This window comes from Miscanthus floridulus, chromosome 19, assembly GCF_019320115.1.
Source record: "Miscanthus floridulus cultivar M001 chromosome 19, ASM1932011v1, whole genome shotgun sequence".
Classification (NCBI taxonomy): Eukaryota; Viridiplantae; Streptophyta; class Magnoliopsida; order Poales; family Poaceae; genus Miscanthus; species Miscanthus floridulus.
The window spans coordinates 47,678,535-47,750,623 of record NC_089598.1 but is presented as its reverse complement, the minus strand read 5'-3'; the positions used below and the strand labels follow the sequence as shown (position 1 = coordinate 47,750,623).

General features: G+C 44.6%; 1 protein-coding gene across 2 annotated transcripts; it reads right to left on the bottom strand.

Moving 5' to 3' along the window:
- Window positions 1-13,739: 13,739 nt before the first annotated feature.
- On the bottom strand, window positions 13,740-51,903 carry LOC136527000 (proteasome activator subunit 4-like). Of its 2 annotated transcripts, none has more exons than XM_066519591.1 (35): window positions 51,444-51,903; window positions 43,885-43,987; window positions 43,677-43,789; window positions 43,477-43,599; window positions 41,204-41,305; window positions 40,946-41,111; window positions 38,480-38,596; window positions 35,394-35,461; window positions 35,210-35,311; window positions 34,903-35,119; window positions 34,513-34,740; window positions 34,301-34,428; window positions 34,086-34,200; window positions 33,771-33,986; window positions 33,539-33,688; window positions 33,350-33,426; window positions 33,019-33,236; window positions 32,599-32,815; window positions 32,444-32,523; window positions 32,257-32,374; window positions 32,008-32,178; window positions 22,780-22,948; window positions 22,655-22,698; window positions 22,422-22,464; window positions 22,171-22,316; window positions 19,510-19,604; window positions 18,474-19,372; window positions 16,028-16,309; window positions 15,839-15,934; window positions 15,466-15,644; window positions 14,874-14,955; window positions 14,576-14,697; window positions 14,382-14,468; window positions 14,057-14,210; window positions 13,740-13,967 (listed from the first exon to the last, which is right to left on the bottom strand). In XM_066519591.1, the coding sequence occupies exons 1-35, from the start codon at window positions 51,602-51,604 to the stop codon at window positions 13,926-13,928; spliced, it is 5,430 nt and encodes a 1,809-aa protein (XP_066375688.1). In that variant the 5' UTR covers window positions 51,605-51,903; the 3' UTR covers window positions 13,740-13,925. The 2 variants fall into 2 exon arrangements, with proteins under 2 accessions (XP_066375688.1, XP_066375689.1); XM_066519592.1 differs by having other exon boundaries at window positions 32,599-32,812.
- Window positions 51,904-72,089: the final 20,186 nt, after the last annotated feature.

Sequence of the window (72,089 nt, the reverse complement as noted above, 5' to 3'; positions counted from 1 at the left end):
ATATGATCTCTCTAGCTTTTTATTTGGAAATATGGCTAGCATATATTTTTTCAATGAGCCTTCATGTGCCCATCATTTTTCTATACTTTGGTGCCTTCATGTGTCCCTATTTTTTTGGAGACCTTCATGTGTCTCATCGTTTTTTTCAATGCTTTGCATAGCCCTTTCTATCTCTTTTACTAAGCTAGGGGGATCACATCTCTAGAACATGGAGTATTTATGTGATGGTGATGAAAACATGTTTTAGCGTATTCCCAATTTAGAAATAGCTGTTATACGTGGCGTGTACATGAGTTTTGATCTTGGGAGCATGAAACATCTCTCAACAGGGGTCACAAAATTTGACCGAACTCAACACAAAGTAAGAGGCGCATGTGGAAGGTTTCTATTATGTATGAACATGTATGGCCTCGGTAGGTATTTGTATGTCATTAAAGGAACATGCTATTTTGAATTTTGATTTGTAAAATAAATCCCGAGCACTTTGTAGGAATGAGTGTCATATCATCCTACTATATCTCATTCGTTAATTACTTAGATAAAATGGATTCCCTATGATGAGTGTTAACAAGTTTTTAGGAATATTAGCAGGGAATAAAAACTATACAAACCCTTAATCATAGGAAGATATAGAGATGGAGCATCACTTTATTATGTTTAAGTTTAGTTCTTAGGATTCTTATTATTGAAATAGAGTGGGAGAGAATTTCACGGACCGTGATTTTTGCGTGTGTTGTTTTATCTGTGCAAAATGGAGGTGCCTCTCCCACACTTGTACCTGTCTTTATTTTTCATTTGACAACAAGAAATCCAAGAGACAAGTGTAGACAAATAATTCTAAAAATAAATCTTTATTCAATCATAAGAATAAGAGTCTCATTACATGATTGGAAAGAAAATGCTCTAAATGAAGTAACTAATGAAATATGCATCTAACAAAGGAAATAGAGCATGCGCCTAAGGAAACAAAATAGAGCATGCGTCTAATCAAGAGCCTGCTCTACCCTATAGCTCTAGCCACCTTGCCTAGTCTACGCCCAAAGCTAAAGATGCAGACGTCTAACTGGTGCTCAAGGCCTTTAACTTTGATCTTGCTATCGTCTAACTGGCCCCTAAGAAATCTAACGTCCTCGCGCAGGTTTTTAATCTTGTTTTTTAGCGAGGTGATTTGGGGGTCTTTAGGAGGTGCAGGTGCTTCATCTTCCTCAAATATACTGCATGATTTTATGGTAGGCGGCTTATTGGTCCTCTTAAATCTAAGGGGCTTGGATGAGGAACCAGCTGTCTCCTTTGAGATGGATTTTTGGACAGGGATTGCCAGCCCCTTTCCTTTCCCTGGTTTGCGCATCAGCCCCTTTCCACACCCACCATTGGGCTTTTGAACCCCCACTAAAGTGTAGCTACAGCTATAAACAGTGTTGCCCGAAGGTGTTACATGGACGCTTTCCATAGCATTTTCTGGAGTCTTGCGCTTGTTGGCTCCTGAAGCCGACTTTGACAGGGGCACCCATCTAGGCTGGGCATCAGCCTATGGCACCTTTGTCCTAGCCATGGACCACACGCTCGTGCCTTCGCTTGCTCCGCTAAGGAGAGGAAGCATGAGGGCAAGTGGAGCCATCATGACAGCGCACGCTTCCTCTCGAACAAAGGTGTTTTCGGGTGTTTGGTTGATGGGCTGTGGGATCTCTTCTAAGTTGAAGGTGGTGTTGGAGCCAGTGTACAAAGCAAGTGCTTGGTTAGCCATGGCTCACTAGGGATGCTAGGCATCAATGCTATGTGTAGATGAGGAGGAGAAGGATGCTTTGGTATGGAAGAAGGCTTTAGGGTGCTTTATATAGGCTAGCAACTGTGCAAGGGAAGATATCTCAGTGCAAAACTCTAGATGATCATGATGTAATAAGTCATACGAAGTGATCCCAGCAGACAGGGCACGAGAGGAGCAAGGAGGGGGTGGCCGATCCCATGGGTCGCTTGCCCCCTAAGGGTTGCTACCCTGACCGTGCTTTCTTCTAGACGTTCCTCCATGCACTAATATATGATCCCCATGGTTCTCTATTTTTATCTTCAATTTTTTAAACATATTTCACAATTTTATGTGTTACTTAAATAAGACATAAGTAAAGTATAAGTTGCACATAGCCCTATGATGATAAATATATGTGAGTACATGTTTAAATGCAAGAACATGTTAGAGATATTTGAATTTTCATAGATTTGCAATGAATTCATCAAAAGAGATTAGGTTTATTTCATTAATTTCTTGATTTATATCATGAGAAGGTTCTAAGAAAATTTTCAATCATTGACCAGTAACTTTAAATGTGTTATCATCATTGTCCTGGATGGTGATCGTGCCATGAGTTGATGAGTTGACGACGGTGAATGGTCCTTCCCATTTGCTATGTAGCTTACCTTTACCGAAGAGCTTGACTCGGGAGTTGGATAGTAGGACTTTGTCTCCCTTCTTGAATTCTTTTTGTTGGATTCAGTGGTCATGCCATTTCTTGGTCCTTTCATTGTAAAGTCTAGCACTATGGTAAGCTTTCTCATGCCATTCTTCTAGCTTAGAGATTTGCCTCTATTGGTTTTTGTCGGCTAGCCTTACATCCATGCTCTAGTTCTTGATAGCCTAGTAAGCTCGATGCTCAAGCTCAACTGGTAAGTGGCAGCTTTTTCCATAGACAAGCTAGAACTACGACATACCAATGGGGGTTTTGTAAGCTGTCATGTATGCCCAAAGTGCATCAAGAAGCTTGTTCTTCGAACCCTTCCCCATTTCGTTGACTGTCTTTTGCATGATATTTTTTATTTGCTTGTTTGATGTTTCTGTTTGGCCGTTGGTTTGTGGATGATATGGGGTGGTGACATTGTGCTTGGCCCCAAGCTCCCTTAGGAAGGCTCTAAAGGTTTTGTCAATGAAGTGAGATCCCCCATCGCTTATCACCATTCTCGGTGTTCCAAAATGAGGGAAGATCACTTCATGGAACATCCTTTGGGCATGCTTGGTGTCGGCAGCTTTGCATGGTAATGCTCCCACCCACTTTGACATGTAGTCGACGGCGATGAGGATATACTCATAATCTTGGGACTTTTGGAATGGCCCCATGAAGTCAATGCCCCATACATCAAATATTTCTATTTGAAGGTTGTAATAGAGGAGCATTGCATTGGGAGAAGTGATGCCACCTTGTAGCTGGCATTTTCGACACCTTCGAATGAATTCTTTGGTGCCTTCGTACATCGTCGGCTAGAAGAATCCGCACTATCAGATTTTGGCTTGAGTGCGGAATGCTCCATAATGGCGTCCGTATGGGGCTGCATGGCATTTTTTGATGATTTGTATACCTCTATCGTGGGCACACACATCTCAGCAAGCCATCAGAATAGATCTTGTAGAGGTACAGGTCATCCCAGAGGTGATGTCTGCTTTCAGCTTGTAGCTTCTTCTTGTTCTCGCCCAGTGGTACATACCCTAAAACCATGAAATTCACAATATTTGTGTACCATGGGTTTGAATCTGTCACCCATAGTAGCTTGTCGTCATGTAAAAAGTCATTAATTGGAAGTCCCTGCATGTTAGTGGCTGGCATACATGACAGATGATCTACAACAGTATTTTCTACTTCCTTTTTATCTTTTATTTCTAGGTCAAATTTTTGGAGTAGAAGAATCCATCTTATGAGGCATGGTTTTGCGTCTTTCTTAGTGAGCAGGTATTTAAGTGCAGCATGATCGGTGTAAACAATTATTTTTGCTCCTACTAAGTAAGATCTAAATTTATCAATAGCAAAAACAACTGCAAGAAGCTCTTTTTCAGTGGTGGCATAATTAAGTTGTGCTCCTATCAATGTTTTGCTAGCATAGGCAATTGCATGATGCTTTTTATCTTTAGTTTGGCCAAGGATTGCACCAACGGCATAATCACTAGCATCATACATTATTTCAAATGGCAGCGACCAATCGGGTGATTAGATGATTGGTGCTGAGATGAGTGCCTTCTTGAGTGTATGGAAAGCATTTAAGCACTCATCAGTGAACTCAAAAGGTACATCCTTAGCTAGCAAGTTTGTCAATGGTCTAGAGATTTGCGAAAAGTCCTTAATGAAACATCTGTAAAAACCTGCATGTCCTAAAAAGCTGTGGATTCCTTTTATGTTCATAGGGGTGGTAATTGTTCTATAACTTCAATTTTAGCCTTGTCAACTTCAATCCCCCTCTCAGACATTAAGTGTCCAAGAACGATGCCCTCTCTAACCATGAAATGGCATTTTTTCCAATTTAGTACTAAATCTTTTTCCTGACATCGTTGCAAGACTTTGTCTAAATTCTCTAGACAATGGTCAAAAGTTTTGCCATAGACTGAAAAATCATCCATACAAACCTCCATAATTTCTTCTATCCTGTCTGAGAAAATTGATATCATGCACCTTTGAAAAGAGGTGGGTGCATTACATAGCCCAAAACACATTCGTCTATATGCATATGTTCCGTATGGGCATGTGAAGGTAGTCTTGCTTTGGTCATCAGGGTGGATAGGAATTTTATGATACCCTAAATACCCATCGAGAAAACAAAAGAAACAGTGCTTTGCCAACCACTCTAACATCTCATCGATGAAGGGTAGTGGGAAGTGATCTTTTTTTGTGGCTGCGTTGAGTTTTCGGTAATCTATACACATCCTCCACCCCGTGACGGTTCGTTGTGGGATTAATTTGTTCTTATTGTTTTCTACGACCATCATGCCCCCTTTCTTGGGCACCACTTGGACGGGGCTGACCCAGCCGCTATGTGGCATGGGATAGAAAATCCCGGTGTAAAGAAGTTTTAGGACTTCCTTCTTCATGACTTCCCGCATCGTGTTATTGAGCCTGCGTTGGGGTTTGTGTGATGGTGTGCTTGTAGGGTCAATAGGGATACGATGGGTACAAAGCATTGGACTTATCCCCTTAAGATCTTGGAGTGAATTGTGGCAGAACTGACCAATTTATAAGAGCACAAGTACAATGGCAACCACTGAGGCGATCGCACTGTCATACTTGAGCCCATATAAACCCAGTAGTTCGTCGAGTATCACGAAGGAACTCAAATAATCCAACATACAACCAAGATCATACATGATTCAACATACAAGCCACATGTTACATAGGTTCACAAGTAGTTCAACATACCTTGAAGTACGAAAAGAGTTATTACAACCCAAGTTCAAATATAGTAGCAGAAGCAATATGGTTCTAAAACCATCATCACACACACTTGTTTAAATACATGCCAGTTTGTGATCAAGTCCAACAAAAGCATCAGAGGTAAGACAACATAGAAGAGCCTTGCCTGCGGCTTTACTCCTCGTCCACGGTGGGAGAGAAGCAATTCTTACAATACCCATGGTATACCGTGCCATCTGCAACAAGTGGGAAATAAAACCTAAGTATAAGAAGGTACTCAGCTAGACTTACCTATCATAAACCAAAAATAAAGTGACACCAAGGATCATGCAAGGCTTTATAAGTGGAGCTAGCTTGACAACATTTTGCATAAAAGCCATTAGTTGAGCTATACATTTTATAATTTGGTCCGAAGTTAATTGTAGCTATTCATCTCTATATTAGCATCTATCCTGTGCTAGACATGTGATATATAATTATGTAGCATAACAATAATAACCATAGCTGGTATAATATTTTCATGTTCATCATAACCATTAAATTCTATAGTCCAGTTACTACGATGTTGGAGCTAGTCGAGTTTCTCACTATCCAGGAGAGACGGCGATTCGAATCGGTTGCAACCAGCGAGGCAGTATTCCTAACACAAACCTAGGCCCACCAGCCACGGTAGCCTTAGGTCACCTTTGGTACAACTCTGGTACACATGTCATGGGTTCAATCAGCGCCACACAATCAGGGACAACCAGCTGCCAGGACATTCAGGCCTAGCCTATCCATGGGCTCACGTGTGGCTCCCCACACATCCTTACTACCATCTAGAGTGTGCACGTTTATAGAACGGGGCCCAGCCTGAGTTGAGCTACTTTGCTTCGCGGTCGTAATGAGTTATCCGATCAGCTAAGTGAGAGGCATGCGTTCAATCTTGATAGAAGTGCCAACAATGGTACGGTCCTTAATCGACATAGACGGGATCAACATAGCCAACCCAACACCATTTGCATATAAAATCCCACCTGATCTCCACTTAGATAACACCCCATGGTTATTTTTCACAGTAGCAAATATAGCCAACCGTGCTCCGGTATCCACCTATATCTTGCAGGTGATAGGAAATCACCTGACTTCTACCGAGCTAAGCATTGCTAAGCATATGTTTAATCCTGGACTACATAGGGTTCAAGGTATATTTCTAGACAAGGTAGTTCTATGCATCAAGTATTTCTAATCAATTCTTATAACCTAATGCATCAAACATAAATGACTCAAGTGATTTTTATAAAAACATAGGAGGCTTAGAATGCTCTAGAGCTTGCCTTTTAGAAAGGATGTAGGCCTATGATATGGGCACTCTAGTAATTCCTCTAGGGCCTGCTCTTCGCTTTCTAGAGCTACTTGCTATGGTGCCTCCTGGTCCTCTTCTTCCACTGCCTCGAATTCCAACAGCGTTATTCCCTCCGATGATCCTATATGCATGATCATGCAATAAGATACAAGAATGCAGAGGTGATGATATGGATGGTCGGATATGATGAAATGCATAAACATATACGTACTTAACAACAAGGTACCATGGTGATGACAAAATTAACTTTATTTTTAGTGAGTAGGTGTATATCTCTTCTCTAGTACAAGAAACATACACTCACCATGTTTTACCAACCTAAGATAGAGATGTTCATCATCATTAAGATGTCTATTACCTACAGCTAGCAATTTATCTTAATTAGCCTGATCATCTAATTCAGCAAGCATCATGCTCTCAAAGCAAACAATTCAAGAACTAGATGCAATTGAATTATAGAGCAACAAATATATATAATTGCATACACCCAATCAAAATTGCTTACAACCAACTATGCCAATAGGTCTCATTCATCACTAACATGTTAAAAGTATAATGGTTAAGCCCTAATAATTTCTTACAACATTTATTGATTTGCTAAGCATAGCTAGGTTAAAAATGGAACTGCTACTTCTAGAGCATAGAAAATTCTAGAAAACTTATAGTAGCTCATACATGCTCTCAACAGATTGCTGTTAAAATTTCATGCCATTTGGATAAGTACAACAACCTCTACAAAAATGACAAGTTACACGCTTTCTAGCCACTCAAATATACTTAGCATAGTAAAAAGTGTCAAGCAATAGATTTACTATTTTTCTTACATTCCTTATAATACCAGAACAATGTAGAAATTATCTCATGCCCATAAGTTACATAAATCTACCATAATTAATTTCACAAGAACTAGCATTTAATTAAGACAAAATAAGAATTCATTTTCCAATCATGTTAGTTGTAAGTTTAACATTTTTCCTAGCTTTAGCATGACAAAACAAGACGAGCAAAATTGGGATCACATTTTTAGCATCTCCCAAACTTAAGTTATGCATTTTTTAATATTAATAGGAATAAACAAAATAATTTAAACAGGGTATAAAACTATAGCACATACCAAGTTTCATATTATTAACAGGCAGTACTCATCAAGATGAATCCAACAAAATTGGGTTCACTCAATTTGGACACTCCTAGTTCTAGATATGAATTTTTGAAGTTTGTATTCAATTTCTGAAAACAAATAAAAAAATTTCAAAATCTGAAATCGCTACGCGCACACAGCTTAGTGTACTCGCTACCACTGATGCCTGGGCCCCATGGTCAACTAGACCCACCAGTCAGAGGCACAGCGCAGCGCCATGGCTTTGATCGGCGAGAGCTCACCGACGGCGAGATCTTCGGCGATGAGGTAAGCACCGAAGTGCTCCCCATCACCACGCGCATCGACTAGAGGGGTCGATTGTCTAAGGGGCTCGCTGGAGCTAGCTCGACAGCGGCCATGGTGGCTCGGCGGAGCTGCGCAGCGGCGTCACTATCGTCTTCGACCATGGCATTGGCAACTATGGCCTAGGTTAGCTTCCTAGGTGGTCGACGAAGATCTAGGGTTAGGGTTGGGGGTCATGGTGGCACCGGCGAGGCATGGCCGTGTGCATGGCGGCACGGTGGCATGAGCGTGACGGTGGCGCTGTGATGTTCCGACAAGCCAGGTGATGGCATTGAGCATCCGTCCTCCCGTTAAGCTTCGCCATCATGTGGCTAAGACCTAACACCTAGAAGTGAGCGGGGAAGAAGACCAGGCATGGATGGCCATAGTGGCGCACATGGCAGCGGCGCTCTCGGCTCACGACAGTGGACGTGCGTTCCGGCGCTGACGAGGCGGTAGCAGTTCAACGGGCCACGACACTAGCTTATAGGACCTACGACGAAGACAAGCCAAGGGAATTTTTTATTGAACGCATGTGTACTTTTAAGGAGTGAAAATATTGTAGCAACTCCTCATCCATTGCTAAGTTTAGCATTACTCAGGGACGAGTAAAGGTTAAGCATGGCGGAGTTCATTGACGGTAGTTAACACTCATCATAAACCATCAATATAACTTGTATAAATGCATGAATATACTCACCAAGATAGGTTTAGGGGTTTAAATTGATAAATTCCATGAGTTTTGGTGAATCTATGTTTTCAGCAGGATTTATTCAGAAAATGAGCAAGGTGGACCCAATCGTCAGATTAAATCACGTTTATCCATGACGAAACTGACTTAGGAAGACTCTAGAACACTACAGAAAGCAAACCACCACGACCCAGCCCGAGACCTGACAGGGTGGGGTCGGCCGGCCCCACCTGTCTGCCTCCGCTTCAATATCAGTTCTCCACTGCCTCTAAGGATCAATCTTACACCATTCCTCAAGGTTGGTTCGATTCGAGGGCGCAGATTTGACGATGACATGGATCCATGGTCCCATAGGACCCCTGATTCCCCTATATAAGGCCACCCATACCCCCTTGAGGCATCAATCCTCCTACATCATCAAGAGATATCATCATCAAGAAGAAGAACCTCAGAAGCTCCACAAATATTCATAGGCATAGTTAGCTAAGTTAGATCTAAAGAGAGGCAAGCCATCTGCTTGGATTTCTGATCTTGTCAAGAGCTTGGCTTAGTAAAGCCTTTGTATCTTCTCTTGTATCTTTTATTATTCATATGTTTGCTACATTTGCTATGACATTGTTCTTAATATTATTCATGTTCTTATTTATCATGTTTATCGTTTACTTTGATTATATGATTAGTATAACTAGATTATCATTATGTTTATGCATAAGTTCGCAAAGCGCTCACTCTAAAGTACACAAGGTGAGTGGTTGTCATTGTATAAGAGTTGTGCTTATACATTGTTTATCTGTGTATGCACCATATATTTTGGGCCATGTGGTAGATTGCGAGTGTAATATTCTCGTCGAGTCCTTTGTAGTCCACTCCCCGAATATAGGCCAAGTAAGACCTAGTTGTGAAGGAAGTCAGGCTCTATTCTTGATCTTTTTTAGTAATGTCCCTTATATGTAGATATGAAGTTAATTCTTAGCTATGATTATTAAGTATAATTACACTAATCAATGTATGCTTTGACTCGTAATTAAGATCAACTTAGGAATTAGTTTCTCTATTGTATCTACTTAGTCTTGCTATTGCTATCATAAGGAGTACTCTAAGTGTTCATTTATCATTCATCATTCATTATATCTTATCTCTTAATTTACCCCTGCTCAGAGTGGATGGTTGGTTTCTCTATCATAAGTATAAGTTATCAATAAATTTCCTTTGTCAGTCCTTCCTTGAGGTAAAAATATAAATAACAATACATAAAATACTCACATGTGAAGTGCTACAGTGGTATATTATCTGTGCGCTTGCAGAATTCTTATTATACATATTCTTTCTAAGTCACAATTAAATACCAAAGTACTTATTGAGTGTCATGGTGGTTAGCGACAAGCGGTGCCAACTTGCGCAAAAAGGCGCCACCATCTTCACAAAAAAATTAGGTGGTAAAATTAGTGTGTTTTTATCCTAAATTATCATGTGTGCACATATGTGATAGAAAAATAATAAAACTTATAGAAAACTATAGATGATTATGATGTAAGCTATTTTTCTTTTGTTCCGCACTGGGAACGTGAGAAGAGATTGTGGGAAGAAGAGGAGGCTAAAAAATGGACGTTAGTTCTTTCTAAATGTCAGAAACGCAATGCCAAGTCTCAGTCTGCTAATGCTTCTGCTAAGAAAGTTTGTTTTGCGCCTAAGCTTGTTCTTGCTTCTCCGGTCAAAAAATTTGCTCCTCCTACTCCCGGAGTTCAGTTGGTTTGTTTTGGGGAGTTCAAAACCTCGGTTGATATCTATGATTCTTCCTTTGAGCCCTTCACTGTTCTTCCCCCTGAGAATGGTAGGGCTCTGCACAACTCTGCTCAGTTCAACTCAGTTCAGTTGGAGTTCGTTTCAGAGGACAGGCCAGTTCAGAAGACTGCCAGGCCGCCGCCCTTATATAGCTCGTTCATTAAGTCTGCCTTGAAAAAGGATATTCTTTCGGCTAATTTGATTTCTGGCTTGGTACCCGCTGCTGATAATTATGAGCAGTCTAATAAAGCTGAAGACTGGGGATATCTCGTTTTAATTCTGTGCAGTGCTCTAAGTGTTTACGGCGGGGTCATCTGTCCTGAGACTGTCGCTTCATTGTTCGCTGCTTAAAATGCTATAACTACGGCCATCGGGCCAAACATTGCTTATTTAAACCGAGAAGGCGTCTTTGCTGGAGGCCCAAATCTCCTATGCTGGGCTATACTGAATCCTCTCCTAAGTTATGCTGGAAACCCAAATATCCATTGGTCCGGGGGCCCATTAGTGATCAAGAGTCGTTGTTGACTGGGGATACGTCCACATCCCCTCGGGAACTGCAAGCGCCGGACTAAAGATGGCAACGGGGACCCGATCCCCGATTCCCCGCGGGGAATTCTCCTATTAGGGGACGGGGATGAAGTCAAATATGCCCCCACGGGGATCTAAACGGGGAGAAAACGTCCCCCGTCGGGTTTGGCGGGGACGGGTCTGGGGGAGCATTCCCCGTCCCCGATACCCGCATCCCCGCCCCGTTTATATATAGGCTTTGCTCTCTTTCCTGATGGCCCAACCAGCCCACGAAGGCCCAATGTCTTCTGAGTATATATAACAGCAATAACCCTAGTTCTACACCTTTGTGATGATTAATATCCTGCTTCTTGCTATTTAGTTATTTTTGGATTGTGATTCGTGTACTCTAATATTGTGTCGATGAACTCATGTGAATGATGATGAATTAACCTGAATGGTGATGAACAAATGCGGGGACGGGGATCCCCGACGGGGATTTTTCCCCACGCGGGGGCGGGGATGGGGGAGAAATCGTCCCCGTGAGCTTTGGCGGGGACGGGGACGGGGATTTTTTCTCCCCGCGGGGACGGGGATGGGGAGGCAACCTCCGACGGGGAATTCCCCGTTGCCATCTTTACGCCGGACGCCTCCGAAGTCTGAACAGGCGCTTGGTGACCTGGGGATTAATGTGCACCAGATGCAGGACATCAACTTGGAGATCAATCCCGTTGGTCATAGTAACCCGGTCTTGGCGTCTGACTATCGCCCAATCTCTCTAATGAATTGCTGTGTTAAAATAATCACTAAACTATTGGCAGAAAGGTTACAGAAGGTAATCTTGAAGATTATACACAAGTATCAGTACGGTTTCATTAAACATCGAACAATCCAGGACTGTTTAGCCTGGAGTTTTGAGTATATCCACCAGTGTCAGCAGTCTAAAAAAGAAATAGTTATTGTGAAACTGGATTTTTCAAAAGCTTTTGACACGGTAGAACATTCAGCTATCATTGAGATGCTTTCTCACCTGGGATTTCCATCTCGATGGATTAATTGGGTAAACATTCTCTCCACTGGTTCCTCATCTGTCTTGCTTAATGGTGTGCCCGGCAAAGTTTTTAACTGTAAGAGAGGTGTGCGGCAGGGTGACCCTTTGTCACCACTGCTATTTGTTCTTGCTGCTGAAATTCTTCAGTACATCATCAATGGGCTAAAAGACAAAGGTGTTCTGAAACTTCCTATCCTGGCCAGGCACCTTATTAATCATGCAAGCTGATGCTAGGCAGTTGTTCAGTCTTAAAGCAATTTTGAATTCCTTCGCTGCTTCCACAAGGTTGGTGGTAAATTTTGAAAAATCTCTTCTAGTGCCGATAAATGTCTCTAATGAAAAAATGATGATTCTTGCTGGAACTTTAGGTTGTCAGATCGGATCTCTCCCCATCACTTATTTAGGCTTGCCTCTTGGGACTACTAAGCCAAAGATAGAAGAATTTGCTCCACTCTTGGACAGAGTTGAAAGGAAACTATCAGCTTGCTCTTCTCTTCTTTCTTACTCTGGCAGAGTGGAATATATTAACACTGTTATCACTCCCACAGTTTCGTATGTTATGTGCACCTTCAAGCTCCATAAAGGTGTGATCCATTGCATTGATAGAATTAGGAAACAGTGTCTCTGGAGAGGGAATTCTGAAAGAAAGAAGGGTGGTAACTTGGTTGCTTGGCCACTTGCTCAAAGACGAAAGCAAAAAGGTGGTCATGGAATAAAAAATCTAGCTTTGCAAAATGATGCCTTGTTTGTTGATGAAACAGCTGCATAAATTCTATTCTAAGGCAGATGTCCTATGGGTGTGGCAAGTATGGTTCAAGTACTACAACAATAGAGTTCCTCATTCTCAAAAAGAAGTTGGTTCTTTTTGGTGGAAAGATGTCTTTAGGCTTAAAGATCTCTATGGTTTTATTACTACTTGCCAGCTTGGGGATAGCACCTCGGTCCTCTTCTGAAAAAATAATTGGGCAGGTGAAATTCTCATTGACCTGTGTCCCTAATATTGCCATGTTTGTTAAGCATCCAGACATCTCAGTCAAAGAGGTTTGTGAAGCTGAAAGTCTTGATAATTTATTTCATATCCCTATATCACAAGCAGCAGCAGTTGAGCTGGAGGACCTGAGAACTTTAGCACTCCTTTGAGCTGTCCGAGGACACTGACATGAGAATCTTTTGTTGGGGCAGCAGTATGTATTCGGCTGCCAAGCTCTATAAGTTAGCATTCCTAACTATGCAGACACCGGCTGCTTTTCGTTTGGTTTGGAAGTCCAAAGTAAACCCCAGGGTTAAATTCTTCGCCTAAAAACATCTTTCCACCAAAAAGAACCAACTTCTTATTGCTGCTTGGGAACTTTGGAAAATCAGGAACAGGTTGGTATTTGACAGTATACGCTACGTTCAGCAGATGGCTACGAAATTTCAAGGAGGAAGTTGGTCTTCAGTTTCAAGGAGGAAGCTGGTCTTCAGTCCTACCGCTTAAAAGATGAGTCCTAGTCTGATAATGGCTTGACGCGTTGTAATGTTTCTTCCTTTTCTTTGCCCACTTGGGGCAGCAGCCTTACGTAACAAGCGAATATAATTGGTAGGTCCCTTCCACCTGTGCGTTGGACCCCGCGTTCCTACCGATGCCCTGAAGATACAATGCGCAGGCCCGGTTAAACTAGGCGGGACCCCACGTTCCTACCGATTCGGATTTTAACTCTTTTTTTTTTTTTTTTTTTTTTGCCCACGCAAGGAACCCATATGCCATAACGCTTCGGCTATATCTAGATGGTACACAGTAGACACATCACACATGTATATATGTGCATAGCTTCCTCTCACTTGTACCAAGGCATCTGTTGAGTAAATAAAACTACTATGACACAAGGTTATCTATATGAGCAACACTGGCACTTCAACAGTAACAAATTTCGTATACACATCACCGGTACCAGAGAATATCCTATGACCTTTGAAATTTTAATCTAAGCAAAGTACGACGAGGAGGAAGATGTATCACGGAGAACCTGCATGTTCAAAGAGCGGAACTATTACAAAGAGCGTAAGCTGTAGAGCAGTAGGAAAGGGAGAGTGAAGGAGAAGATTTCAAGCTTGCCTCCAGTTCGTCTTCAGTAAATGCGCCCTTCTGGATGCTCCATGTGTCAGCATGGGTGCGCTTAAATTCTGCAACAGCTTTCGTGACGGTTGATCTTATGGGGGAAGGCTCCCGGATGAAGCGAGCAAGTAGCGTGACATGAGAAGGAAGCCAGCTGCAACAGACCATAAAGCCACATGCCCAGTCAAGAGAATTGAAGTTGAACTCAAAATTAGGTGGTGCCTATAGTGCAAAAGTCTACAATATCAACCACGCATACAAGATGCTTTCCTTGTACAAAGAGAAGCATCAACATCCACCATGCATAGAAAAACACAAAGGGTACCTAGGCATGTCGTATGGAACAGAAAGGACTGAAGCTGTCAAAGCAAGGACTGCACCATGGATGGTAGCAACAGAGGACTTCAAATTTCTATAACCAATAACAGAGGTATTAGCTGACTGTCTGATAAACAAATCAACGAGAAGAGAAAATGTGACATTAGTCCATGACAACATCAGAGTCAGGAGAAAGTTTACCTTCTTCGTGCAACAAAAATACGCTGAGCTTGTGCATATGACCGTTCACGGAAATCCTTTGATAGATCTTCATCTATACCCTTCATTAAGCTTGCAAGAACACCAGCAGCATGCTCCCTAACCTGAATGTATAAGAACAAAGTTCAAACCATTCACAAAAGAAACCTACACTGCACAGCACTAACATGTACACTGATAGAAAACATTTTCATGATAGTGCAGTGATATTACACATTTTGAGTAAGACAGAATAGGAAAACAAATGTCACTGTATAGGGTCAAATGAACATATACTTGCCTCAACTTGGTTGTCCACAAGTAAATTTTCTATTGTTTGCCAGATTTGTGATTTCTCTGAGCCAGAAAGTATGAATGTGTGCCTGTGAAAAAGGTAATGTAGTGGATCATTTTCCATTAGCTCTGACCACTGAAAAAAAAATCAGAGACACATAATACTAAAGTGACATTATTGCTTAAGAAGGTTATAGAAATCTGTAAAGCACAGGCTGTGTTTCTATTGGTCTTGCATCTCTGAAGTTCATCACTCTCTTTGTGCAGCTATATTGCTATTGTCTTATGGTTTGTAAACTCCAGCACTATTTTTCGTTATGGAGGTAATGGAAAAAGGTTACCCTTGTCAAAAAAATCTGTTGGTCTTGATGGGATTACAAGTAGCAGTAACAACTCACAAGTCATGGCACTTGCTATATAATATAGGAATGAAAAATAGTGTGTGCTTTGTAGCAAGGACTAAAATCTTGGCATTCACAATGTACTATTAAGCTACAACCCTTTCATACTAAGCATCAAGGAAAGAAACATTAATTGTCGACCAAAACCATTGTCACAAATATGGTTACATTGGAAAGGAAGTGACTGACTTATCAAACCTGTAGGTAAAGGTCCTGAGATACGATAACAGTGCAGATCTGGTCCGCCAGTTAGGATCACTAACTGAAGAAAGAATAGACGTAATAGCAGTTTCAAGAAAAGGCCGATGTAGAATCCTCCATTTCAGCAACTCGAAAGCTGACTTAGCGAGCAATGATAAATCTTTATTTGATGTTTCCTGCGAAGACGAGGAATTTCCTTACTATCATCCCTAAGGGACAACTCTTCTCAAATCTCTAAGGCTAGTAACAACAAAAAAACAATAAATTGAAGATGACATGAAAAGGTGAGAGAAAGCAAAAAAAAAAACAAAAAAAAAAGCCCTTTCATCACAAAATTACCCTTTCACTGCAAAATACCAAATTGGTTTACCTGTAGTGAGAGAATTGGGTACACGAGCCCAATAATAATGTCCAGTAGAACAGAAGATCTCCCAGACTTCAAAGATGCGATTATAAAATGAAAAATCTGCAAAGGAAAAGAAAAGGGGAATATGTAAGCCAGAAATGAAGCATGTGGAAATGGCACCTTAAAACTTGGAGAAATGCATAAAATAAGCACCGTTTCCATCCTTTTAGCAGCAGCCTGCCCTCTATCATCCATGCTATCTTCAGACGAATCTGATGTTGACTCCAGTTGCTTAGATTGAGTACTGTTTTGTATACTTACAGCTAATTCATTAGCTCCATCTGTCAAACGTTCAGACCAATATTCATTTCCTGTTTGTTCAATCATGCTTACATCCCCACAAAGGTCTTGCGGTGAACATGCAGTGCCAAATGACCCAGAAAGTCTCATATTTGAGGTTGTAACACACATGGCAATACCAATTGCTTCTCTTACCTGAACTCAAAATGGAAAAAGGCAAAAAGAATCAGAAACAATATTGTTGCAGAGACAGTAACTATTTACTTGCAGCTAATAGGTTCCATTTAACATTGCTACCTTTCAAAAGCTTCCTAAATGTATGAATGGTACTTGAACTATAAACAAGTTCTAAGCTTAGATGTATTGATGGCAAACAGGCCTCTAGATGGGTTGGTTAGATGGCTCTAGTAGCACTCCTTAGGTCCTGGGTTCGACTCCCAGTGGGAGCGAAATTTAGGCTAGGGTTAAAAATCCCCTCATCTGTCCCACACCACTAACCAAAGCAGAGGTCTAAAGTCCGGCCCAGGTCATGGTGGTCGTTCTCACATGGGCTATGGTTTCGCTGTGTATGGGGTGGGACAACGGTTTAGGGGTTTTCTCGACCTGCATAGAAGTTCTTCTTAGCAAAATGCCTAGGGGCTATCTTACCCCCACGGGTCAAGTTTTTTTAGATGTATTGATGCTTTGACCAAATTTGATTTTATTCAAGAAATGACCAGACAACTGAAAATGTTATTAGATCATTAATTGACACTATGTTCGGGGAACATGTACCTTTTGTTTTTCAGGAACTTGTAAAACAACTATGCACAATAATGATAGATAAGTAATCCATGTGTTCATCATCATCACTAGTATTAGTAGTAGTTGCTGTCAACATATAGGTCAGTTCCTTGCTCTTTTGATTGATAGGCAAGATGGACGGCAACAGTAGACAGCATAAGAGTAGTTGAGCAGTGGGTTGATGACTAGGCACAGTAGATAGGAAAGGCTGGCAGGTATACAACTGCCCTCTGTATGTGTATATATGTGTATGCATGTGTGCAATACAAGAGCAGCTTAGCAGCTCAGAATCAGTGTGTGTGTGTGTGTGTGTCTCCCCTACCTCCTCCATTGCCAACAACTGGTACCAGAGCCCAGTTGAAGAAGAGACGTGGTGTCTACTCTTCCTGGTGAGGTGAGACACTACCGCTCGTTCCCCTTCAATCCACCAGTGCAGACGATGACCAGTGCATGGTGAAGGAAGTCAGCAGCAACACCTACCCACAGCTGACGCGCACCAACCATGAGGGCTGGAGCCTCTTCATGAAGGTGAAGCTCGAGGCTTGCAGTCTATCGGAGGCAGTGGAGTTCAGCGATGTTCATGCTCAGGCAGGCAAACGATGGTCAAGCAAAAGGCAAGATTGGTGGCTCACGGCTTCGTCCAGCAGCCCATCATCAACTGTGAAGAAGTCATCGCGTTTGTCACCCATATGGAATTGGTGCGGCTGCTGCTAGCATTGGATGCCCAGGAGGGGTCGCAAAATTCTTTTCTTCAATAGAGATCTACATGAGGAGGTGTCCATGCAGCAGCGCCCAGGTTCATCGTCGCCGGAGAAGAATGGAAGCTGCTGCGGCTGCACAAAGCACTCTACAGGCTGCCTCAAGCACTGAAGTTCTTCTGTCTCATTATTCAATAGAAAGGAGATGGGGAAACATTGGGGAAATTTTCTGTAACCAGCTAAAAGGTTTCGATTTTTTTTCCAGATTTGAGTGTCATAGTTATTCATCCTCTTTAATCCATGGGAAGAATAGTTGTTGTACTTATCAAATATAGTCGAAACTGATTTATCAATTTGAAATGTAAAGGAGTGTTGCCATGTACAGATGTACTCTGCGGTAACCTGCATCAGAGTACCGACACAAGTAACAAGTATTAACAGTCACCCACCAGAAATAGCATATGCTAACATGTAGTATAAGCCAGATTCAGTTTATAGGTAATAAGCAAGGATGGCATGAGCTTGATCCAGTTTATAGGAACTAGGAATCCAACAGATCATCTACACGGTCAAGCATCAGAACCTAGAGGTGGGAACTAAACTGTGATGACAATACTTTATGATAGTCAGTGAAAAAAAAATGAGAGCAGCTTTTCTAGATAATTCTAGGAAATGCTTTAGGGAGACTGCATTATAGAACTAAAAGGGGGGTGTATGTGTGTGAACTTTGGGGTTTCTACCCCTTTCTCTCTTCTTTAGTTCTTTAATACATACAAAGATACACAGCTCTTGTTCGAGAGAAAATATTCTTGAAATAAGAAGACTGAAATAAAAGGAATGGCAATTCATGCACACGATAGTGGAGTCATTTAGTTTACCTGAGCAGATGAATGGTTCATGCTGTCAAGTAGTTCATCAAGAATTTTAACATGGTATTGCTTCTCTGCTGGGGACATTTTTGGTGGAGAAATTTCTATTAGAGCAACAGACAGAAAAGAATATCTCTTCGCAAGTACACTAGTTGCCATGGAATGAGGAAGAGGACTACATAAGCATTCTAATACTTTTTGCCTGAGAACAGGAGCACGAGTTCCAGCTCTTTCTTTTCCTGTAACAGTATATCGAATGCAAGCTGCCCATTCAGGAGCTGACTCCACAGATGGTGCTAACATAATCTTATGCAGCTGGACCATCAACCAGTTGTTCTCACCCTCCAGATTCCCAATGATATCAGAGTGCAGCATCCCAGCCATCGCTTCAGCAGCTACACATTGCCTTGATCTCTCTTTTGAAATTAAAAACTCTTCTAGTGTAGTCTGAAGAGAAGAGATTACTGGCATTCCACATTGCTGTATAAGCCTTTTGAATATCCTAGCAAAATTGGAATAGAATGTGTGACCACTCACTAAAGAAATCCAACTAGGAGTACGTGGCCATGAGGCAGAGAAATCAAAATAGAAGTAAATTATTTCTTTGTCAAATCCGCTCTGAAAAGATGATGCCCCATAACTCGCTTTTGACGAACCATCATTATCGGAAATAATATGGACATGAGATAAACTGTTCAGGGTCTCATTCATGAATCCTTCCTCTCGGATTATCTCATTCAAAATCTCTTCTGTTGATGAAATATTGCAATCTTCAGGGTGATCTACTGATTGCTTTGAATCTTGTGTAGATGCCTTATGAGGTGATCCTTGCAATAATGTGTTCAAAGCAGATATAGCAAGCATTCTCGAGTGGGGCAGTTGACTCTTTAAATTTCTTAAGAAATGACCTAACATAAGGCATTTATTTTGAACATTGAAGCTCGTTAAAAAAAGCTGTCAAAGATGGCTTTTACAAACATGAATATTAAGGCATGATAGATGGTATTAACAAGAAGCTACAAAGAGGAAGGCATGAAGTCCATACCAGTAATTTTTGCAAGCATTTGCGAATATATGCCAGATTCACTTCTGGATGCCAAAATTAGCAATAGGAGTACTCTGTTGGCCATCAAATTGTACCTGAATTACACGGCTGCAAGTTTTAAGTACATATGTATGTTTATGACTACAAGATAGTAAAATTCAATTCAAGCAGCTATGAATCTATGATTGGCACTTTGGCAGGGTCTTTTGCAACAATTTTGCCCCACTAGGGATTGTACGAGTCATCTAGTCTCTTATCTTCTTAATATAATGATACGCAGCTCTCCAGCGCGTTCGAGAGAGATTACATTGTTAAAGAAAGAAGTATCCCCTCCATTCCAAAATTGTAAGTCATTTTAGATTTGCCCTAATGTCGAACTTTTCTAACTTTGACCAAATCAATTAGTCAATGAACAAACTATATACGAAAAAGAGAGCTCAGTACGGAATCTGAAAGGAAGAGAACAGTAGAAAGTGAAATGGAAAAAATGGTTCAGCATATATAAATTTATCTTAGTGATGGATGTGCACTGGGTATGCCCTTTTTTTTAGTGATGGATGTGCTTAATAGTTTATTTGTGAAGGCAGGGAATGAGGGGCTGTTGCAACCGTTATCCCCACGGATGTCTGGACAAAGACTTTCTCTATATGCTGATGATGTTGCCTTATTTATCAAGCCACTTGAAGAGGAGCTGCAGATCACTAGAGATATTCTCAAGGTGTTTGGGGATGCTTCAGGATTGCAAACTAATATTCAGAAAAGCAATATTATTCCCATCAGCTGTGCAGAAGGGTCTTTGGCAGCAATTCCAGATATTCTTCCGGGTACAATCTCAGAGTTTTCGTGCAATTACTTGGGCCTACCTTTATCTTATAAGAAGCTTCTTAAGAGGGATCTTATGCCATGGATTGAGAAAATCGCTGACAAACTCCCATGCTGAAAGGCGGCTCTGATGAACAGGGCCGGACGTGCCACGTTAGTCCGGTGTGTTCTCTCTGCCACGCCTATTTATTTGTTAATCGCCATCAGCGTCCCGAAATGGTTCATCAAGGCAGTGGACAAAATCAGAAAGGGTTTCTTATGGCAGGGAAAGGAAAAGGCTAATGGAGGTTGTTGTCTTGTGGCTTGGGAGAAGGTCATGAGACCGTTGGATCTTGGTGGATTGGGCATCCCCAACTTGGAGGTGATGGCCTGGGCTTTGCAAATTAGGTGGCAGTGGTTTAAAAAGACTAAAGCTGATCGTCCATGGTCTGATTTGGAACTTCCATCGCACCCTAACTCGATAGCTATGTTTGCCATTGCAGTCACTACAGAGGTAGGGAATGGACACAATACACTTTTCTGGACTGATCGGTGGCTGCACGGGTGTTCGATTGAAAATCTTGCGCCAACTGTCTTTGCTTGTGTCTCTCCAAGAATCCGCAAAAGCCGGACTGTGGCTGAAGCTCTCACCAACGTGGAATGGCCAAGGGACATCCAAGGAGGCCTATCTTGGACTGATATTAGAGAATTCCTACAGCTATGGGACTGCCTCATGGGAATTAATTTGACTGACCAAGAGGATCATCACACATGGAGGCTAGATGCAAGTGGATGCTACTCTTCCAAATCTGCCTATAAAGCTTTTTTCTGTGGTACTGTGACCTTTGAGCCTTGGCATCGGCTATGGAAGACTTGGGCCCCGGGCAAATGCAAAATGTTTTTGTGGTTGGCAATCCGTAATAGATGTTGGACAGCGGATAGGCTCGCTAAGAGGGGCCTCTCCCATCCAGATAAATGCCCTCTATGCGATCAAGAAGATGAGACAATACAACATCTTTTAACATCATGTGTGGTGGCAAGACAGGTATGGTTCAAATTATTCACTCCATTGAACCTAGCAGATTCAGTCCCCTGACAAAGCGAACTGAGTTTTGCTGACTGGTGGCGCAAGACGATGCGCAGAGTTAGCAAGGAGCACAGGAAAGGAGTGAACTCTTTAATTATTCGAGGGGCCTGGATTATTTGGAAACATAGGAATGCATGTGTTTTTGAGGGGGCTTCTCCTTCGATTAGCATGATTTGGAGTGAGCTGAAGAACGAGCACAGCCTCTGGTGCATGGCTGGAGCGAAGAAGCTTCAAGGGCTAGGACTGGCGCTTGCAGACTAGGTCCTTTTAGCTAAGGTCAAGTCGTGTTTGTTCGCTATGTGTTTAAACCTTGACTCTGTGTAATCACCTCACTTATATCTGATCCCCATATGAGTGAGGATCCTGTTGGGGACCCAACCTATTTTTCATCTCTATAATACAATGAAACGCACCTCTCCTGCGTTAAAAAAAAAAAAAAAAAAAAAAAAAAAAAAAAAAAAAAAAAAAAAAAAACACAACCTGCCTGAGATGGATTAAGTTCGAGGTAAATTTGAAAATAGAGCTAATTTGATGGCATGGACCATGGAGGAGGAATTGGGATATGATCAATTAGTCAATAGCCAAACTATATACTGAAAAGAGAGCTCATTCGAAATCTGAAAGGAAGCAAACAGTAGAAAAGTGAAATAGAAAAACTGGTTCAGCATATATAAATGGGATGAAAAAACTTAAATTTTCAGATAGCAAAAAAAATGTAATTGCAATGACTCTAGCAGTGTATCAGTTTATGTCAGAATATACAAATTTCTTACCTCCAATGTAGTCCATTAGTCTCAAAGCCCAAAGCATTAATTTGAGAAATTAGACTTAGAAATCCTGGCTTGTCAGCTTGATTTTCAGGATTTTTAAAGAAGCTCCTTGATATTCCAGAGAAACGTATATTATACATTACAAAGAGCTGTAAAGATCATATAAAAAAAACTTCAGTGGCACACCTTAATTTAGGATTTTATTTATTTTATCTTCTTCTTTTTTAGAGATTGATTTTTCTATTAAACGGCACCTCAGTAATAGCTTTCTGACACTTCAATGATTCATGATGAGAGCTACAGAAGAAAGGAATGGAGTTAGTGACATACTGATCAGCTGTCCTGTTTCAAAAAAACAAGTAGCACACTTTTCTATTCCATGTTTATCAAATTCTGATTATTCTTATTACTGGAAGTGAGATGTGCAATAAAACATATAGAATAGTAAAAATGAAGATTTTATGCGTAGTACAATTCTAGAGTATACCTTTCCAGAATTCCCATGATAAAGGAAGAGAGGGAAACAGAATCCTATATGGAACAATTATGTTAATACTATCGACATTATTGATTTAGCTTAGACCTAAAGCATGTAAGTTGTGAAAGACATACAGTGGTCAAATGTCTTAAAACAGTCTGTGAGATCAAAATGCTGCAAGAACCAAGAACCACATGTTCAGGAGCTTTTGGGTCACGCAAATTTCCCGCAAGTGTGAGAACACAGTTAGAAATTAGAGAAGGCCAGCGCTTCAACAATTTTGTAAGCGATCTTCCAGCATACCTGCATAAGAATGTACAGACACAGAAACAAGAAGGTCATGTTATAAGGGAATCCTTTATGGCAGACATAATATAAGGGAATTCAGGTACACTCATCTTCTTCTCAAGAAAAGGTATGCTGATCAGCAAACACATATAGTTTGTCAAATTCATGTGTTTAAAATGTTGATGGCGACACTTAAGAAAAATCTATACTAAATCTTAAATGCAATGCGAACAGGCTAACTCTGCCTATGGTGGGGTGCCTAGGTGTCCCAGCATAGCAGGTCCCAAGCCCTGGTAAAGGAGAAGGGTTGTGTTAGGCTTGGCGAGCCAATGTAAAAACTTAGCTACTCTTATGGAGATGAAACCCAAAAGAATCCCGTTGAGGCGTAACCCTCTTAGCGACGCGTCATGTCGGAACCCGGGTATGGTGTTAAATAAGCAAGGGCCAAGTCGTCACCCCTGTGACGCGCCATGTCGTGATCTGGCACGATGTCAAGTGAGCAAGGATCAGGTCGTCGCATCCTCAGTGGCAAGTCACATCGGCGCCCGGGTGTGGTGCAAAATGAGCAAGGATCTTCACACTAGTCTCTACGGGTGCGAAGAGTAAGGAAGCTAGTCGAGTCAACTAGGATTCGTTTAGATAGCTGGAACGTAGGGTCCCTTATGGGTAAGTTAAGAGAGTTAGTTGATACAGCGGTAAGGAGGCGGGTAAATATCTTGTGCGTCCAAGAGACTAAATGGAAGGGACAGAAGGCGAAGGAGGTGAACAATACCGGCTTCAAGCTCTGGTACACAGGGACAACTTCAAATATAAATAGAGTAGGCCATGATGTGGTCTTAAACGTAATTAGTGCATATGCCCTCCAAGTAGGCCATGATGAGAGTACTAAGAGGCAATTCTAGAAAGACTTGGATGGCTTGGTTAGAGCGGTACCTAGTAGCGAGAAGCTCTTCATAGGAGGGGACCTTAATGGCCATGTAGGTTCAACTAGTGCAGGTTTTGAGGTGGCTCATGGAGGTTTCGATTATGGTAGTAGGAACCAAAAGGGAGAGGATGTCCTAGACTTTGCTACGGCTTTTGATCTGACGATAGCTAACACTTTTTTTAGGAAGAGAGAGTCTCATTTGGTGACCTATAAGAGCGAACATTCATCTAGTCAGATCGACTTTGTTCTTATAAGAAGGGGGGATAAACGTGCTTGTGTGGATTGTAAGGTGATACCTGATGAATGCATGGTTTCCCAGCACAAGCTAGTGGTGGTGTACTTCCGCTTTCTGGTACGAGCTCGTAGGGTTAAACAAGCCAAGATTGCAAGAACAAAGTGGTGAAAATTAGAAGGGAAGGCATCAAAGGTCTTCAAGGAAAGAGTTATTGAAGAGGGCCCTTGGAAGGACGAAGGCGATGCAAACAACATGTAGGAGAAAATGGCAACATGTATTCGGAAGGTTACAGCAGAGGTACTTGGAGTGACCAAAGGAAGTGGATGCGACTTGAAAGACGCTTGGTGGTGGAATGAAGATGTGCAAAAGGCTATCAAGGAAAAGAAGGAATGCTGCAAGCGCTTGTACCAGGACCGGTGTGCAGACAACATAGAGAAGTACAAGGTGGCAAAGAAGACCACAAAACGAGCGGTGGGAGGGGCGAAGGGGCGAGCTTACAAGGGTCTTTACCAACGTCTCAATACGAAGGAAGGAGAGAAGGACATCTATAGGATGGCTAGGGCTCGTGATAGAAAGACGAGGGACCTCAACCAAGTCAAGTGCATTAAGGATGAGAGAGAGCAGCTCTTGGTGAAGGAGGATGAGATCAGACATAGATGTTGGCAGAGATCACCAGATCACAGGTAATTAGGAGGATAACTTGGCCTGTGGCCTTCTATTAAATTGCAAAATACAAGAGAGTTGAATTGTACAAGTGGTTCCCCCCATGTGCTCTTATAGGCCAGGGGTTTATCCCAGGGAATATTCTAACTACCTAATGGTAGATGCTTTAAGAAACTTGGCTGCAAAGGTGTTTATCAACTTCACCACCAAGGCAAGCCCTACCAACCACATTATGACTGAAATGTAAATGCTGGAAAAACATGAACACTAGGCTAACCACTGACAATTCTCTCCTTTAGCCTTGTGGTCCTTGGAAGTGATCTGCTTGAGCCCAATTCTTCCCCTCATCTCTTCAAATTTTGATCTTCCAAGAGACTTGGTTAGAATGTCAGCCAGCTGATCAGTGGTGGATATGTGATCAGCCTTGATATTCCATCTTCCAAGCAGTTTCTGATGAAGTGATACTTGATTCTGATGTGCTTACTGCGCTCATGAAAGACTGGATTTTTGGCTAGAGCAAGTGCAGACTTGCTATCAACTTTCAGTTCAACCACTTCCACATTCCTTCCAAGGAGGTCTGCCAGCAGCCTGGATAGCCAAATAGCTTGTGTTGCAGCTGTGGTAGTGGCAATGTACTCAGCTTCACAACTAGATAGAGCCACCACCTTCTGCTTCACTGACTGCCAGCACACAAGATTGCTTGAACAGGGTGCCACTAGTGCTCTTGCTGGTATCAATGTCCCCAGCCAAGTCACTGTCGCAGTACCCAACAAACCTTGCTCTCCCTAGAGCCTTAGTGTAGTGCAGGCCAAACTCCAGAGTACCAGCCACATATCTCAGGATGCGTTTGATGGCAGCTTGGTGCTCTGCAGTCGGCCTCTCCATGAATCGACTGACAAAGCCTACTGAGAAGGCTAAGTCAGGTCTTGTGTGGACCAAGTAGCGCAAGCTGCCCACCAATCTTCTGTATTGGGTAGGATCAACTTCTGCAGCCGTGCTCTGTCTGCTCAACCTCAGCCGCTCCTCCATTGGTGTATGGGCGGGGTTGCAGGCATCCATACCTCCTCGCTCAAGGATCCTCTTGGCATAATGGGTTTGCCTCAGAGTGATCCCAGCTGGATCTTGGTGTACTTCGACCCCCAGGTAGAAGGACAGGAGGCCGAGGTCACTCATGTCGAAAACCTTCTTCATCTGAGCCTTGAAACCTTCTATGGCTTGAGCGCTGGCACCGGTGATGATCAAGTCATCAACATAGACACCGATCAGCAGCAGCTCCTCCCCTGTTCCTCGCCTGTACATCGCGGCTTCATGGTCGCTTTGCTGGAAACCCATCTCCTTGAGGGTGGCGTCCAGCTTGGCGTTCCAAGCTCGCGGAGCCTGTCGTAGGCCATACAAAGCCTTGCGCAGGCGGTACACCAGCTTCTCCTTCCCGGCGACGGTGAAGCCAGGCGGCTGCTTCACGTACACCTCCTCCTTGAGGTCGCCGTTGAGGAAGGCAGATTTAACGTCCATGTGGTGGACACGCCGTCCTTCTTGGGCCGCCAGCGCGAGGACTCGGACGGATTCCATGCGCGCCACGGGAGCAAACGCGTCGTCGAAGTCGATCCCTTCCTGCTGGACGAAACCCCGCGCCACCAAGTGCGCCTTGTACTTGGTCACCGCGCCCCGCTCGTCCTTCTTGAGCTTGTAGACCCACTTCAGGGTGATGGGCCGGTGACCGGGAGGAAGCTCCACAAGCTCCCACGTGCGGTTCTGCTCAACCGCCTTGATGTCCTGCTCCATGGCGGCCTGCCAGGCAGGATCGCCTTCAGCCTCCGCGAAGTTGGCTGGCTCGCCGGCGTGCGTGAGGTGAAGCTCGGCGAAGAGACGTGAAGCCGGCGGCGGTGTGGACGCGTCCCCGATGATGTTGGGCATGGTACGGTACCGCAGCTGCTCACCGTCGTAGAAAGCGTCAAGGCGATCGTTGTCGTCCTCGAGCGGTGACGCGAACTCAACTGGGTCCGCCTGCTCGGTCTCCGCTGCTGGTGGAGCAGAGGAGGCCGGTGGATCGTGCTCCCCTGGAGCTGGTGACGGCGTGCGCAACGGAGCTCCGTCTGCGTCGACTCCCCAGAACTCGATGTCGAAGTCGCTGGAGGCGGAAGCAGACGTCCCGGCGGCCGAATTGGACCAATCCCAGCCGCGCCCTTCATCAAACAACACGTCGCAGCTCACCTTGACGCGTCCTGTCACCGGATCGAGGACCCGATAGGCCTTGGCGCCTTCGGCGTAGCCGATCAAGACCCCAGCCTTGCCGCAGTCGTCGAGCTTGCACAGCTGCCCGAGCTCCCTTGTGTAGGCGAAGCAGCCAAATGTACGCAGATAGCTCACCGCCGGTGCTCGTCCGTGCTAGGCCTCATGGGGGGTCTTGCCTTGCAAGCTTCTTGTCGGCGCGCGGTTGAGCAGATGCACCGCCGTCATCACCGCCTCCCCCCAGAATTTGGCCGGCATGGACCTCTGCTTCAGGAGCGCGCGTGCGGTCGCCACAACCGTCTGATTGCGCCGCTCCACCACACCGTTCTGTTGCGGTGAGTGTGGTGCAGAGTAGTGCCGCTTGACTCCTTCGGCGGCGAAGTACTGCGCCAGCTCGCCGACGGTGAACTCTCCTCCATTGTCGGTCCGCAGCACCTTGAGCTCACGGCCGGTCTCCTTTGCTTCGGCCTTCACCCGTTTCACGGCATCCACAGCAGCATCCTTGGTTGGCAGAAGCACCGCCCACATGAAGCGGGTGGCGTCGTCCACCATCAGCAAGAAGTAGCGGCGCCCTCCTGGCGTCGCCGGCGTCACCGGCCCGCACAAGACGCCGTGGACGAGGTCCAGGGGCGCCTGCGCGCGGTACTGCGCCTGCTGCAGAAACGGCTTGCGACGGAGCTTGGTGGTGACGCAGGTGTTGCAGACTTGCTCCGCATGCTTGATCACCGGCATCCCCCTCACCATCTCCTGCTTGCCGAGCTAGTGCAGCGCCTCGAAGCTGAGATGCCCGTAGCGCTCATGCCACCTCCACGACTCGTCCTCCTTCCTGGCGGCAAGACACACCGGCTGCGCGGCCTCCAAGTGCAGGATGTACAGCCGACTAGGCCCGCGATGTACCTTGGCGAGAAGACCACGCCGGTCCCAGATACGGAGCACTCCATGATCAATCTCCACCCTAGAACCTCCTTCGTCGAGCTGCCCCAAACTCATAATCGAGTTCCGGAGCGCTAGGATGTAGAAGACGCCAGGGAGGACGCGCTGCTCCCCGTTCTTGGCCTGGAAGACGATGGAGCCGGTCCCCTTGATCTCCACTCGAGACGAGTCGCCGAAACGCACCGTGCCGCGCGCCGTGGTGTCGAGCTCGGCGAAGAGCTCCCGGCAGCCGGTCATGTGATGCGTGGCCCCGCTGTCGAGGTACCAGCCGTCGAGCGCCTCCTCGTTGGCGGTGGTGTTGAGGAAGACACGTGCGCGCGGCTCGTTGATGTCGAGGGAAGCCGTGTCCTTGGAGCAGACGGCTTCGGCCTTCTCGTCGAGCTCGAGAAAGCCGTGGGCGAGGAACAGAGCACCATCATCGTCCTCCGCCTCTGCGACGTGGGCAGCACCGCCACGCCCACCACCGCGCCGTCCACCTCGATCACCGCCAACGCGGTTGCCTCCTCCGCGGTCACCACCACCGCGATCACCTCCAACGCGGTTGCCTCCTCCGCCTTGGTTGCCACCGCCGCCGCCGCGGTCACCACCACCACGGCGCGGCTGGCAGCAGTCGCGCGCCCAGTGGCCGCGATCACCACAGTTGAGGCAGGTGTCGTCGTCCGCCCCGCGATCGTCGCCACCGCCTCTGTCTCCTCCGCCGTGATTGCCCTTCCAGCGCTGCTTCTTGCCGCCGCGTGGACGACGTCGCGGTTCCTTACCTGACGCGGAAGCGGCAGCCTCCTCCTTCTCCTTGGCACGCCACTGCTCCTTTGTCAGCAGCAGACCGCCGATGGCGGCCGGTTCCGCGGCCAGCGCCTCCATGTCGTCCACCGTCTTCAAACGCCCAGACACCTCGATGGTGAGGTCCTGGAAGTCGAGAAGCGTCTCGATGGCGATCCGGAGCTGGGCGTACTTCGGACGCACGGCGCGCAGGAGCCTCTCCACCGCGCGCTCTTCATCGATGTCGTTGTCGCCGTGAAGGAGCTGCTGCTTCAGGGCCATCAAGCGAAGAGTGAAGTCCTCAATCTGCTCACCCGGACGGAAGGCGAGCTTCTCCCAGTCGCTGCGGAGTCGCTGGAGCGTGGCACGGCGCACCCGATCGACGCCGATCCGCGCGGCGGCGATGGAGTCCCAGGCCTCATTGGCCGATCCCTTCTCGGACAACGGCATCTGCATCTCCTGCGACACGACGGCGATGATCGCCTCCACCGTGCGCCTGTCCTCATGGTACGGCAGGTCCTGGTACTCGATCGCGTCCCAGAGTTGCCGCGCCTGGAGCTTCAGCTTCATGATCGAGGCCCACTCATGGTAATTTGACTTGGTGAGCATCGGCCAGGAGGAGCTTGAGCCAGAATCCTTGTATACGGTCTAGATCACCGGCAAGCGGCCCCTGGCCCGTCCGCGGTGGCGATCCTGATCCCGATTGGGCGACCGCGTCTGCCTGCGCTCGCGCTCCGGGCTCCTCCGCGGACGAGGGCGGCGATCGCGCGGCGGATCCTCCTCCACCAACTCTCGACGCAGAGCCGCGGCCGTGGCGGCCGCGTTCCGAGCTGCTGCTGCTGCGGCCTGCTGCGCCTGCGTGGCTGCGGCCTCTGCCGTGGCCAGACGCTGCGCACGCTGCTCGGCGGCGGCGGCGGCTGCTGCTGCTCGCTCTGTGGAGGTGGCCATGCCTCTCCCTTTCTCTCAACCCCGAGCTTTGATGCCAATTGTTGGCAGAGATCACCAGATCACAGGTAATTAGGAGGATAACTTGGCCTGTGGCCTTCTATTGAATTGCAAAATACAAGAGAGTTGAATTGTACAAGTGGTTCCCCCCCATGTGCTCTTATAGGCCAGGGGTTTATCCCAGGGAATATTCTAACTACCTAATGGTAGATGCTTTAGGAAACTTGGCTGTCAAGGTGTTTATCAACTTCACCACCAAGGCAAGCCCTACCAACCACATTAGGACTGAAATGTAAATGCTGGAAAAATATGAACACTAGGCTAACTACTGACAATAGATGGCAAGAGTATTTTTATAAGCTGTTCAATGGAGAGAATGAGAACTCCACTGTTCGGTTGGACGACTCTTTTGATGACACCAATAGGCACTTTGTGCGTAGGATCCAAGTGCAGGAGGTTCGAGAAGCTCCGAAAAGGATGAAAGTGGGTAAAGCGATGGGTCCGGATGGTATTCCGATCAAGGTGTGGAGGTGTCTCGGGGATTTAGCTATAGTATGGCTAACGAAGATGTTCAACAATATCTATCGATCGAACAAAATGCCTGAGAAGTGGAGAAAAAACATATTGGTATCAATCTACAAAAACAAGGGAGACATCCAAAGTTGCACTAATTATAGAGGAATTAAGTTGATGAGCCACACGATGAAGCTGTGAGAGAGTTATCGAGCATCGACTGCGAGGAACGACACGGGTATCTACAAACCAATTCGGTTTCATGCCCGGAAGGTCAACCATAGAAGCAATTTTCTTAATAAGACAAGTTATGGAGTGGTTCAGGGAGCAGAAGGACCTACACATAGTTTTCATTAACTTGGAGAAGGCTTATGACAAGATACGAAGGAATGTTATGTGGTGGGCGTTGGACAAACATAAAGTCCCAACAAAATATGTTACCCTCATCAAGGACATTTACAACAATGCCATGACTAGTGTACGAACAAATGATGGTAACACAGATTACTTACCGATTAAAATAGGACTCTATCAAGGGTCAGTCTTGAGCCCGTATCTCTTTGCCTTGGTAATAGATGAAGTGACTAGGGACATTCAAGGGGATATCCCTTGTTGTATGCTGTTTGCAGACGATGTAGTGCTAGTTGATGAAAGCCAGGCAGAAGTAAATAGGAAACTGGAGTTATGGCGGCAGACTCTTTAGTTCAAAGGTTTTAGAGTAAGTCGAACTAAAAACATAATACATGAGATACGACTTTGGCAACGCTACACATGAGGAGGGAGACGTGAGTTTGGAAGGTCAAATGGTGCCTATGAAAGATACCTTCCGTTATCTAGGATCGATGCTGCAGAAGGATGGCGATGTTAATGCAGACGTTTGCCATAGGATTAAAGCAAGGTGGATGAAGTGGCGCCAAGCGAGGGTACCACAAAAAGTTGAAAGACAAGTTTTATAGAACGACGATTAGACCCGCTATGTTGTATGGAGCAGAATGTTGGCCTACAAAAAGACGACATGTCCAACAACTGAGTGTCGCGGAAATGCGTATGTTGCATTCGATTTGTGGTCACACAAGAATGGATTGAGTTCGGAACGATGATATACGTGACCGTCTAGGGATAGCACTAATTGAAGAAAAACTTGTCCAACATCGGTTGAGGTGGTTTGGCAATGTCCAAAAGAGACCTTCAGTAGCACCAGTGCGTTGTGGAGTTCTAAGTTGAGATATCAATGTGCGAAGAGGCAGAGGAAGACCGAAGCTGACATGGGAATTTGTGGTCACACAAGGATGGACGAGTTCGGAACGATGACATACGTGACCGTCTAGGGATAGCACCAATTGAAAAAAAGCTTATCCAACATCGGTTAAGGTGGTTTGGCCATGTCCAAAGGAGACCTTCAGAAGCACCAGTGCGTTGTGGAGTTCTAAGTCGAGATATCAATGTGAGAAGAGGTAGAGGAAGACCGAAGCTAACATGGGAGGCAATTAAAAGAGATTTAAAGGGTTGAGATATATCTAGAGATCTTTGGTTAGATAGGAGTGCTTGAAAAACAGCTATTGACGTGCCTGAACCGTGACTATGGGCTCATGTTGGGTTTCAACTCTAGCCTACCCCAACTTACCTAGTCATAAAAGGCTTTGTTGTTGTTGTTGTTGAATGCGAACAGGCCTCCAGCCTAGTGGTTGGAGCTCCTCAGTAGCACCCCAGCAGGCCAGGTTCAAATCCCCACAGGGATGAATTTCTGGGCTGGGTTAAAAAAACAAAAAAAAGGTAGGGGGCTCCCCTGCCAATGGTTCAAAAAAAATCTTAAACATAATTTTCAATTTACAACCAAGAAGAGAGAGAGAGAGAGAGAGAGAGAAAGCTTACGATCGAACATTTTCATAGTTGTGTAGTGAGAGATCTAAGAGATCATTCATCAAATTAATCATGAGGACAGATGGAGAAACATCTGCATTCATTCTGTGTCTGTGATATGATGATTGTGAACACCTCCATGTACTATGCAAGTTTGCTTTGTCAACAAGTGCCCATCTAGGTCTAATGGAAACAAAATAGAGAAAGTTCAACAACGGCCCATATTATAGAATCAGAATCCACAAATGCAGATGTGCATACCTCTTTTTTCCTTGAGCATGAAATGGAACAATGAAGTTGCATGGAGGCTCCATTATTGAAGCAGATTCTAGTTTCCAAGCTTGAACATGGCTTGACCATTCTTGATATTCCAAGCTGACTACACAGCAAACTGTCACATAAACAGCAAAAATTACTCAGCTCGAGTCCTTGAGCCTAGTTAACATACCATAGTTTACCAAAGCATCAATGACACGCACGACTAGTGCTAGAAGAATACTGTCATCAGTTCTTTCCTTTAATAAGTACCTGTTGACAGAGCACTTGGTGAGACCAAATAGTAAATGTTAAGTGAAACTGTATGTATTAAGAACAAACGTTCACCTGCAAGCTATGTGCACAAATTCTGCAGCCTTTTCACGCATTTCTGAGCTTCCAACAGTGCTACCAGCAGATCCTGCTATGAAGACTGTGGACTCCACTTCCAGGAACCTCCCATCTTTATATGATGGGCGAATTTCTGGCAAGCAAGACATTACACCATGCAATGCAGAATGAATGCGTAATAGGGTTATTTTTAGGTGCTCCTTCTCATCTCCTGCTAAACGAAAAACAAAAAAAAAATTATCAAATAGGCAACTACAGAAAATAAAGCGCAAATGCACAAAAAGATAATACATGGACTTCAATGTACTTGAATAAGCATGTACTGTTTTTTTTTTCTTTTGCACATATCATATTACAGGTGAGTAATAAAAAAATAGATGGCAAGGTCGTTTCCATGGCCAGAACTAGCATATCTACCTGTCTCAGAATGAACTTTTGTCTGACAAATAGTCAAAAGATCTTCTAAAGCTGACTGAAAATGAAATTGTAGTAATTCATTTGCAAAAGATAGTTCATCATGACTGGGATCATGCCACTTTGGAGGGAAATTAAGCATCTCAGCCGCCCTATCCTGATGAGCTTTCGAACATCCCCATGGTTCAATAATATTTCCAATAGGCTGACAATTGAATGGCCTATACAAACAGGATAATATATTGGTTGGTGGGTAAACATGTTATAGATTAAATAAAGAAAACATCAAATGTATGTGTTTGAGAAAAAAAAAGTGTACATGACGTAAACATACTTGTACTGATCAATTGGGTAATAAGAAACCAGATTTCCTAGCAGAGAGCGAAGGAGATGATCCCCAGCTCCATTAACCTAGCCATTCCAAGAGAGAAGGAAATTCGTCATCTAACATAGTATAATATATGATGGGGACATGGGGATACTAGCTTTTCGAATGTATGAAAAGATAAATGAAAAATATAACCTTCCATGAAGGGGCCTGGAACGCAGATGTTATTATGTGATTTAGTTCTTCCTTACAATTGAGTAACACAGGACCTGCATAACTGATGGATATGGCCAAAACCCTCAGATAGTAATCTATTGCTGTTTCCAGGGCAGGAGAAATTGCAGCCTGCATGTCATTAGATGCAAGTGGTTGTACGTATGGAATAGCTCAAGTAATACTGTAATAGACATTTTACATCTCAGCAAACCTTTGTAGATGCTTTGTCTGCAACTACTCTTCCTACATAACCAGTGGTTGGAGTCCCCTCAAAGGATGACATGATAGTCTCTAAGATTGGTTTTACAAGGTAGACTGAAGCCTCCTCAGGATATGAATGAACACAGGCACGACAAAGAAGCCCAACTTCTGAAGTAGCACCAGGGAGGATATTTGCATTAACGAACTTGGCAATTCTCTTCAGGGACTGTCAATTGCAAAAAAAAAAAAAAAAAGGAAACACATTTGTGGCGGGAAATTCAAGTCTAGGGGCAAGAGTACCACATATTAACAAGAATGTAAATACCTGATTAAATAAGGGTTTTGATAACTTCCCTAGAAGAATTTCAAGCATGCGAAAATAATATGGGCTGTCAACAAGAAAAGTCCCTGACATAAATGAGCTTTGGTAACCCTCATTACTGCATATCCAAATGGGATGTCATTACAATGTTCTGACAAGTATTTGAAAAAGTAGGAGAAAAAAATCTCAGATGTGAGACTCTAGTGATCATTGCTTACATGGGACTACTTGATTCCAGATTCTGAAGCACAGAAAACAGCCGGGAAAAGAATTCATCTAGCCAGTTCGATAGAGTAGTAGATTGGAGGAATATAGGCACGTCATCACTAACACCAACTGCAGCTAGCTATATACAGCTTACGAGAGTTAGCAAAGTACTCTATACCGGAAACCAGAATTGCAGATGATAAGGTAAAAGAAAAAAACTTACATTTGAAAATATAGAACCAATTAACTGCATTGTAGCAATCGTTTTAGGTGGATCATTGGCATCCATGCCAAGCAATGCATTTGAAAGGGAAGCAACAACAAGATCACTGAATGAATCAACAACACTGCTATCATCAGACTGAGATGAACATACAGAACATAGAAGAAGAGCACGTCCAGAATATGCAACAGATGTGACAGCGTTCTTTAACTGATGGGTAGCTGTAGTCTGTTAGAAAACAATTCAAATCATTAGCTTGTTTCTGAATATCTTAAGTATGCTCTTGAAAAGAGCATACTAAATGAAAACTAAACAGATTGCAAGGCTCACATAGACCACAAAAATATCTATACAAAATGAAGGTCAGTGCATATTTCTAGTTAAACTTACTGTCTCTAAGGCTAGTTGGAAGTTTTTTGCAACAAACGGAAGCACGAGGGTTGGTTCAATATAAGACAGGACCGAAGTTGCAACGGAAACTGTTTCAGCAAGAGAACTATCCTTGCTGTACTGACCACGATCCAGTAATTTCAAGATAGCTTTGACAAAAACAGACCTTTCTTCCTTTCCCAGATAAGATTGATCATGGTCCTCAACTGCCATACCACTACAGTGTTTATGTTGAAACAGATGAGCTGCAGTCAATAAGATGATTTTTTTTTCAAGCTGCACATCCAAGTGAAGATTGATCCCTTACAATTGTTCATGTTGAAGGCGTTCCTTAAAGTAAACAAGAAGATAATGCAGGAAACGTTCCAATGAGTAGGTCCAACGTCCTCCATTTGACGGATGATAGAACCTAAAAACCAAAATTCCTCAGGTTAAAACAAAAAAAAGGCCTCTGCAGCAAGCTCAAAGAAGACCATGGTCAGAAGGCATACTGTTCCAAAAAATTAATGAGCTTCTCAAAATACTCAAATGCTAAACTTTTAGGCTTCAAAAGGTATACCTGCAAAAGGTAGAAATAAAAATGGGTGTGACTCTTTCTTGCTTTTAGTTGAACAAGTACAGCAAGGTGTAACATCTATATAAATATAAAGTAACATAAATATATCATCTCCATGTTTGATTTGCAAAGCATGTTTCAGTGAAGGTAAAAACTAGAGCTCTCCATTTAACCTTATCGTGAAACCTTTCCTTGCTGCCTCCATATTAAAACCCAATGATCCTAAGCCAGCAAGCCTGGACCAGACATGCATCACTTTATTACTTCTCTCTCCGTGAGGCTATTCTTCACAAGCAGCACAAACAACACCACAATCTTATCCCCTTCCTCATGCTCACGCACAAAAGTTCCAGACTGTCTTCCTCACCAAGTTCGCCACCGTAGAAGCCATACTGACCCTTTAGGGCCAGGGGGTTTGTGTTCCAGGTGAGTTCTTCTCCCTGCGATTATAGAAGCTGGAAGCAGGCCAGCTTGGAGGCAGGTGGGATGCAAGGTGGCACTGCACCGCTGGCCGCAGTGGTATCGGCGGTGTCAGGGTGGAGGAATCTTGCCAGAGTGGTATGGGTAGAGCAGGATCAAGGGGTAGTGGTGGGGGTTGTGGGTGGCACAGCAGGGAGGCACCTCACTGCCGGCCATGGGCAGTGCCGCATCAGTGGGGTAGGCAGTGCCGGCACCGGGGAGGCGCCGGAAGCCATGAGAGCACTGGGGCATTGGGCGGTAGGTGGTGGTCAATGGGGATCCAAGAAGGAATGAAGATGATGCCACTCAAGTTCAATGTACCTAGACAGCCACTTGTGATTAACTTAAACAGATAGGTGTCTGGTTTTAGTCATGTCCTTATATTAATATATATGACAGTAAAAGTTTTATCAATAGAGTGTACAGTATACAAAACCTTTACAGGCTACTGACTGAATAAGTGATCCTAATTAAATGCCATTACATATACATATATTCTTCCCATACCAAGGCTGTTATGAACCTTAGTTCATATTAGGGATAGGGAGGATAACCATTGCCAAGAGGAAGGCCGGGCAAACTCGGCGTGGAGGAAGACTAGAATATTTGGGGGTAACTAGATTGCTTGTTGCTCATTGCTTGATTCCTCATAAGCTGATTACAGGGGTATAAATAGAGCTGCCCAGCATCTAGGCGCCCTGCCTCTAGCTCCTCATTTCTCTCCCCATCAATAACTCTAATCTCTCATTAACTCTAATCTCTTCCCCAGACTTCTAATTGCCATTAACTACAGCCGGCACCCCCTTGGATACCGCCTTGGCTACGTCTCGAGCCCGGGAATGCCTTTGGTACTGGCGCCCACATCACATCACTCCCCCCCTTGACGAGCAGCTCGTCCTCGAGGTGGAAGCTTGGATAGCGGTCGATGAAGCTGTCGATGTCCTCCTGGATCCCATGGGAAGAGCCCAAAAGCTAGCTTCAGGATGTAGCGATCAACCAGTACGCTGGGCCTGTCCAACAACACCAAAACAGGTGACAACAGAGGAGACGGCTGGTGTTGGTGGCGGTGTCATATCCAACTCATCAAGCCTGGAGAATTTTGGTGAACATCCGCCGCTTGTTGGCACAATCATACCCGTCGTGAGCGCCAGCTAGAGAGTGTGTGTTGCGGCGACACCTAATGATGCGGTGGATGGGATCGTTGAAGGCGCAGCAGGGTTGATCGTTGCCCGCATCTTCCTTGTGGTGTGCCTTACCAGGAACCCTCGCGCAGCCGCCTGTAGCCGCACCGCTGCTTGGAGTTCATGCTCTGACCTCTCCATGTGAGCACGGTAGCGGTTGAACATCACGACGAAGTGATCCATCTCCTCTGCGAGACGGCGAGTCCCCTCAACGAGGGCAGTGGTTGGCAAATCACATGATGGTGATGGATGACCGACAGCAGAAGCCATAGGAAAGGATTCCTGACTCATGATATGGAGGCGGTGGAAGTCATTGGTGAGGCTGGGCGGATGGCGTGGTGGCTGCTGGTTTGGCGGCGGAGCAGAGGTGGAAGAGGAGCACCTGGAAGCTGATACCAGATGTTATGAACCTTAGTTCTTATCGGGGATAGAGAGGATAATCATTGCCAAGAGAAAGGCCGGGCAAAGTAGGCGTGGAGGGAGACTAGAATATTTGGGGGTAACTAGATTGTTTGTTGTTCATTGCTTGATTCCTCATAAGCTGATTACAGGGGCATAAATAGAGCTGCCCAGCCTCTAGCTCCTCGTTTCTCTCCCCATCAATAACTCTAATCTCTCATTAACTCTAATCTCTTCCCTTGCCGTTAACTACAGCCGGCATCCCCTTGAATACCGCCCTGGCTGCGTCTCGAGCCCTGGAATGCCTTTGGTACTGGCGCCCACATCACATCATCAGAGATTCAGAGGCAAAAGTACACAAGTACTCCCTCCATTCCAAATTATAAGTTGTTTTGGCTTTTTTTAAGTACACAGCTTTTGTTATGCACTTAGATAATGTCTAGACACACAGTACTCCCTCCGTTCAAATTATACGACATTTTGGCTTTTCTAGATACATAATTTTTGCTATGCGCAGTAAAAGCAATGTACTGTATCTAGACAAGCCAAAACGTCTTATAATTTGGAACGAAGGGAGTAAAAGCTATGTATCTAGAAAAGTCAAAGCGACTTATAATTTGGAATGGAGGGTGTCGTTAGGTTTCATGCACCAACCAAATGAACCCAAAAGCTTAAGCGATTGAGAAGAGGTGGGCAATCCACTAATACTTCACAACACTCCCACTCACGTGCAGCCAGAACAAGGCGCAAACGTGGAAATAAAGAAGGGAGCGGAGGACTTAAAAGATGCCTCTACCAGGACTCGAACTCGAGACTTCTGGCCTTGATACCATGTTAGGTTTCATGCACCAACTAAGTGAATCTAAAAGCTTAAGCGATTGGGAAGAGGTGGGCAATCCACTAATAATTCACAACAGGTGTAACTTTCATAAGCCAGTCAGATTGAAAATAAATAAAAGCTGAAAGGATATCAATAACTTACGACAGACTTTGCAATTGCCTTGGAAAGTGTTCTGGTCTTACTGGAAAATAAAAATCTTGTGTTCCCAGGAACCTCCACTGGAAAGGGGTATGAACCATTCCCACTTGATATAGGAACCTAGAAATAGACAAAGAAATATGTAAATGAATTGGCAAAAAAATAATACAGCAACTTTCTGCACAATTGTAAATATTTACCATTTACTCCATTCCAAATTATAAGTTCTGGCTTTTCTACATACATAACTTCTATTATGTATCTAGCCATAACCTATATCTAAGTGCATAGCAAAACAATGTACCTAGAAAAGCCAGAACGACTTATAATTTGGAACAGAGGGAGTACCAAATAATTGTATTTCAAATACACCAAATGAATATCATAATAACATGCAGATTTCTTGTTTAAATATAGATTATTCACCAAGAAATGCACATGCAAATATCCTTTATGAATTATGATTAGTTTGAAATAGTCAGAAACAGTGGACAAATATTTTGGAAAATTTTATAGATCCAAGAAAGCATTTTATAAACCACGATTGTTTCAAGTAACAAATTGTAGTGCTGATATTAGCTAAAAGATGCAGTTGGACATTGCGGTTATCTTTAGCTCTCTCGCAAATGCTTTATTCTATAGTGGTCCACTACAAGCGTGTTTGGATTGACGGTCCGACCAATGCAGAATGATCTGAACCTAGCTCCAGACCTGCTCAACTTGTTTGGTTTACGTCATAGATCGAACTCGTCCGTCACCAAGCCGTCCTCCTCAGCCTTCTTCGTGAGCGTATTTTTCGGAATGGGTTGGTTCCTCGAAAAACCATGGGACGACGCCATTCTGCATAGCATGGGCCCATGACGGATCAATTGACTCCGGACGGGGCCATACCGCAATCCAAACAGGCTGTACATGAACCAGTAGCATCACTGCAGCAGAACATTCTTAAAGCATGTTTTCTAGGGAATGGTCCTAACATATCCTTAATAACTTATAGCATTTCTTAAATCCTCTTAAGGCCTCTTTGAAACAAATTCCAAAAATGCAGTATGACGAAAACACAGATTTTGGCTGCAATGCGTCAAATGCAAAGCACATGAAAATTGCAGGAATGACCATTTTGATACACAAAAAGAACTATTCTATGAGATTCGACCTCATGTCAAAAGGCCTCCAAAATTCATATGAAACTATCCACTCGTTTTCAGGGGATATAACCTTAATTTCAAAATCATAATTGATATTAACACGCATTGTTCTGATGTCATCTTGGATCTTTGAACATTAAATTGATAACTTTATAGTATGGGCTTTGATTCAAGTTAATGTCAACAATCAATAATAGAAACACCCTGTCAATACAATTCCACTACCCTTTATCTAAACCCTTAGTACTGTGCGTGAGCCGTAAAATTTGGATGGAAAAAAACAAGCAAATTTTAAGAATATCAAACTAATACCTGCTTCATTTTTATAGAATAAAAACAATAATACTATCCTTAAGAAAATTTAGCAATCAAAAAAAGAAAACAGTTGTGTAGCAAGACATGTAAGGTTTTATGCAAATTATTGTCCACTCTGACTTTCATCAAGCAGCCAAGATGACTACCAACTACTAGTATGTAGCAATGTTTCAAATAGCCGGATATAGCGTCCGCTATAGCCAGATTTAGCGGATTAGCAAGGTCGGCGCTAGGAGAGTTCCCTTTTAGCGCTAACTGATCTTGAACGCCAATAGCAGCAATTAGTACGCTAAAAACGCTAAACGGGGTTGATATAGTGCCGCTAAGCAGTTCCTGGCGGACTCGTGGGCTGAAATCAGAGTGGGCTTCCTATATTTTTCATCAGCGGAGGGCCCAAAACAGCAGCGGTGGCCCAAAATGCCACTTTAACCCTACCAATTCCCTAATCTCATTCATCCTCTCAACCTGTCCTCTGGAAAGAGCTACGGTGGCGGCGGCGTTCCCTGAAGAAAACGGAAGACCAGAGCCGCCGACTGCAGCGATGTGTTGGTGCCACTACAGCCATCTCGCCCTGGCACAGCGGTGACGTGCAGGCCTCCTCGCAGCCACAGCAGCCATGCAGCCGCTGGTTTTGGCGTGCCCAGTGCGACAAGCAGTCCCTCGACGGCAGCACTCGACACCCTGTAGGCTGTACCAATAGGAGCAACAAGGAAGCAAGTTCTTCTCTTCACAGTAGTCCTCTATTCTTGTATTCTGTTGCTTCTTTCACTGATTTGTGACATATTTTACAAAACCGCTAAATGAATTAGCGAACGCTATATCCGGCTATAGTGTTTGTAGCATCTGGAGAAACTTGCCGCTAACTGCCTTAGCCGGCGCTTTTAAACATTGGTATGTAGGCATAAACCTGAAAGTGCTTACATACCTCAAACATGACTTTCATCAAGCAGCCAAGATGACTACCAACTACTAGTATGTAGGCATAAACCTGAAAGTGCTTACATACCTCAAACATGTTCAAGTATCTTGTGAATAACAAGGGCAGAAAAGCATCCCAGTTAACCGATCTGGAATTTTTTATACAGCGTGCTACGATGGAAGCCCATTGGATGTCCCAGAAGTTACAATTTGTGACAGAATCCCATATGTCAAGACAATTTTTAATCCAATCACTGCAACAGGGCAAAATCAGTTGAAAGAGAAAGTAAGACGACGTTCAGCTACAGAAGAGAGAAGGGTGCTTATCAATCCAATATGTAATTACATTGTAAAGTGATCCTGATTCCTCGAGTTCGCTGGAAGGAACAGCCTGAGAAATCCAACACCTTCAAACGCTGAGTTATGCCATTGATTTTCCAGCAAGGGCCTGTAGTTTCAGTACAGTAAAAGGTAAGGTACTTCAATGTTGGCATTATATTGTCAAGCAATTTCCAATTATAATCTGTTCTGATTTTCTGTGTTATTTTTCAAAATGATCAAATGTTAACAATAATAATGGCGTGGAAAGAACAATAATGATATTATCAATACAACTACTTGCTGTTATGAACTTATGATCTTTCGTATGAGGTTGTGTGTGGGTGGGTAGTTGGGTAGTGGTGGGGAGGACCAAGAACACAATGCTTTAGAGCTACCAAGACCTGCGCAAGTTTTGTGGTCGAGTTTCTATTCCACACATGTTAACACTTGACAGTCCATAATTTTGAAAATTATCCTGCGGGTACCACAAACTTGCATGGATATGACAGTTCCTAAAATTGAACGATAGTCTAGAAGGTCCTAAACATGCATACAATTGCCAGTGAAGCCCCTAAACTTGTCAACATTAAGCTAGCCTGTCACCTTGTTTAAATGAACTAATGCTCCAGAAGATAAGAAACGAGACATTGAAAAGGTGGAATTAGCACATAAGACATGTATGTCCAATCTATCACGTTTTTCACTGTCGCTATGATTCATTGCAAAAATTAAACCCATAATGTTATTCCATGTACCTTAGGGGCCATTTGGAAGCGCTCCCAGCTCTAGATTCTCCGTGAGAATCACCCCTAGACAGCCAAACAGGTAAAACACTACTCCCTCTTGTCCCTAAATATTTGTCGTTTTTTGTTTCTGTGCCATAAGTTTGACTAGATTTATAGAAAATACGTACAACATTTGTATCTCCAAATAAATTTGTTATGAAAATAGATTCAACTATCTATCTAATGGTATTAATTATGTGCTATAAATGTTAATAATTTTTTATACAAAATTAGTTAAAGTTATTTAGGGACAGAGGGAGTACTAGATTCTAGCAGAGATCTGAGAAAGACTCGCTTCTCCATTTACACTGCAAGCTGGGAGCTAAAAGAACGCACCCCACTGCTCCTCATTCAATCCCCACAAGAATCACTTCCCACCTGCTCCGTACCAAACATCCACCTCCCTTCGCTGATGTTCAAATTCTATCACCAAACAACCAACTAGCCATATGTAGCATTTCAGTTGTTTTCACCATTTACACTACCAAATGGCCCCTCATTGCACTGCACTAGATATGCTTACAATGAAGAATAAAATAGTGATCCAGGTGCCACAGTTTGAGGGATTTTTATATTCATTCACATGTTTATTGCTTCTATATGCCTAAAATACATGTGAAAACCAACATGTGCTACATCATCACTCATCAGATCCATGTCAGCTAAAACCATTAGTCAATAAATTAAATGGTTAACTTGCCTAATGTAGAGAAGTAGAGGAACACAAGTGTCATGCCTAGGAAAGTTCAAGGACCCGCAAGAATTTAGATACAAATGCAAATTTACATTCTGTCTAGGGAATTCTTGTGCAGCTCACACCAAAAGGAGCATAACACTCTTTTATGGTTAGCAAATTATAGCAAAATCTTTCTGGTGGATCCTTTTTCTTTGATACTCCCTCCGTCCAAGAAGAATTCAATTCTAGCTACAATGCTAAAGTAAAACCATCTTCAACTTGACCATTTTTTTACAAAATCGCACTAATATTTATGATGTCAAGTAGGTATTGTTAGATCCATCATGGAATATATTTTCATAGTATACCTATTTGGAATCATAACTGATGATACTACTTTCTATATACAGAGTCAAACTTAAAATAGTTTTGACTGGCTTAGACCAGATCTAGAATTGCATTCTTTTTTAGACAGATGTTTATATGATTAGCACCAGAAGGAAAAACTTGGACTTACGGGGTTTGACACCAATGCTAAGTACCGCGAGAGTACTTAAAGATGATTGCGACAGGCTTTTACATATTGTACTACAGGTAATTAGATACCTTTGTTATCACAAACCTTGTTTGTATTGACTACTTACTCAAATAGAAGTCAAATGAATACATGTGAAGCATATCCTTTGTGACTCTATCTGGCCAAACAGACAAACACTATATGGGCTTACGGAGGGTGGACAACACAGGTTATTAAAAGAAATAATAAACCAGCAAAGCAGTTAGAAAAGCATGAATAAGATGGAATGTAAGTAAAGATTCGTGCTGAATATGTCAAACCTGAATTCTGACCAAATTTCAGCAGCCACACCTTCAGGAAAGAAATTCCTGGATGCACGCACTAAAGAGGTGACAGTCTCAATGTGTTGCTTCCTTACTTTCCAGCCCTCAGGTCCCATGTTTCTGAAAGCGACATGACATTCACTTAGCCTTCTGTCATTTTCTTCATTGTCGGAAATGGGTATAATGTCACATTTTACCTCTTGAAATGAGTCCTTATCAACGTATCATAAAGTGGTCTCCATTGCACATCAAGTGAAAGCCTCTTCCCATGCTTTCTTAGAAGCCTGATGAGCAGACCTCCCCACTTAATCTGATTATCATTCATTTACCAAGAAAAGAATATATCACCAAAGACCAAACAGATCTGAACTATCCATGTACAAATCATTAACTACTGAGCATTACCTGGACAACAAACTTGTTATGCGATGCATGAAATATCTCCAGTCCAAGCTTTACAACAGCCTGTACATCCTCAGGAGCAATGTCACTCTTCGCCTTAATAAAACTAAATACATTGAAAAAGAACACCAACATTAATAACCCCAAACTCTAGAAACCACATTATTACAAAGTATTTTAAGTCTACATATGTAAATGTTTGCAAACAATCCCCTAAATGGTCTAGAAATGACTTAATTATGGTTTCAGTTGTCTGCATCCCTTTGAATCAGATCCGTCAATCGCTCATGTGAATCTGAGTTCTTTTTGTTAGAACCCAAAGAGGGGTTCACGTAAGATATTTAGTACATCAAAAAAAATTAACCAATCAATTATCAGAAATTCAAGAGAGTTTTTCAAAAAAAAACACTCAAAGCATTGTTGCAAAATGTAGTAAACAAATCTGATCAAGAAACCGCAACTGAAAAGGTGGAAAGTCATAATGTGCTATTTTGGGTGTATTTCCATCTTTAAATCCAATGTTCTTTTTTCAGTTTTTCTTAATGCTGAACGTTCAGAACGCCCTTAGGCTGTTAGTCGCTGAATTCTTACTCTTGGTAGTAGCAGAATTCTTACTCTCATCGAGAGAGGATGACACTAGGAGTTGGGGCAATTTTTTGGTTTATTTCTCACACAAATGTCATGCCAACCTGAGGGGTTGGGGATACATATTTATAGGCTGCTAGCCAGCCAAGCATATGCCAAGATGCTGTCCTAGATGCTAAGATGCTGTCCTAGATAATGTCATAGATGCTGTCCTAGATGCTAAGATGCTGTCCTAGCCAGTCAAGAATGTTGTCATTGATGGGCAGCAAGACCACCATACAACCACAAGAACCATATGCTGCAGCCCCACAAAGACCAGCCAACACAGAGACTTATCCCATCATTCTCCCCCAAGTCTTGTGCGTCGTCTTGTGGGAAAGTTGAACCATCCCGGTCCTGGAGCAGAGCTCAAGGAACTTGATCCTCTCAAGGGGCTTGGTAAGCAGGTCCGCAAGCTGGTCCTTGGTGTTGATGTAGCTCGCCGTGATGCTCCCTTCCTCCGAACAGCCTCGAATGAAGTGGTACCTCACCCGGATGTGCTTACTCCGTTCATGGAAAACAGGGTTCTTTGCCAGGGCCAGAGCGGACTTGCTGTCTATCCTGAGCTCTACCGCTCTAGTGTCTCTGCCGAGGAGATCACCAAGCAGTCGAGCGAGCCAGAGCGCCTGAGTCGAAGCGGTGGAGGCTGCTATGTACTCGGCCTCGCAGCTGGACAGGGCCACCACCTGCTGCTTGACCGACTGCCAGCTAACGAGGCACTTGCTGAGGAGGAAGTGGATCCCGCACGTGCTCTTGCTGGTGTCGATGTCGCCGGCGTGGTCGCTGTCGCTGTACCCGACGAAGTGTGCCGCCCCAGGGCACCTAGGGTAGTAGAGGCCGTGGTCGAGAGTCCCCGCAACGTAGCGGATGATCCTCTTCACAGCCTGCTGGTGCTCCGTCGTCGGTCGCTGCATGAACCGACTAACGTAGCCGACGGAGAATGCCAAGTCCGGCCGTGTGTGGGCGAGGTAGCGAAGGCTCCCCATAAGACGCCGGTACTGCGTAGCGTCCACCTCCTCCGTCGTACTGTCGCGGCTCAGCTTCAGCCTCTCCTCCATCGGAGTGAGAGCTGGGTTACAATCGGTGAGCCCAGCTAGCTCAACGACGTGCTTGGCGTAGGCGGTCTATCGAAGCGTGATCCCGAAGTCATCCTGGTGCACCTCGATTCCCAGGTAGAAGGAGAGAGACCCCAGGTCACTCATCTGGAAGGTGGCCTTCATCTCTTCCTTGGTGCCGGTGATCACCAAGTCGTCGACGTAGACACCCACTAGCAGAGCATTTCCTCCACTACCCCGTCGGTAGATGGCCGCCTCGTGCGGGCTTTGCTCGAAGCCCATCCCCTTTAGCGTGGAATCCAACTTGGCATTCCACGCCCTCGGTGCCTGCCGTAAGCCATAGAGGGCCTTGCGCAGGCGGAGCACCTTGCCCTCCTTGCTGGGGATCGCAAATCCCGGCGGCTGGTGCACGTAGACCTCCTCCTTCAATTCGTCGTTAAGGAACGCCGACTTGACGTCCATGTGATGAACACGCCAGCCCTCCTGGGCAGCTAGCGCAAGGAGAAGTCGCACGGACTCTATCCGTGCCACGGGAGCAAAAGCGTCGTCGAAGTGACTCCCTCCTGCTGCATGAAACCTCGTGCCACCAAGCGAGCTTTGTGCTTGACGATGGCGCCGGCTTCATCCCTCTTCAGCTTGTACACCCACTTAAGGGTGATCGCGCGGTGACCACGAGGAAGGTCAGCAAGCTCCCAGGTGCGGTTCTTCTCAACCGCATCCATCTCCAACTGCATCGCGGCGCGCCATGCCGTGTGTCTCTCGGCCTCTGCAAACGACCGAGGCTCGCCGTCGTCACACGCAAGGTGCAACTGCGCCTCCAGGTCATGAGGCACCAGTCCCGGCACCGGCTGGTCGCCGAGAAGGTTCTCCATCGTACGGTACCGCAACGGCTCGCCGTCTGGTACGCGTCGATGCGCTCCTCGTCGTGAGAGAGCAGAGTAGCGAGCTCAACCGGGCTGTGCTCGACACGAGCTGGCGTCGGAGTAGACGTGCCCGGAGAGGTGCATGTCGGTGCTGGAGTGCGTCGCGGTGCCGGCTGTGGTGGAGCCGGCGAAGAACTCGTCGTAGCTGAGGTCCTGGCTGGAGAGCGTGGTGCTGTCAGGCGCCGGGGTCGGTGGAGGCTCGGGGACTGGGGTAGACGCGCTCGTCGAAGAAGAGCTGCCTACTCCCCCAGCTTCCTCGAAGTGGACGTACTCGATAGTGAAGGCGTCGTACGTCAGAGCCGAGCCGTCGTCCACCGCCTTGTCCCACGCCCACCCTCGCCCTTCGTTGAACACAACGTCGCGCGCCATGCGCACACACTGTGTCTTCGGGTCGAGGATGTGGTAGGCCTTCGAGTCCTCCGCGTAGCCGATGAACACTCCCGGAGTGCTCCTGTCATCGAGCTTGCTGATGCGGCCAAGCTCCTTGGCGAACGCGAGGCAGCCGAAGACCCGCAAGTGGGAGACCGCCGGCTTGCGCCCATGCCAAGCCTCGTACGGCGTCCTGCCGTCGAGCGCCTTGGTTGGCGAGCGGTTGAAGATGTAAACGGCCGACACTACCGCCTCTCCCCAGAAGACAGCCGGCATCCCCCTCTGCTTGAGAAGGGCCCGAGCCATCCCCACAACCGTCTGGTTGCACCGCTCGACGACGCCGTTCTGCTGCGGGTTGTACGGTGTGGAGTAGTGGCGCTGAATGCCCTTATCAGCGCAGTACAACGCAAATTCAGCCGCCGTGAATTCGCCGCCGTTGTCGGTGCGCAGCACGCGCAGCTTGCGGCCGTACTCCGCCTCCGCAGCAGCCTGCGCGCGCCTGATAGCGTCCACAGCCTCTCCCTTGCTGCCGAGGACCATCACCCACATGTAGCGGGAGAGGTCGTCGACGAGCAGCAGGAAGTAGCATCGTCCTCCCGGTGTGGCCGGTGTCACCGGGCCACACAAGTCCCCGTGCACAAGCTCGAGCCTCTCCTTAGCTCGAAAGCTCGCCCGCTGGGGAAAGGGGAGTCGCCTCTGCTTCATCAACACGCAGACGTCGCAGAGCTGCTCCACATGGTCGAGGCACGGCAGGCCTCGCACCATCTCCGTGGCACTGAGCCGCTTCAGGGCCTCGAAGTGAAGGTGCCCGAAGCGCTCGTGCCACTGCCACACCTCGTCATCCCGACGAGCAGCGAGACAGAGGGGTTGTGCCACCTGCACGTTAAGGACGTAGAGTCGATTTGCGCTTCTGGTTACCTTGGCAAGAAGGCGACGACGACGATCCCAAATCCTCATGACTTCATCCTCAACCACCATTCGCGAACCGTTCTCATCTAGCTGTCCCAAGCTGATGATAGAGTTCCTCAACGCGGGGATGTAGTAGACTCCGGTGAGCAGCCTGTGCTCAACAGACACGGCGGTGAAGATGATGGAGCCGACGCCCTTGATCTCCACGCCGGAGGCATCCCCAAACTTGACGGAGCCTCGGACGCTAGAGTCAAGCTCGGTGAAGAACTCCCGTCGACCGGTCATGTGATGGGTGGCGCCGGTGTCGAGGCACCACCCGTTAGTCTTGTCGTTGCCGGAGCCGTCACCGAGAAGGACGTGTGCTTTTGGCTCGTCAAGGTGGAGGAGAGCCGATGCGGCCGATGCCGCTGGAGGTAGCTCGATGCTTGCATGTGCCATGAACAGAGCCGGCTCCTCCTCTGCCTGTGCGACGTGGGCCTGGCCGCGTCGTGGCTGTCGATAGTCCTTGGCCCAATGGCCAAGCTGACCGCAGTTACGGCAGGTGTCGTCTCGTGCCGGCTTGTGCTTGCCGGCGACGCCGCCCTGGGCGCCTCTGCGGGCATCATCCTCAGCACGTCCTCGCACTCCGGCCTGGGCGTCTCTGCGCGCCTTGCGCGGCTTGCCACGCTTGCGGCCACCGGTCGCAGAAGAAGGCTCCCCCTTCTTTCGGTCACCTTGGCAGGCATCCCATTGCTCCCGAGTGAGAAGGAGCTTCCCGTCAGTGGTGATGGGCCCCGAGAGAGACTGTGGCTCATCGCTGTCGACGACCTTGAGGCGACCTATCGCCTCCTCGATCGACATCGTGGAGAGGTCCAGTAGGGACTCGATCGAGCGAGCCATCTGCTTGTACTTCTCGGGGACGCAGTGGAAGAGCTTTTCGACAGCTCTCTCCTCGTCGTAGGTGTCATCGCCGAACTGCACCATCTTCTGCAACAGAGTGTTGAGACGGAGAGCAAAGTCATCAACGTCCTCACCTGGCTTGAAGGCCAGGTTCTCCCACTTCTTGCGAAGTGCCTGCAGTGTGGACTTGTGGGCGCGGTCACTGCCGATGCGTGCCGCAGCGATGGCGTCCGAAGCCTACTTGGCAGTCCGCTTGTTGGTAAGCGAGAACTGCATCTCGGACGGGACTGCAGCGATATGGGCATCCAGCGCCCGTCGATCTTGGTCGTAGTCGACGTCACCGTACCGGACTGCCTCCCACATGTGCCGCACCTGGAGCTTTACCCTCATCACCGCAACCCACTCGACGTAGTTGGTCCTAGTGAGGGTAGGCCACCCACCGCCGGGGCCGACGTCCCTGACAACAGCTTGGAGCCCGTGGTAACCACGGTACCGATCCGGGGAGAGAGAGCCACGCTGCCTGTGAAGGCCGCGCTCTCCATCCACCCGTCCGCCACCGTTACCGTGCGCGCCTCCTCCAGGAGCGCCACCGCCGTGCGCGCCTCCTCCAGGAGCGCCGCCGGCGCGTCCGCGCCTGTCTGGGCTTGCCGCCGCGCTCGTGGGCGTGCACGGCTGCCCACAGCGCCGCCCGCGCTCGCGCTGCCTCGCTCCCCAGCAGCTCGAGGTCTGCGTCGGCGCTGTCGTCAGCAGAAATGGAGCTGCTGATGCTGCCGCGCAGAACCTCAACCTCCGCTGCCGCCGCACGCGGTGCATCCGCCGCCGCCGCCGCTTCCGCCTCCGCTCTGGCTGCTGCCAGCCTCGACGCCCTTGCCGCCGCCACAGCGGTCTCTGCCGCCGCCGCAGCGGTCTCTGCCGCCGCTCGCTCGCGTTCCTCTGCCGCGGCAAGTTCGGCCTCCTGCCGACGCCGCGTGCTCGAGGCGACCGAGCGCTGAGACTGCCCTGCGGACATGACGCGCTACCGGGGGGCTGCTGCGTGGGGAGAGGGCTGCTTCAGACTACGCAGAGGGAGAGGAGTGAGCAGGAGCGGCCGAAGCTGCTGCTGCTCCCAGCTGGGGCTGTTGCGAGGCTGGGAAAGGAGATGAGCAGGAGATGCTCAGGCTACAGGATAGTACGGCTTCGATGCCAGTTGTTAGTCGTTGAATTCTTACTGTTGGTAGTAGCAGAATTCTTACTCTCATCGAGAGAGGATGACACTAGAAGTTGGGGCAATTTTCTGGTTTATTTCTCACACAAATGACATGCCAACCTGAGAGGTTGGGGATACATATTTATAGGCTGCTAGCCAGCCAAGCATATGCCAAGATGCTGTCCTAGATGTTATCCTAGATGCTAAGATGTTGTCCTAGATGCTGTCCTAGATGCTAAGATGCTGTCCTAGTCAGTCAAGGATGCTGTCCTTGATGGGCAGCAAGACCACCATACAGCCACAAGGACCATATGCTGCAGCCCCACAAAGACCAGCCAACACAAAGACTTATCCCATCATAGGCACCTTCTCTAATTCCAGCAAACAATGCCACAGGAAGAAGCAATCGATTGTCTGTGCGACATGCATGATGTACCTACTGACTCCATCTCCATGCAGCCAACTTCTGACTGTATGCAGTGCCTTGACAGATATGCCTGCTGCCAGGTCACTTGAATTGTGCCGCTGCCACTCTCACTATCATACAATTTCAATCAAGGAACAATGCACAAGTCCTCCCACTCTAAAGCATCACCACCAACATTGCTTTCACTAGGAGTGGAGGTCTCTGCTCAGTTGCTCAAAAGCAGATAGCAGAAGAGGTAGCCAAATCAGAAGTACAAGTATTTGTCTATTTGGATAACATGCCATAGACTTCTGGGTCTGTGCTAAGCATGTTTCGACTTAATTCTGAATTGCGGCGATTTTCAGCTATAGATGGAGTCACTGGGTACAGATATAAGCTTTTGCAATAGAACCATAGAGCTGAATCATGTTCAGTAGGATTGGAGAAGGAACCAGGATGTTCTGATCAGTTCACGTTTTGTCAGCGGGAAAGTTGGGTGAAATAGCAAAAATACAGCGAAAGAGGCATATTATCATTTTTGTAATGGCATTTTACTGATGAAACTATTCAGAGTGGCATTTTATACAAAAGCACAATCGATTGCATGGCATTTGCATTCAGCAAACACAGTTGTGCATTTGACAGTATAACATTTTATGAAAAAAAAATCCCAGAATCCAATTGTATTCAGCAAACATACAGCTGCGCATTTGACAGTATAGTAAATCTAAGGACAGTAAGCATACTTCTAATAATCTAAATAACACCTCAAAATAAGCAGTTCTCTGGAATTACTCATTTGCTGTTCTAAATTTGCAATGTGATCCCTAGTTCGGAAAATGTGGCAGAGAACTGGAGTACAAAACAGAACGAAAAAAAGTGCTTGCAGAATACCTAAATTTGAAATTGCACACCAAAAGAACACGGACACTAGGAAGTTGAGATAGTTATTGCCGCAACTCAAATTCCCGTACTCAAACACAATCGCATCAAGCAAAAACCAGCACTCAGACCGACATTGACAACACTAAAAGCGAAATCCGCTACTCGATAAACCGGATCGCTAAGTCAAGTTAGGCAACAGTAGTCGAGGCAGCAGCAATCGAGCAGCAGGCCGTGGCCCACACGAACCAGTAGACCAAAGCATAAACGAGACCTCAAATCAAAGCAATCGAACCGCAGAAGGGATGAGAGTTCGAGGGAGAAATTACAGGTCGAACACGGAGATCCACTTGAGTGTAGCGTAGGCGGAGTCGGGGTCCCCGGGCAGCCACGCGTCCGCGGCGGTCCGCACAGCGCCCGCAAACGCAGCTGCCTCCCCACGCGCCGCGGTCGCCACCGGTGGCGGCAGCCACGCGTTGTAGAGGTGCATCCTCCAATCCTCCTTCGGACCCCCTCTCGCACTGCCGCCGCCGCAGTGGATGCCCTCTCTGAGTTCTGAGCTCCGCGGGTCGAGCCAAGGCGAAAATGGATGGGCGGTGGTAGGTTTTGGGGGTTTAGTTGGGGAGGAAGGCTTGGGAGACGCGGGGTACTTATAGGTGGCCGCTTTCTTTCTTCGCCTCCAAGACGAGGGGTGCCGCCGTGGAGACGGCGACGACGACCCGAGACCTAGAGCTGGGGCGGCCGGTGCTCCACACGACCACGCCGGTGCGGTTATCGCTGACGCACGGCCTCGTCTGGGGCGGGGGTACGGGGGGCGGGGGAGAGGGAGGGGGAGAGCTGGTCTCGGTGCACGGTGGACTGGGGAGTGTGAGGCTGACAAAACGGTTACTCTTGAGCCTGGAGCCGTACGGATCACGAGGTTATCTGATTCTTTGGAAGTGACGACGATGCATGTGCCCGAGCAGACTCAGGCCATGTGCCGCTGCGGGTCCAGGCCGTTGAAGATAGGCGTTGGCATGCCGTTAATAATGCCGTTAAATCACGCCTCCTATAAATTTAGGGTGAAAAATTTTAGAATATCACATCGGATATCACATAGGGTGTTATATAGGATGTTTGATATTAATAAAAAAGTAAATTATAGAATCCGTCAGAAATCCGAGAGACAAATTTATTAAATCTAATTAATTCGTCATTATCACTTGTGTACTGTAGCACCACGTTGTCAAATCATGGACTAATTAGGTTTAAAAGATTCGTCTTGTAAATTAGTCACAAACTGTGTAATTAATTATTTTTTAGTCTATATTTAATACTACATATATGTGTCCAAACATTCGATAGAATACCGAGTAAACTTTTGAGGGGAACTAAACAAGGCCTCAGATTAGTTAAATTAATTATGAATAATTTTTGTTTGAATGGAATTTTAACAAATTTTGGTCTGAACGGAATTTTAACCATTTAGTACAAGTCAACTAGAATCGATTAACGGCAAATATATATTATATTTCTACTGGAGATAACGGAACAACACAAACAATTTGCATAGGAAACCACCAAACGAGGAATATGACAACAAATAAAATAAAAACAAAAATAATTAAGAGTGCTTCTAACAAATAGAATCTTTACGTAGGAAACCACCAAACAAGGAATGTGTCAACAATTAAGATAGAAACAAAAATAATTAAGAATCCATTTAACGAGTAAAATCTCATAGGAATACATTTAAATAGGAATAGACATAGTTTCACTGTTCAATATAATAGTCGCAAAGAAATTCAGTTAAATCGATTAATTTTAGTTAAATTTTGATTAAGTCACCGGGAATAGATCACCGGGAATCAATTAATCCCTCTTTGTTGAGAGAAAATCTTTGGCTACCCAAATACTTTAGCAAGTGGGCTTCTCCACCATAGGCATTGCCTAAGGCACGAGTGGGCTCATTCACCTCCTTCTTGAGGGTTTCATTTTTCACCATAAGTGAGGCATCACAAGTGAGACCATCACTCAAGGGTGAAGTGGAAGTGGTAGTGCTACAAGAAGTGTTAGTGGGAGCAACAAAAATAGATTCATCAATAAGATCACATGTTAGTCCCACATCACATGATATGATCACTTGCTCCTTCTTAGCTTCCTCTACTTTGACTTACTCAATGAGAGAGGAGTGAGCCTTTTCAAGCTTAGAGTGAGCTTTGCCAAGCTTCTCATGGGCTTTCATTAGCCTCTCATGAGTGGCATTGAGCTCATCAAGGGATTGCTCAAGAAATTTAACTTTCTTGTTCAATTCCTTGCACTCCTTTCTCTTCATCTAAAAGCAAGTATGCACTTGCTCACACATGTCCATGAGCTCCTCCTTGGAGTACTTCTCATCATCATCATCACTCCTACAAGCATCACTTTCACATTCATCATCATCACTCACATCATATTTTACCTTGATAGGTTTTGCTATGAGGCACGTCGATGGAGTGTTGAAGATGGAGGGCTTCTTGTTGATGGCGATGCTTGCTAGTGCTCTCTTGATAGATTTCTTGTCATCATCACTAGAGCTATCACTATCCGAAGAGCCATCCCTATCCCATGTGACCATATAGCCTCCACCCTTCTTCTTCTTTTGGAAGGTCATTCTTTTCTCCTTCTTCTCCTTCTTTTCTTTCTTATCCTCCTTGTGCTTCTTCTTCTCATCCTCATCATTGTCACTATTGTATGGGCAATTTACTACTACATGATCGGGGCTTTTGCAATTGTAGCATCTTCTCACACACTCTTTCTTCTTGGTGTGATCTCTTCTCTTTCTTGCACCATAGCCCTTCTTCTTCATGAATTTTCTCATCTTGTGCACAAAGAGAGCCATAGCTTCATCATCAATATCACTAAGATCATCATCATCACTTGATTCTTTCTTGGACTTGCCCTTGTTCTTTGATGATGATGAGCTAGCCTTGAATGCTATGCTTTTCTTCTTCTTGTCTTCTTCTTTCTTCTTGTCATCCCCCTCCCTTTCCACACGGTATGTCTCTTATATCATGACATCACCTAGTACTTGGTTAGGGGTAATATCCTTCAATCCTCCTCTTATGATGAGCAATCTCAACATCTCAAATCTTGGAGGTAAACACATCAAGAATCGATGGGAGACATCATCATCCTTGATCTTTTCTCCCAAAGCCTTCAAGTCATTGACAATTACTTGTAGTCGATGGAACATCTCCGGAATGCTCTCATCATCCTTCATCTTGAAACTTGTCAACTTGTCCTTGAGGATGTACAACTTGGCACTCTTCACCGCTGGTGTGCCCTCATATGTTTCCTCCAATCTCTTCCACACCTCATTTGCTCTTTCACAATCCTTGATTTGCTCAAACACCTTGGAATCAATGGCATTGTATATGGTGTTGAGAGCCATTGTATTACATTGCTTGTTGATCTTATCTTGGTTGGTTGGATCATCGGGATCAATGATAGCATAGTCATTCTCGGTCACTTCCCATACTTGATCATTGATTGAATCAAGATACATCTTCATCTTTCTCTTCCAATAATCATAGCATGTGCCATCAAAGAACGGTGGTTTGCCCCCCCCCCCACATGGTTGAACACAACTTGAGCCATAATTTGACACCGAGGTTGTTAAGCCTTTAATCAAACGGTGACCACGGCTCTGATACCACTTGAAAGGTCCTAATATGGCTAGAGGGGAGTGAATAGCCTATTTAAAAATCTACAAATCAACTAGAGCAATTTGATTAGTATGACAAATAGTGTAATGCAAACTTGCTCTAGCTCTACAAGGGTTGCAAGCAACCTATCCAACAATTCTAGTTGCAATGATTACTAAGGCACCCAAACTTGCTATGTAACTACTCACTAAGAGCTCTCAATCTTGCTACTCTAAAGAGCTCAACCAGATGAATGTAAATAATAAAGCAAGCTCTCAATTCTAATTACACTAAAGAGCTTGTATCAACTAGTTTACAAGAATGTAAATAGGTGAGTGGGGTGATTATACCGCCGTATAGGGGATGAACTAATCACAAGATGAAGATTAAGCCAATCACCGAGAGAATGCAAATGACAAGAGACAATCGATTTTTCTCCCGAGGTTCACGTGCTTGCCAACACGCTAGTCCCCATTGTGTTGACCAACACTTGGTGGTTCGGCGGCTAAGAGGTGTTTCACAAACCTCGTCCACACGATAGGACACCGCAAGAACCGACCCACAAGTGAGGTAACTCAATGACACGAGCAATTTACTAGAGTTACCTTTCGGCACTCCGCCGGGGAAAGTACAACTCCCCTCACAATCACCGAAGATGGCCACGAACAATCACCAACTCATGCCAATCCTCCACCGTTGCTCCAACCGTCTAGGTGGTGGCAACCACCAAGAGTAACAAGCAAAATCCGCAGTGCAACACGAATACCAAGTGCCTCTAGATGCAATCACTCAAGCAATGCACTTGGATTCTCTCCTAATCTCACAATGATGATGGATCAATGATGGAGATAAGTGGGAGGGCTTTAGCTAAGCTCACAATGTTGCTATGTCAATGAAAATGTGCAAAAGTTGTGGCTTGAGCCGGCCAAGGGGCTTTAAATAGAAGCCCCCATCAAATAGAGCCGTTGGCTCAAAAAATGGGCTGACTGCGCATCGATCGGACGCTCCGGTCACACAGCACCGGACGCTCCAGTCGTGAATACCGGACGCGTCCGATTGGCATACCGAACATGTCCGGTAGTCCCAGACTACCACGTGTCCAGTTCAAATCAAACTTAGCTGTTGCTGCCCCTTCTGCTGACAACCGGACGCTCACACCGGATGCAGAGTCACAAATGACAGGACGCTGAGCCACAGCGTCCGGTGGAGTACAGTAAGCAACCATGTCCGACTAGACGTGTCTGGTGGTACCGGACCGGACGCTGCCAGCGTCCAATCGGCTGCTCTACCGTCTGCTGCCTTTTTTGATTCACACCGGATGTGTCTGGTCACATACCAGACGCGTCTGGTCACTCTATAACCAGCGTGACTAACTCCTTTTCGACTCTATCTCCTTCACCCTTGCTCAAATGTGCCAACCACCAAGTGTATCACCTTGTGCACATGTGTTAGCATATTTTCACAAACATTGTCAAGGGTGTTAGCACTCCACTAGATCCTAAATGCATATGCAATGAGTTAGAGCATCTAGTGGCACTTTGATAACCGCATTTTGATACGAGTTTCACTCCTCTTAATAGTACGGCTATCTATCCTAAATGTGATCACACTCACTAAGTGTCTTGATCACTAAAACAAAATGGCTCCTATATTTTATACCTTTGCCTTGAGCCTTTTGTTTTTCTCTTTCTTCTTTTCTAAGTTTAAGCATTTGACCATCACCATGCCATCACCATTGTCATGATCTTTGTCATTGCTTCATCACTTGGAGTAGTGCTACCTATCTCATAATCATCTTGATAAACTAGGTTAGCACTTAGGGTTTTATCAATTAACCAAAACCAAACTGGAGCTTTCACCCCACCAAAGCATCTAAAAAGAAAAGTTCTATCTTTAACATGTCTAAAAAGGATGCCTCTACTTCTTGTAATGATTTATGTTTAGACTCATCTTTGTGCAACTAAGTATGTGTTGGGAAAGTTGTTGTAGATATATGCACACAAGAGGTTGCAAAGGAGAATGAGCAACTCAAGCAAGAAGTAGCTCGGCTCACCAAGGACTTGACTCAAGTGAAAGGCAAGGCGAAGCAAACCCAACTTCATCAAGATAACACCGTCAAGGGAGTGAAGAAGCTTGATGAAAGACAAACCATGGTTTGTTACGTGTGCCACAAGGAAGGTCACAAGTCCTATAAGTGCAAGGTGAAAAATGGGGGAGGAGCAAAGAAGAAAGAGAAGAAGCAAATAAGCAAGCTCTCCAACACCTACACCAACAAGGTGGACAAAAGGCCTTCACACCTTATCTCTTGAAGAAGAAGAAAAATGACAAGGTGGTGGCCATCAAGGTGAACAAGCAAGCCAATAATGGGGTCAAACACTTTAGGGTGCCAAAGGAAATCATTTCCAACATGAAGAGCACCAAGAAGGTTTGGATCCCAAAAGGGAAGTGAGAAGTCCGATGGACAACGGGGAATTTGGAGACTTGGCAAAGTATGGGTGCATTTCATGGGGTGCATCATGATGGACAAAGTCATTGCCAAGTGGGTTAGTGAATACTATGGACCCAAATTCCTCTTTCCATGTTAGGTAACTAGATGTCATTACTTTCAATTGGTACTTCCTTTAAGTAATTGTGTTTTACAAATTGGTATCTTTAAACATCTAGCTACTTTTCATGCCTAGGTTTGCATTTGCATGCTTATATCTTTTGTCATGCATACACTAGGTATATCTTATGGTAGGCTTGCTCGGTTTCATTCTTAACCCTTGGAGCGAACCTACATTGTTTAAAATTGTTTAGGAGAACGGCACATAGCTTGTCTTTCAAATTGTTCATCTAATATGTGCCAAAGTCCAAATTGTAGATAATCTCTCCCAAATATCATCTTTGAAAATGATCCTCGCATTCATGTGATGTCATCTTTCAAATGGTATTTTGATTCTAAAATCAATGTGCATGTTTCCTACAAGTATTCCACACTTGTGTGCACAAATTTAGAAGGAGGTTATTCTACAAGTTGGATGCTTTGAGACTAACACCTTTTCAAGTTTATCATACGTGTAGTAGTCTCATTGCAAGGAAAATAGAGTTCCCGGAGTTAAGCATCATACTTTAAATATCCACCACCTATTGCAAGTGGTAGAAATCAAATTGGTTTTCACATGTGGTATTTCTAAACCGATATCATCATGTTGATTTCATTTTGATATTTATATGCTTTCTCCATGCATTATATAGATTAAATTCCCTTGAGCAATAATTTGCCAATTATGCATATGCTTTGCCTTCTACCATATGTATGCATATATTTAGGGGGAGCTTAGTCTATATAATGTGAGAGTCAAATTTTGTGACCTATTTCACTCTACATACAAAGGATCACAACGTTTGACCCTCTCTTGTGCTACTAATGTCTTCCTTTTCGGTGTTTGATTCCAAAGGGGAGAATTTAGAGGACCAAAAGCAAGCATCATTTATAGAACCTATTGGTCTACAAATGGTAATGGTCCGAGATAGGGAGGACAGTGGATTATGGATTAGTCTAAGTAATGGGGAGAATTTGTAGGAAGTAAGGCTTAAATCCCAAATGCCACATGGGGACATTTGCAAGGGCAATATAAGTTTGCATGTAGTATCTTACATAGAGTATCTTTTAGCATCATATAATCTTGTCACGTGCATTGCATCCTAGCAAGTAGATAGTTTTAAAAATCCAAATTCTTATTATTTGCTTGCTTTGGTCGTGTTGTCATCAATCACCAAAAGGGGGGAGATTGTAAGGAAAATGGACCCTAGGTCCATTTACTTTGAATTTTGGTGTTTGATGACCAACACAACCAAATTGGACTAATGAATTTGCAAGTGACTGTTTTGTAGTTCAATAGGGTGCAAAACGTGACTTGGACAAAGGCGACGTGATGATCCGATGATCAACACCATAAGCAAGACCTTAGGAGCACAAGAGAAGACCTAAGATATTAAGCAAAGTCCAAGCACGAAGATAGAAACCAAGCCGTACGTAAGATCATGAAGAAACGAGCTCACAGAGGCGACCGGACGCTGGACCGGACGCTGGCAGAAGCGACCGGGCGCTGATTGAAGCGACCGGACGCTAGAGAAAGGTGATCGGACGCTCTGAACGTGGCCTGGTAGAAAGGTGACCGGACACTGGACCGGACGCTGGCGGCAACCGACCGGACGTAGGGCAGCGGCGTCTGATCGAGTACAGAGAGGTTCCAGAGCGGTGAAACTGCGACCGGACGCATCCGGTGGTAGGTGACCGGACGCTGGTAGCGTTCGATCAGTGGTTCATGGCTTCAATAGTCGGGATGACCGGACGTGTCCGGTCAGGACGAGTTCAGCGTCCGGTCAGTAGCAGAAAAAGCGGGATTTCATCCCCACGGCTACTTTCTCAGTGGGGCTTATAAATAGACCCCCCAACCGACCATTTGAGAAGTGTGGAGCTGAGGAAACATACCAAGGGTGTTGATACACCATTTTAGTGATCTCCACTTGCATAGTGCTTAGTGTTGTATTAGGTTATTAGCGTAGGTGCTTTGCGAAGTGCTTAAGTTGATTAGACCACCGCTTATGCGTTTGCTCTAGGGTTAGGCCTAGTGTTTAGTGAGGTTTGCATACCTCTTACCACTCGGTGCTTGCGAGCACCATTGTTGTACATCGGAGGGGCTTGTAGTCTTGCGAGATCACACCAACCATGTTTGTGGTGTGGCCGCCACCGTGTACCGGAGGGAACAAGGCCCACGGCGTTTTGGCCAGAAGCTTGATAGTGGAGACGGCGGGGAGCATATGGGAGAGTAAAATTTTGATTGAGTCACTTAAATACCAAATAAGTCACCGGGAATAGATCACTAAAATTTTGATTAATCATTTTTGATGATTTTGTGTCCACCTCAATGTGGATATGCCAATGATGTACGGATCGCAACATTATTGTTAAAATCCTCTCAACTAACTTATGTTTGAACTTGATGGTTGATGAGAAACATTTTTTCTAATTTTGGCCCTTTTAAGAACAAGAACTTGGTTTTCTTTGCATCTCTTATAGATGCACTTAGATGCAACATGAGTATTTTTTATTATATCGTTGCTGTGCTCTAAACAATTTAATGAATGTGTATCTTTTCCAAAAAAAAGAATAAGGTTCCCTTTCCAACTATCTCTTCATTTCCCTTTATTTTGGTATGAAATGAATTTCTCTCCTCACCTAGATTCATAAATGGCCCTGCAGTGGTGTCTTCTCATAGGAGAATCATATGCCTTGGATGGGATGGCATTGCACATGGCCAAATAAATTCACATGAAGTAGTAGTACAAATTTTCGTCATAGGTGGAATTTTATCTTGGATCCGCCACTAGGTATATTGAAGTACAAATCCTACTAGAGGACATGTCTTGTGCGATGCTCATGAGCCTTAGGATGCAGACTGTAACACCCTCGGTGTTACACTGTACAGTCTTTTGCTAAAACACTACATATGCATCATGTTTATATGATAATGTATAAATTATAGAGTGTAAATCAATTCCTGTCACTCAAAACGTTCATCGAAAACACGAAACGAATGTTATATTTCATGTCGCGTTGTATCACTTAGGGTTCTAAATGAATTTTTACTGAATGAAAATGTTATAGAACGCATATACGAAACTTTAATAAAGTTTGTAGTATAAACTTCGTAGGTGACTGAAGGTACCATGACGCCTAAGAGGGAGGGGGTGAATTAGGCAACTTGAAAACTCGACTCAAAACTATGGCCTCTTTTTCTAACCCTAGCAAAATCTATGCAATAGATAAACTATCTTGATGTGCAACTACGGTTTTGCTAGTATGTTGCTATCTCTACCGTAAACGAAGTAATGTAAACATTATAAATGTGGAAGCTAAAGAGCAAGGTAGAGATATGCAAACTCCCATCGACGGCTTCGGTATTTTTACCGAGGTATCGAGAAGGGCGCAAGCTTCCCCCTAGTTCTCGTTGGAGTCCCTCGCAAGGAATCCCTTGCAAGGACCAAGCTCCTGGTTGGGTAACTCCGTGGATAGCCTCAGACCTTCCCCACGCGCAAGTGGGTCTCCGACGTGCCTTCCAGCAAGCCTCTCCCGGATGCTCCCCGCCGTCTCCACTATCAAGCTTCCAGCCAAAACGCCGCGGGCCTTGTTCCCTCCGGTACACGGTGGCGGCCACACCACAAACATGGTTGGTGTGATCTCGCAAGACTACAAGCCCCTCCGATGTACAATAATGGTGCTCACAAGCACCGAGTGGTAAGAGGTATGCAAACCTCACTAAACACTAGGCCTAACCCTAGAGCAAGCGCATAAGCGGTGGTCTAATCAACTTAAGCACTTCGCAAAAGCACCTACGCTAATCACCTAATACAACACTAAGCACTATGCAAGTGGAGATCACTAAAATGGTGTATCAACACCCTTGGTATGTTTCCTCAGCTCCACACTTCTCAAATGGTCGGTTGGGGGGCTCTATTTATAAGCCCCACTGAGAAAGTAGCCGTGGGGACGAAATCCCGCTTTTCTGCTACTGACCGGACGCTGAACTCATCCTGACCGGATGCGTCCGGTCATCCCGACTATTGAAGCCATGAACCACTGATTGAACGCTGCCAGCGTCCGGTCACCTACCACCAAATGCGTCCAAACGCAGTTTCGCTGCTCTGGAACCTCTCTGTACTCGATCAGACGCTGCTGCCCTACGTCCGGTCGGTTGCCACCAGCGTCTGGTCCAGTGTTCGGTCGCCTGTCTACCAAGCCACATTCAGAGCGTCCGATCACCTTTCTCTAGCGTTCGGTCGCTTCAGTCAGCGTCCGGTCACTTCTGCCAGTGTCCGGTCCAGCGTCCGATCGCCTCTGTGAGCTCGTTTCTTCATGATCTTACGTACGACTTGGTTTCTATCTTCGTGCTTGGACTTTGCTTGATATCTTAGGTCTTCTCTTGTGCTCCTAAGGTCTTGCTTATGGTGTTGATCATCGGATCATCACGTCGCCTTCGTCCAAGTCACGTTTTGCACCCTATTGAACTACAAAACAGTCACTTGCAAATTCATTAGTCCAATTTGGTTGTGTTGGTCATCAAACACCAAAATTCAAAGTAAATGGACCTAGGGTCCATTTTCCTTACAATCTCCCCCCATTTTGGTGATTGATGACAACACGACCAAAGCAAGCAAATAATAAGAATTTGGATTTTTAAAACTATCTACTTGCTAGGATGCAATGCACGGGACAAGATTATATGATGCTAAAAGATACTCTATGTAAGATACTACATGCAAACTTATATTGCCCTTGCAAATGTCCCCATGTGGCATTTGGGATTTAAGCCTTGCTTCCTACAAATTCTCCCCATTACTTAGACTAATCCATAATCCACTGTGCTCCCTATCTCAGACCATTACCATTTGTAGACCAATAGGTTCTATAAATGATGCTTGCTTTTGGTCCTCTAAATTCTCCCCTTTGGAATCAAACACCGAAAAGGAAGACATTAGTAGCACAAGAGAGGGTCAAACGTTGTGATCCTTTGTATGTAGAGTGAAATAGGTCACAAAATTTGACTCTCACATTATATAGACTAAGCTCCCCCTAAATATATGCATACATATGGTAGAAGGCAAAGCATATGCATAATTGGCAAATTATTGCTCAAGGGAATGTAATCTATATAATGCATGGAGAAAACATATAAATATAAAAATGAAATCAACATGATGATATCGGTTTAGAAATACCACATGTGAAAACCAATTTGATTTCTACCACTTGCAATAGGTGGTGGATATTTAAAGTATGATGCTTAACTCCGGGGACTCTATTTTCCTTGCAATGAGACTACTACACGTATGATAAACTTGAAAAGGTGTTAGTCTCAAAGCATCCAACTTGTAGAATAACCTCCTTCTAAATTTGTGCACACAAGTGTGGAATACTTGTAGGAAACATGCACATTGATTTTAGAATCAAAATACCATTTGAAAGATGACATCACATGAATGCGAGGATCATTTTCAAAGATGATATTTGGGAGAGATTATCTACAATTTGGACTTTGGCACATATTAGATGAACAATTTGAAAGACAAGCTATGTGCTGTTCTCCTAAACAATTTTAAACAATGTAGGTTCGCTCCAAGGGTTAAGAATGAAATCGAGCAAGCCTACCATAAGATATACCTAGTGTATGCATGACAAAAGATATAAGCATGCAAATGCAAACCTAGGCATGAAAAGTAGCTAGATGTTTAAAGATACCAATTTGTAAAACACAATTACTTAAAGGAAGTACCAATTGAAAGTAATGACATCTAGTTACCTAACATGAAAAGAGGAATTTGGGTCCATAGTATTCACTAACCCACTTGGCAATGACTTTGTCCATCATGATGCACCCCATGAAATGCACCCATACTTTGCCAAGTCTCCAAATTCCCCGTTGTCCATCGGACTTCTCACTTCCCTTTTGGGATCCAAACCTTCTTGGTGCTCTTCATGTTGGAAATGATTTCCTTTGGCACCCAAAAGCGTTTGACCCCATTATTGGCTTGCTTGTTCACCTTGATGGCCACCACCTTGTCATTTTTCTTCTTCTTCAAGAGATAAGGTGTGAAGGCCTTTTGTCCACCTTGTTGGTGTAGGTGTTGGAGAGCTTGCTTATTTGCTTCTTCTCTTTCTTCTTTGCTCCTCCCCCATTTTTCACCTTGCACTTATAGGACTTGTGACCTTCCTTGTGGCACACGTAACAAACCACGGTTTGTCCTTCATCAAGCTTCTTCACTCCCTTGACGGTGTTATCTTGATGAAGTTGGGTTTGCTTCGCCTTGCCTTTCACTTGAGTCAAGTCCTTGGTGAGCCGAGCTACTTCTTGCTTGAGTTGCTCATTCTCCTTTGCAACCTCTTGTGTGCATGTATCTACAACAACTTTCTCAACACATACTTAGTTGCACAAAGATGAGTCTAAACATAAATCATTACAAGAAGTAGAGGCATCCTTTTTAGACATGTTAAAGATAGAACTTTTCTTTTTAGATGCCTTGGTGGGGTGAAAGCTCCAGTTTGGTTTTGGTTAATTGATGAAACCCTAAGTGCTAACCTAGTTTATCAAGATGATTATGAGATAGGTAGCACTACTCCAAGTGATGAAGCAATGACAAAGATCATGACAATGGTGATGGCATGGTGATGGTCAAATGCTTAAACTTGGAAAAGAAGAAAGAGAAAAACAAAAGGCTCAAGACAAAGGTATAAAATGTAGGAGCCATTTTATTTTAGTGATCAAGACACTTAGTGAGTGTGATCACATTTAGGATAGATAGCTGTACTATTAAGAGGAGTGAAACTCGTATCGAAATGCGGTTATCAAAGTGCCACTAGATGCTCTAACTCATTGCATATGCATTTAGGATCTAGTGGAGTGCTAACACCCTTGAAAATGTTTGTAAAAATATGCTAACACATGTGCACAAGGTGATACACTTGGTGGTTGGCACATTTGAGCAAGGATGAAGGAGATAGAGTCAAAAAGGAGTTAGTCGCGCTGGTTACAGAGTGACCGGACGTGTCCGGTATGTGACCGGACACATCCGGTGTGAATCAGAAAAGGCAGCAGACGGCAGAGCAGCCGATTGGATGCTGGCAGCGTCCGGTCCAGTACCACCGGACACATCTGGTCGGACATGGTTGCTTACTGTACTCCACCGGACGCTGCGGCTCAGCGTCCTGTCATTTGTGACTCTGCGTCCGGTGTGAGCGTCTGGTTTTCAGCAGAAGGGGCAGCAACAGCTAAGTTTGATTTGAACTAGACACATGGTAGTCTGGGACTACCGGACACATTCGGTATGCCGATCGGACACGTCCGGTATTCACGACCGGAGCGTCCGGTGCTGTGTGACCGGAGCGTCCGGTCGACGCGCAGTCAGCCCGTTTTTTGAGCCAACGGCTCTATTTGATGGGGGCTTCTATTTAAAGCCCCTTGGCCGGCTCAAGCCACAACTCTTGCACATTTTCATTAACATAGCAACCTTGTGAGCTTAGCTAAAGCCCTCCCACTCATCTCCATCATTGATCCATCATCATTGTGAGATTGGAAGAGAATCCAAGTGCATTGCTTGAGTGATTGCATCTAGAGGCACTTGGTATTCGTGTTGCGCTGCGGATTTCGCTTGTTACTCTTGGTGGTTGCCACCACCTAGACGGTTGGAGCAGCGGTGGAGGATTGGCATGAGTTGGTGATTGTTCGTGGCCATCTTCGGTGATTGTGAGGGGAGTTGTACCTTCCCCGGCGGAGTGCCGAAAGGTAACTCTAGTAAATTGCTCGTGTCATTGAGTTACCTCACTTGTGGGTCGGTTCTTGTGGTGTCCTATCATGTGGACGAGGTTTGTGAAACACCTCTTAGCCGCCGAACCACTAAGTGTTGGTCGACACAACGGGGACTAGCGTGTTGGCAAGCACGTGAACCTCGGGAGAAAAATCGGTTGTCTCTTGTCATTTGCATTCTCCCGGTGATTTGTTGATTTTTAAATAGGCTATTCACTCCCCTCTAGCCATATTAGGACCTTTCAAGTGGTATCAGAGCCGTGGTCACCGTTTGATTAAAGGCTTAACAACCTCGGTGTCAAATTATGGCTCAAGTTGTGTTCAACCATGTGGGGGGGGGGGGCAAACCACTGTTCTTTGATGGCACATGCTATGATTATTGGAAGAGAAAGATGAAGATGTATCTTGGTTCAATCAATGATCAAGTATGGGAAGTGACCGAGAATGACTATGCTATCATTGATCCCGATGATCCAACCAACCAAGATAAGATCAACAAGCAATGTAATACAATGGCTCTCAACACCATATACAATGCCATTGATTCCAAGGTGTTTGAGCAAATCAAGGATTGTGAAAGAGCAAATGAGGTGTGGAAGAGATTGGAGGAAACATATGAGGGCACACCGGCGGTGAAGAGTGCCAAGTTGTACATCCTCAAGGACAAGTTGACAAGTTTCAAGATGAAGGATGATGAGAGCATTCCGGAGATGTTCCATCGGCTACAAGTAATTGTCAATGACTTGAAGGCTTTGGGAGAAAAGATCAAGGATGATGATGTCTCCCATCGATTCTTGATGTGTTTACCTCCAAGATTTGAGATGTTGAGATTGCTCATCATAAGAGGAGGATTGAAGGATATTACCCCTAATCAAGTACTAAGTGATGTCATGACACAAGAGACATACCGTGTGGAAAGGGAGGGGGATGACAAGAAGGAAGAAGAAGACAAGAAGAAGAAAAGCATAGCATTCAAGGCTAGCTCATCATCATCAAAGAACAAGGGCAAGTCCAAGAAAGAATCAAGTGATGATGATGATCTTAGTGATATTGATGATGAAGCTATGGCTCTCTTTGTGCGCAAGATGGGAAAATTCATGAAGAAGAAGGGCTATGGTGCAAGAAAGAGAAGAGATCACACCAAGAAGAAAGAGTGTGTGAGAAGATGCTACAACTGCAAAAGCCCCGATCATGTAGTAGTAAATTGTCCATACAATTGTGACAATGATGAGGATGAGAAGAAGAAACACAAGGAGGATAAGAAAGAAAAGAAGGAGAAGAGAATGACCTTCCAAAAGAAGAAGAAGGGTGGAGGCTATGTGGTCACATGGGATAGTGATGGCTCTTCGGATAGTGATAGCTCTAGTGATGATGACAAGAAATCTATCAAGAGAGCACTAGCAAGCATCGCCATCAACAACAAGCCCTCCATCTTCGACACTCCATCGACGTGCCTCATGGCAAAACCTACCAAGGTAAAATATGATGTGAGTGATGATGATGAATGTAAAAGTGATGCTTGTAGGAGTGATGATGATGAGGAGTACTCCAAGGAGGAGCTCATGGACATGTGTGAGCAAGTGCATACTTGCTTTGAGATGAAGAGAAAGGAGTGCAAGGAATTGAACAAGAAAGTCAAATTTCTTGAGCAATCCCTTGATGAGATCAAAGCCACTCATGAGAGGCTAATGAAAGCCCATGAGAAGCTTGGCAAAGCTCACTCTAAGCTTGAAAAGGCTCACTCCTCTCTCATTGAGTAAGTCAAAGTAGAGGAAGCTAAGAAGGAGCAAGTGATCATATCATGTGATGTGGGACTAACATGTGATCTTATTGATGAATCTATTTTTGTTGCTCCCACTAACACTTCTTGTAGCACTACCACTTCCACTTCACCCTTGAGTGATGGTCTCACTTGTGATGCCTCACTTATGGTGGAAAATGAAACCCTCAAGAAGGAGGTGAATGAGCCCACTCGTGCCTTAGGCAATGCCTATGGTGGAGAAGCCCACTTGCTAAAGTGCTTGGGTAGCCAAAGATTTTCTCTCAACAAAGAGGGATTAGGCTATACCTCCAAGAAGGGCAAGGCGGCCTTTGTCACTCCCAAAGCTAGCTTTGTGAAGGGTAATGGTCGGTTTTGCAATAGATGCAAGCAAGTTGGGCATATAGAGCAAAATTGCAAGACTAACAAGAACAAGCTACCTAATGTATCCTCAATCAAATTTAATTCTTGTTACATGCTTTATAAGGGTGCCAATAGTGTGAAGGCTAAGTTCATTGGTACACCAATTGTGGGCCCAAAGAAGAAGGCCATTTGGGTACCAAAGTCCTTGGTGACTAACCTACAAGGACCCAAGCAAGTTTGGGTACCTAAAAAGAATTAATCTTCTTTTGTAGGTAAATTATAAAGCCGGAGGAAGGCATTGGGTGCTTGATAGTGGGTGCACACAACACATGACCGGTGATTCAAGAATGTTCAATTCAACCAATGAAATCAAGAGCAATGGGATTGATAGTATCATATTTGGTGACAATGGCAAAGGTAAGGTCAAAGGCTTGGTAAGATTGCAATATCCAATGATTTGAGCATTTCCAATGTGCTACTAGTAGAGAGCTTGAACTTCAACTTATTGTCGGTAGCTCAATTGTGTGATCTTGGTTTCAAGTGCATATTTGGTGTGGATGATGTAGAGATCATAAGTGTAGATGGCTCTAACTTGATATTCAAAGGATTTAGATATGAGAATCTATACTTAGTTGATTTCAATGCTAGAGAAGCTCAATTGTCAACATGTTTGATCACTAAGTCTAGCATGGGTTGGTTATGGCATAGAAGGCTTGGTCATGTTGGAATGAAACAATTGAACAAGTTGATTAAGCATGACTTAGTTAGAGGATTGAAAGATGTCACATTTGAGAAGGACAAACTATGTAGTGCATGTCAAGCTAGAAAGCAAGTTGGTAATACACATCCTAAGAAGAGCATGATGAGCACATCTAAGGCATTTGAGTTGATGCACATGGACTTGTTTGGACCAACCACATACACTAGCATTGGTGGAAACAAATATGGATTTGTGATTGTGGATGATTTTACTAGATACACATGGGTGTTCTTTCTTGTTGACAAGAGTGATGTGTTTGCAACATTCAAATCATTTGTCAAGGGTATTCACAATGAGTTTGAAACAACAATCAAGAAAGTTAGAAGTGACAATGGAAGTGAATTCAAGAACACTAGAATTGATGAGTTATGTGATGAATTTGGAATTAGACATTAATTCTCGGCCAAGTATACTCATCAATCAAATGGGCTAGTTGAAAGAAAGAATAGAACCTTGATTGATATGGCAAGATCAATGTTGAGTGAGTACAATGTGAGTCATTCATTTTGGGCCGAAGCAATCAACACGGCTTGCTACTATAGCAACCGACTCTATTGTCACCCCATGATGGAGAAAACGCCTTATGAGCTATTGAATGGAAGAAAGCCCAACATAGCATACTTTCGGGTTTTTGGTTGTAAATGCTATATATTGAAGAAAGGCACTAGATTAAGCAAGTTTGAAAAGAAATGTGATGAAGGTTTCTTGCTTGGTTACTCCACTACTAGCAAGGCTTATAGAGTTTGGAATTTGGCTAGTGGTACTCTTGAGGAGGTTCATGATGTGGAATTTGATGAAATAAATGGATCCCAAGAGGAAGATGAGAATCTAGATGATGTAAGAGGCACTCAATTGGTCAATGCAATGAAGAACATGGACATTGGTGAGTTAAGGCCTAGAGAGGTGATTGATGTTGAAGATGACAAGAATCAAGTACTCTCTAACTCAAATGTGCAAGCTAGTGGTTCTCATGATCAAGTCCAAGCAAGCACTAGTGATGGCAATATGCAAGATCAACAAATGGCTAGTTCATCATCTCAACCAAGTGATCAATCAAATACTAGCAATCAAGTGCAAGTGCTTCAACCAACTAATATTGCAAGAGATCACCCATTGGACACTATCATTGGTGATATTTCAAGAGGTATGCAAACAAGATCAAGATTGGCCTCATTTTGTGAGCATTTCTCATTTGTGTCATCCATTGAACCTAAGAAGATAGATGAAGCTTTAAGGGATGTTGATTGGATCAATGCTATGCATGAAGAGCTAAACAACTTCACAAGAAATCAAGTATGGGAGTTAGTTGAGAGGCCTAAGGATCATAATGTGATTGGAACTAAGTGGGTCTTTCGGAACAAGCAAGATCAAGATGGGATAGTAATAAGGAACAAAGCAAGATTAGTGGCTCAAGGTTACACTCAAGTTGAAGGTCTTGACTTTGGAGAAACATATGCCTCGGTTGCAAGATTGGAAGCAATTAGGATCTTGCTAGCTTATGCTTGTGCCAACAACATCAAGTTGTACCAAATGGATGTGAAAAGTGCATTTCTCAATGGGTACATAAATGAGCTTGTGTATGTTGAGCAACCTCCCGGTTTTGAGGATGAAAAGAAACCCAACCATGTCTACAAGTTGAGAAAGGCTTTGTATGGATTGAAGCAAGCACCTAGAGCATGGTATGAGAGATTGAGGGATTTTCTACTCTCTAAGGGATTCAAGATGGGAAAGGTTGACACCACTCTCTTCACCAAGAAGCTTGGAAATGACTTGTTTGTAATGCAAATCTATGTTGATGATATCATCTTTGGATCAACAAATCAAGAATTTTGTGAGGAGTTTGGCAAGATGATGGCAAGTGAGTTTAAGATGTCTATGATTGGAGAACTTAGTTACTTCCTTGGTCTTCAAATCAAGCAAATGAAAAATGGCATATTTGTGAGTCAAGGCAAGTATATCAAGGATATGCTCAAGAAGTTTGAAATGGATGAGAGTAAAGCTATTAGTACACCAATGGGGACAAATGGAAGCTTAGATAGTGATGCTAGTGGCAACATGGTGGATCAAAAGATGTATCGGTCCATGATTGGAAGTCTACTCTATGTGACCGCATCAAGGCTGGATGTGATGTTTAGTGTATGCATGTGTGCTAGATTTCAAGCCTCACCAAGAGAAAGTCATTTGAAGGCAACAAACAGAATATTGAGGTACTTAAAGCATACACAAAATGTTGGATTGTGGTATCCCAAAGGAGCAAGATTTAAGTTGATTAGATATTCGGACCCTGATTATGCGGGATGCAAAGTTGAGAGAAAGTGCACATCGAGCACATGTTAACTATTGGGAAGATCACTTGTGTCTTGGTCATCAAAGAAGCAAAATAGTGTAGCACTTTCAACCGCTGAAGCAGAGTACATTTTGGCCGGTAGTTGTTGTGCTCAATTACTTTGGATGAAGGCTACCTTGAGTGACTTTAGGATCAAATTCAAGCAAGTACCATTGCTATGTGACAACGAAAGTGCCGTAAAGCTCACCAACAACCCGGTTCAACACTCAAGAACAAAGCATATAGATATCCGCCATCACTTCATAAGAGATCACCAACAAAAAGGGGACATTTGCATAGAGAGTGTGGGCACCGAAGATCAACTTGCCGACATATTCACCAAGCCACTTGATGAAAAGAGGTTTTGCAAGCTAAGGAATGAATTGAACATACTTGACTTCTCCAATATGTGTTGATGCACCCCCACTATATGACATGCCTCTCCTTCGAGCCAAGCAAGGTAAAGTTGATTGACATGTCATCCATCCATTGCTAAGGACTTGTTTAGTGCATCTAGTCATTCCTATCATGTCCTAGGCTCATTCATGAAAATCAAATGAATTTGATGCTTGTATGGTACCACTATTGCTTGTATGTTTCAAATGATCTAGTGGTAGCATATGACATGTTTGTGGGCTTGTAAACATAGTGTTTGATTTAGAAAATGAGCTATAAGTGTTTAACTCAACATGGTACAAGATAACCCATATTTGGAGGTGTGAAGAAGCTTGTCCTTGGATCAAACCGAGTTAAATATCTTTTACAAGTAATCTAGATTGAACCAAATTGGGAAAATGATCCTCATTTCACATGGTTTCACCCCAACATATCCATAATTTGAGGCCACTTTTTGGGAAAATTGTTGACATTAATAATCCTACACTATCTATACTTTAAGCCTTTTGTGGTCATTGATGACAAAGGGGGAGAAATAGTGTACAAAGATAGTGAAACAAAGGGGAGAGATAATATATGACAAAGGAAGGGGATCAATTAAAATTTTGAGCATACAAATAGGGGGAGCAAGCTCATGAACTTGTATGGTAAATTTGTATGTGCATTACATATGGTTGCTTGCATGGCATAAATTTTTAATATCCATGCTTGTGTAGTGTATGCTAGTTGTAGGTTTGAATGTTGAAATGGAAAACTAGCATGCATAGGCTAAAGTAACTAGACCTATGTTCATTCTATGGAAACTAGATCCTTATTTGTAATATTGATCTCATGGGGTATTCTAGTTTTTGTGTATGTCTAGTTACTAATGGTGCTAAGGATGGTATAATGGTGCACTCCGATTGGTATCACGCTTCAAAGGTCCATCTCTTATACCTTAGCATCATTTGGTAGAAATTATCTCCTATATTTCCTATCTAATCATATGTGCAAATCTTCAATCCAAACTCTTAGCACATATGTAGGGGGAGCAATTGCTATCATATAGAGTTCATGAAACTTGCCCATATCCTTTACACATGGTAAATATGCTTGGGCAGGCAATGTGAATTCAAATGTACTTTAATTCATATCTTTGTATAAGGGTTGTCATCAATTACCAAAAAGAGGGAGATTGAAAGCTCTAATTTGGTTTTGGTTAATTGATGAAACCCTAAGTGCTAACCTAGTTTATCAAGATGATTATGAGATAGGTAACACTATTCCAAGTGATGAAGCAATGGCAAAGATCATGACAATGGTGATGGCATGGTGATGGTCAAATGCTTAAACTTGGAAAAGAAGAAAGAGAAAAACAAAA

Coding starts and splice junctions, on each gene's coding strand:
- LOC136527000 (XM_066519591.1), bottom strand. CDS start 51,604: ATGCACCTCTACAACGCGTGGCTGCCGCCACCGGTGGCGACCGCGGCG. Junction 43,988..51,443: donor TGGATCTCCGTGTTCGACCT/GTAATTTCTCCC, acceptor CAATGTATTTAG/TTTTATTAAGGCGAAGAGTG. Junction 35,312..35,393: donor CTCATTAATTTTTTGGAACA/GTATGCCTTCTG, acceptor TTTGGTTTTTAG/GTTCTATCATCCGTCAAATG.